The sequence below is a fragment of the Schistocerca serialis genome, chromosome 7 (assembly GCF_023864345.2).
Source record: "Schistocerca serialis cubense isolate TAMUIC-IGC-003099 chromosome 7, iqSchSeri2.2, whole genome shotgun sequence".
NCBI classification, from domain to species: domain Eukaryota; kingdom Metazoa; phylum Arthropoda; class Insecta; order Orthoptera; family Acrididae; genus Schistocerca; species Schistocerca serialis.
The window spans coordinates 114,058,548-114,130,636 of NC_064644.1; positions in this window are offsets into that span (position 1 = coordinate 114,058,548).

A 72,089-nucleotide genomic window follows, 5' to 3' on the forward strand; every position below is an offset into this window, starting at 1 on the left:
TAGTCGCTTTAGGAGATCCAAACTATGAATTTTCCAACTAAGATTCTCATCTTAATGTACACCCAAAAACTTAGTAAGCTCTACCCTGGCTACTGACTTCTTTTGATGTGTTATGTTTATTGAATGAATTATACTTTTTGCAGCATAAAATTGGATGTACTGTGTTTTTTCAAAGTTCAGAGCAAGCCCATTCACAGAAAACCAACTAATAACTTTTCCAGAGATCTTAATTGTATCATTTTCTACCGGACTTTCTTTTACTGGATTAATGATTATGCCTGTATCACAGCAAACAGTGTCAGCTCAGCATCCTGTTTCACATAAGAAGGGAGGTCATTCACATATATCAAGAACAGGAGGGGACCCATGATCGAACCTTGTGGGACACCTAGTGAAATTTTACCCCAGTTAGATGAATTGGCACACTCCTTTGAATCACTTGAAGCATATAAACATGTGCGGCGCGCTAGATGAGGTAGCCGCGAATCTCCGCTTTGCTGACACCTCACTTGGAAACTTTTCGTAGTTGTCTTATGTGTGAGCATTACACATCTGCTTGTTCCGTCGTCTCAGTGTTTACGAGGATCGCCTGTTTAAGCTTTTACAAAATACCACTGAAACGCTCCTTTTCCCGTTTTTCGCAGCTTCCCATAGCCTTAAGCGCTCAGAATCCAAGCATTCTTGGAGATATGCGGCACGCGCAACAAATACCGCAGTGTTCTGTTCAGCATGCGTAACTGGAAACATTTACGCGGGTCATGTGAAGAGATATGCACATATACAGATCTACATGTACACTACTGGCGATTAAAATTGCCACACCAAGAAGAAATGCAGATGATAAACGGGTATTCATTGGACAAATGTATTATACTAGAACTGACATGTGAATACATTTTCACGCAATTTCGGTGCATAGATCTTGAGTGTAGGAAAAGGGAGAGAAGGAAACATAGTAGGTGAATATGGATTGGGGGACAGAAATGAAAGAGGAAGCCGCCTTGTAGAATTTTGCACAGAGCACAACATAATCATAACTAACACTTGGTTTAAGAATCATGAAAGAAGGTTGTATACATGGAAGAACCCTGGAGATACTAAAAGGTATCAGATAGATTATATGATGGTGAGACAGGGATTTAGGAACCAGGTTTTAAATTGTAAGACATTTCCAGGGGCAGATGTGGACTCTGACCACAATCTATTGGTTATGACCCGTAGATTAAAACTGAAGAAACTGCAAAAAGGTGGGAATTTAAGGAGATGGGACCTGGATAAACTAAAAGAACCAGAGGTTGTACAGAGATTCAGGGAGAGCATAAGGGAGCAATTGACAGGAATGGGGGAAATAAATACAGTAGAAGAAGAATGGGTAGCTTTGAGGGATGAAGTAGTGAAGGCAGCAGAGGATCAAGTAGGTAAAAAGACGAGGGCTAGTAGAAATCTTTGGGTAACAGAAGAAATACTGAATTTAATTGATAGGAAAGGAGAAAATATAAAAATTCAGTAACTGAAACAGGCAAAAAGGAATACAAACGTCTCAAAAATGAGATCGACAGGAAGTGCAAAATGCCTAAGCAGGGATGGCTAGAGGACAAATGTAAGGATGTAGAGGCCTATCTCACTAGGGGTAAGATAGATACCGCCTACAGGAAAATTAAAGAGACCTTTGGAGATAAGAGAACGACTTGTATGAATATCAAGAGCTCAGATGGAAACCCAGTTCTAAGCAAAGAAGGGAAAGCAGAAAGATGGAAGGAGAATATAGAGGGTCTATACAAGGGCGATGTACTTGAGGACAATATTATGGAAATGGAAGAGGATGTAGATGAAGATGAAATGGGAGATACGATACTGCGTGAAGGGTTTGACAGAGCACTGAAAGACCTGAGTCGAAACAAGGCCCCCGGAGTAGACAATATTCCATTGGAACTACTGACGGCCGTGGGAGAGCCAGTCCTGACAAAACTCTACCATCTGGTGAGCAAGATGTATGAAACAGGCGAAATACCCTCAGACTTCAAGAAGAATATAATAATTCCAATCCCAAAGAAAGTAGGTGTTGACAGATGTGAAAATTACGGAACTATCAGCTTAATAAGTCACAGCTGCAAAATACTAACACGAATTCTTTACAGACGAATGGAAAAACTAGTAGAAGTCAACCTCGGGGAAGATCAGTTTGGATTCCGTAGAAACACTGGAACACGTGAGGCAATACTGACCTTACGACTTATCTTAGAAGAAAGATTAAGGAAAGGCAAACCTACGTTTCTAGCATTTGTAGACTTAGAGAAAGCTTTTGACAATGTTGACTGGAATACTCTCTTTCAAATTCTAAATGTGGCAGGGGTAAAATACAGGGAGCGAAAGGCTATTTGCAATTTGTACAGAAACCAGATGGCAGTTATAAGAGTCGAGGGACATGAAAGGGAAGCAGTGGTTGGGAAGGGAGTAAGACAGGGTTGTAGCCTCTCCCCGATATTGTTCAATCTGTATATTGAGCAAGCAGTAAAGGAAACAAAAGAAAAATTCGGAGTAGGTATTAAAATTCATGGAGAAGAAATAAAACCTTTGAGGTTCGCCGATGACATTGTAATTCTGTCAGAGACAGCAAAGGACTTGGAAGAGCAGTTGAATGGAATGGACAGTGTCTTGAAAGGAGGATATAAGATGAACATCAACAAAAGCAAAACAAGGATAATGGAATGTAGACTAATTAAGTCGGGTGATGCTGAGGGAATTAGATTAGGAAATGAGACACTTAAAGTAGTAAAGGAGTTTTGCTATTTGGGGAGCAAAATAACTGATGATGGTCGAAGTAGATAGGATATAAAATGTAGACTGGCAATGGCAAGGAAAGCGTTTCTGAACAAGAGAAATTTGTTAACATCCAGTATTGATTTAAGTGTCAGGAAGTCATTTCTGAAAGTATTCGTATGGAGTGTAGCCATGTATGGAAGTGAAACATGGACGATAAATAGTTTGGACAAGAAGAGAATAGAAGCTTTCGAAATGTGGTGCTACAGAAGAATGCTGAAGATTAGATGGGTAGATCACATAACTAATTAGGAAGTATTGAATTGGATTGTGGAGAAGAGAAGTTTGTGGCACAACTTGACCAGAAGAAGGGATCGGTTGGTAGGACATGTCCTGAGGCATCAAGGGATCACCAATTTAGTATTGGAGGGCAGCGTGGAGGGTAAAAATCGTAGAGGGAGACCAAGAGATGAATACACTAAGCAGATTCAGAAGGATGTAGGTTGCAGTAGGTACTGGGAGATGAAAAAGCTTGCACAGGATAGAGTAGCATGGAGAGCTGCATCAAACCAGTCTCAGGACTGAAGACCACAACAACAACAACAACAACAGATCTTGAGAAATCAGTACCCAGAACAACCACCTCTAGCCGTTATAACGGCCTCGATACGCCTAGGCATTGAGTCAAACAGAGCTTGTATGGCGTGAACAGGTGCAGCTGCCTGTGCAGCTTCAACACGATACCACAGTTCATCAAGAGTAGTGGCTGGCGTATTGTGACGAGCCGGTTGCTCGGCCACCATTGACCAGAAGCTTTCAGTTGGTGATAGATCTGGAGAATGTGCTGGCCAGGGCAGCAGTCGAACATTTTCTGTGTTCAGAAAGGCCTGTTAACGAGCTGCAACATGCGGTCGAGCATTATCCTGCTGAAATGTAGGGTTTCGCAGTGTTGAATGAAGGGTAGAGCCACGGGTCGTAACACATCTGAAATCTAACGTCCACTGTTCAAAGTGGCGTCAATGCGAACAAGAGGTTGAAACGTCCCCTTAGAAAAATTTATGAATTACTGTGCTGATAAACCTCTTACATTATTTGATTTTCAAACAGCTGAGCAGAACTGAACGTACTCAGACATTACTCTCTTTACTTATTCTGATCAACACTAAACTGACACACAATATTTTTAGCGCAACGCAGTCTGACTTTCAATAATCCCTACAAAAGAATGGCTCTGACTAACAATAACCTATAACTTTTATGTATCACTTACATCGCAAAAATCTTCGTTACTCGAACTACTGCAATACAGCGAACGCCAATACTGCCAGCTAAATAAAAGGTTCTGACTACTGAAGGCACTAACTACTGATAGGCATAGTTAGCAAATGAAAGATTTCGATAGAGAACAAACAATGTATTTACCTTAATAGTGTTCAAAACTCATAATATGTATATACATATCAGTTCATGACATCCAGTCTTACAAATTTACTCTCTCTGATGGACACACGTCCAGATCATCCGCTCTCAAAACTCCGCCATCTTCCTCCCCACATCCACCACTGCTGGTGGCTCACCTCCAACTGCACAACGCTACGCGCTGTTCACATCCAACTGCCCAACACTACAATAGCGAATATTACAACAATGCCAACCAGCCACAGACTGCACACAGCACAGCCAGTGATTTTCATACAGAGCGCTACGTGGCGTTACCAAAAAAAAAAAAAAAAAAAAAAACCTAAACAGCCTACTTGCAAGGTGACCGAGACGTGTAACCAATGGCACCCCATACCATCACGCCCGGTGATACGGCAGTATGGCGATGACGAATACACGCTTCCAATGTGCGTTCACCCCGATGTCGCCAAACACGGATGCCACCATCATGATGCTGCAAACAGAACCTGGATTCATTCGAAAAAATGACGTTTTGCACCCAGGTTCGTCGTTGAGTACACCATCCCAGGCGGTCCTGTCTGTGATGCAGAGTCAAGTGTAACCGCAGCCATGGTCTCCGAGCTGATAGTCCATGCTGCTGCAAACGTCGTCGAACTGCTCGTGCAGATGGTTGTTGTCTTGCAAACGTCCCCATCTGTTGATTGAGGGATCGAGACGTGGCTGCACGATCCCTTACAGCCAAGCGGATCAGATGCCTGTCATCTCGACTGCTAGTGATACGGGGCCGTTGGGATCCAGCACGGCGTTCCGTATTACCCTCCTGAACTCACCGATTCCATATTCTGCTAACAGTCTTTCGATCTCGACCAACGCGAGCAGCAGTGTCGCGATACCATAAACCGCAATCGTGATAGGCTACAATCCGACCTTTATCAAAGTCGGAAAGTTGATGGTACGCATTTCTCCTCCTTACACGAGGCATCACAACAACGTTTCACTAGGCAACGCCGGTCAACTGCTGTTTGTGTATGAGAAATCGGTTGGAAACTTTCCTCATGTCAGCAGGTTGTAGGTGTCGCCACCGGCGCCAACCTTGTGTAAATGCTCTGACAAGCTAATCATTTGCATATCACATCATCTTCTTACTGTCGGTTAAATGTCCCGTCTGTAGCACGTCATCTTCGTGGTGTAGCAATTTTAATGGCCAGTAGTGAATGTAGATACTCCACGAGCCACTGTACGGGGAGTGGCGGAGGATACCCTCTACCATTCCTTGTCATTTCCTTTCCTGTTCCACTCGCAAACAGAGTGACGGAAAAACGACACTCTGTATGCCTCCGTATGAGCCCTATTTCCTCGTATCTTATCTTCGTGGTCCTTATACGCAATGTGTGTTGGCAGCAGTAGAATCGTTCAGCAGTCAGCTTCAAACGCCGGTTCTCTAAATTTTCTCAACAGAGTTTCTCGGAAAGAAAACATCGCCTTCTCTCCAGGGATTCCCATTTGTGTTCCTGAAGCATCTCCGTAACACTCAAATGTTGTTCGTACCTACCGGTAATAAATACAGTAGCCAGCCTGTGAATTGCTTCGATGTTTTCCTTCAATCCGACCTCGTACGTATCCCAAACATTAGAACAGTTCTCATCAATAGGTCGTACCAGTGTGCTGGATGCGGTCTCGTTTACAGGTGAACCACACTTTCCTAAAATACAGGCCGGCCGGTGTGGCCGAACGGTTCTAGGCGCTTCAGTCTGGAACTGCGTGACCGCTACGGTCGCATCTTCGAATCCTGCCTCAGGCATGGATATGTGTGATGTCCTTAGGTTAGTTAGGTTATGTAGTTCTAAGTTCTAGGGGAGTGATGACCTCAGATGTTAAGTCCCATAATACTCAGAGCCATTTGAACCTTAAATACTCCCAATCAACCGAAGTCGACCGTTCACCTTCCCTACCACAGTTCTCACATACTCTTTCCATATCGTATCGCTGTGCAACGTTACGCCCAGATATTTATTTAAACGACTTGACTGTGTCAAGTAGGACATAAGTAATACTGTATCCGAAAATTATACGTTTGCTCTTCCTACTCATCTTTATTAATTTAGATTTTTCCACGTTTAAGGGCTAGCGGCCATTCATCACACGTTGTGGAAATTTTGTCTAAGTTGTGCATCTTCCTACAGTCACTCAACTTCGACACCTTACCGTACGTCACAGCATCATCACCAAACAACCGCAGACTACTGCCCATAATTTCCGCCAAATCATTTATCTATATAGAGAACAACAGCCGTCCTATCACACTTCCCTCGGGCACTCCTGACAAATGGCGATAGTACCGTGCACACGATGTATAAAAGGACAGTGCATTGGCGGAGCTGTCGTTTGTAGTCAGGTGATCACAGTGAAAAGGTTTCCGACGTGATTATGGACGCACGATAGGACTGATTAACTGAATGATTGATTTGGGGGAAGGGATCAAACAGCAAGGTAATCGGTCCCATCGGATTGGGGAAGAATGGGGTAGGTAGTCGGTCGTGCCCTTCCTACATCTACATCTACATCCATACTCCGCAAGCCACCTGACGGTGTGTGGCGGAGGGTACCTTGAGTACCTCTATCGGTTCTCCCATCTATTGCAGTCTCGTATTGTTCGTGGAAAGAAGGATTGTCGGTATGCCTCTGTGTGGACTCTAATCTCTCTGATTTTATCGTCATGGTCTCTTCGCGAAATATACGTAGGAGGGAGCAATATACTGCTTGACTCTTCGGTGAAGGTATGTTCTCGAAACTTTGACAAAAGCCCGTACCGAGCTACTGAGCATCTCTCCTGCAGAGTCTTCCACTGGAGTTTATCTATCATCTCCGTAACGCTTTCGCGATTACTAAATGATCCTGTAACGAAGCGCGCTGCTCCCCGTTGGATCTTCTCTATCTCTTCTATCAACCCTATCTGGTACGGATCCCACACTGCTGAGCAGTATTTAAGCAGTGGGCGAACAAGCGTACTGTAACCTACTTCCTTTCTTTTCGGATTGCATTTCCTTAGGATTCTTCCAATGAATCTCAGTCTGGCATCTGCTTTACCGACGATCAATATTATATGATCATTCCATTTTAAATCACTCCTAATGCGTACTCCCAGATAATTTATGGTATTAACTGCTTCCAGTTGCTGACCTGCTATTTTGTAGCTAAATGATAAAGGATCTATCTTTCTGTGTATTCGCAGCACATTACACTTGTCTACATTGAGATTCAATTGCCATTCCCTGCACCATGCGTCAATTCGCTGCAGATCCTCCTGCATTTCTGTACAATTTTCCATTGTTACAACCTCTCGATACACCACAGCATCATCTGCAAAAAGCCTCAGTGAACTTCCGATGTCATTTATGTATATTGTGAATAGGAACGGTCCTATGACACTCCCCTGCGGCACACCGGAAATCACTCTTACTTCGGAAGACTTCTCTCCATTGAGAATGACATGCTGCGTCCTGTTATCTAGGAACTCCTCAATCCAATCACACAATTGGTCTGATAGTTCATATGCTCTTACTTTGTTCATTAAACGACTGTGGGGAACTGTATCGAACGCCTTGCGGAACTCAAGAAACACGGCATCTACCTGTGAACCCATGTCTATGGCCCTCTGAGTCTCGTGGGTTCCTTTCAAAGGAACCATCCCGGCGTTTGCCCGAACCGATTTATGGAAATCACGGAAAATCCAAATCAGAATGGTCGGACGCAGGTTTTGGTTTCACAGTACAAGTAAAGTAAAAATCTGAAAATTTTTAATTTGTGATTACATCGCATTAAAAAAATATATTCTTTGCCGTTTATTATCCGTCTGTCTTTCCGTCTGTTAAGATCCCTTTTTCTTGGGAACAAGTAAAAGTGTCAAGTTGCAATTTATGCCAGGTTCAGATGGTTCAAATGGCTCTGAGCACTATGGGACTTAATATGTGAGGTCATCAGTCCCCTAGAACTTAGAATTTAAGTAATTCTAACCGAACTAACCCAAGGATATCACACACATCCACGCCCGAGGCAGGATTCGAACCTGCTACCGTAGCGTTCGCGAGGTTCCAGACTGAAGCGCCTAGAACCGCTCGGCCACCAGGGCGGGCATTATGTCAGGTACTAAGCTCTACGGTCTCTTGACGGTGTAAAGAAATTTTCTTCTGTGTCAACAAAATGAATAGACAAGGCCATACGGGGTACATGTAGCATATGTCTATACCCATAAACTCGCTGTTCAAAACATATAGGGTACTTCTCGTTGACCTACAATCATATAATTTGTCAGTGAGTAAGGTTTCACAGCAAAAGGAAAGGAAAAATTCCGGAAAGTTTTGATTCGTTCACACAAAAAATATTTTTTGTTTTCATTTGGTGTCGGTCACTTTGTCCGTTTGTAAAGACTCCTTTTCCTCAGGAACGAATAGAGGTTTAAAGTTGAAATTTATGTCACTAGCCAGGGTCTACGGTCCTTGGCGTTGTAAATAATTTAAGATTATCACTCAATGCAACCAGAAGATAAGGACATATGAGCCACATATTTCGATACTACGGAAGAACGGAGTGTGCCTCTGGCGGGATTGGTGAAGGCACATGCCTCGAAATCGAGAGGGCCTGGAATAGAATCTCGACCAGATCACGGATTTTTCAATTTTAGTTTTAACTCAGCTTTCACCACTCGAGGGTTTAAAGAGTCGCCAGAAGCGAGTGGACCGGATCCCACGTTGAACTGCAGATAGTCTTTCTCCGTATGGATAACTGGGGTAGGTTGGAGTCACACGAATGGCCGAAGTGGTGCCCAGTAGAAAGACTCACCAGGCCATTGAAGCATCCGATATAATAATAATAATAATTATTATTATTATTATCTATATATATGATTACGTTTTGTTGGAAACCCCCAAAGCGCGAGTCATACTCGCACATATCCGTTTTTTTAAACAAAGATTTACAATAAAGCCCATGTAATAAAAAATCTTAACTTATTTCTTAAAAAATTTAACCTGATTCTAGCGTGGCCAAGAAGATAGTGAATCCAGTTTTTTGGACACTTATTACATCCATTATTCTTTCAACTACCTCCGTGTAATTTTGTAATCGCCGCAGGAGATGCGGTATAGCTTCTCGCTTCTTGTTCCGGTGGAGCGGCCATCGACCTTGTGAATTAAAAAAAAAAAAACACTTTGTAGTTTTCAACACCAATAAAATTATAATGAAAACGTTAAATTAACTCTACAATACCATAACTCATGTAGGTTGCGAAGTTGTGGGTGATACTGCACAACTTCCCTGTCACAAGGCGAGACATACATACATATACAGGTAGGTTCAGCTGCCCCTATCTAGGGGTTTTATGCAACCCACAGAACCTTCAAACATCGTGCACAAGAATTCCATATTCTCTCGCTCGCTACGCACGAACTACTAGTCCTACAGCAAAAATGAATAGGACCCTTGTGTAGGAAATTTAATATAGTCAAAGTTTGCACTGGGATACGCTGTTGCCAGAGTCCGTTATTCTCGGATCATTAAAAAAAACGTATGAAAGCGACCTTCAAACTCGTTTTTCTTGAAAAAGTTTAAAACAGTAGCTAACAGTACCCCAGTACAAAATTTGACTACATTAAATTTCGTACAAAAATGTCCTGCTCGTTTTTTCTATAGGAGTAACAGTTTGTGCTTAGTGAGCAAGAGAATACGAAAATTTCTCGTGCCGTTTTTGAAGACGGTTTTGGTTGCATAAAATCCATAGGTGGCTGAATCACTGTGTTTGTGGGAAGAGCAGTGTGTGGAGATAGGTCGACATGTAGCTAAAGGAAATGGTAGGCTATGATTCGTTGGATGGATGCTTGACAACTGCAGATTGCATATGACATCTAGTGCACAGAATACATTTTACAGCCGGTAGTTGTTTGGTGTTCAAGTGTACAGGGTCGATACCACGCCGGGCTGACATGGGACATCGATCTTAACAGTAGAAGAGAGGTGTGAAGGGTGACAGCCTGGTTTAACTGGCGGCAGAGTATAACACAAATTCTGAAAATTCTTAAGTGGCAAAGGCTCGGAAAGACGAAAAGCTTCAGGCATTGTCTTTCAGAGTAGAAATTACCTATCTAATTCAGCTCTGCGGAGTTCACGCAGCAAAAGTGAGGAAAATAACAGTTCGCCCACAAGATGCGGGTGGCCATTATTCACACTCTCTGTTCGCGACGGAAAATGAGTGCCAACAATACATGCTAGGATAAAACATGCCTACAGCTAAGCAATTCACAGTGATTCGCAGCGGATACGTGTTGTTATTGTGGGCTTCAGTCCGAAGACTGGTTTGTTGCAGTTCTACAGGGTTGTCTATTTTGTGCAAGCTTCTTCATCCCTACACGGTTATCACCCACAGACACAGATACACCCTTCCTTCCATTACCAAATTGACAATTCCTTGATGCCTCAGAGTGTATCCTATTAACCGATTCCTTCTTTTAGTCAAATTGTGTCCCTCTCCCCCCAACCCTTCCCGACCCTCTCGGTCTCCCACACACAGACATCCGCGCTTCCTTCCATTATAAAATTGGCAATTTCTTGATGCATCAGGGTGTGTACTATGAGCAGAACCCTTCTTTGAGTCAGGCTGCCCCACAAATTTCTTTTTCCCCAAATCCGGTCAGTACCTTCAACGTACTCATTTAATCCTCAGCATCCTAATACATCACCACATTTCAAAAGATTCTGTCCTTGTCTTTTGTCTGAACTGCTTATCGTCCACGTCTCAATTCCTTAGACGGCTATACTCGGACAAATACGTTCAGAATAGTCTCCCTAGCACTTAAATTTATGTTCGATGTTAACAAATTTCTCTTTCTCATAAACGATTGTCTTGCTGTCGCCAGTCTGCGTTTGATATCCTCTCTACTTTGGCCATTGTCGGTTATTTTGCTGCCCAACTACTTTTAGGGTCTCATTTCCTAATCTAATTCTACCAGCATCACCTGATTTAATTCGACTACATCCCATCATCCTCCTTTTGATTTTGTTGATGTTAATCTTGTTCACTTTTTCAGGATATTAAAAACTATTCAAAAGGCAAGATCTCACAAAATATTTTCTATTCAAGATAACCGGTTTCAACAGTCTTAGCTGTCATCTTCAGGTCTTTAACATTTTTTTTAGAAAACATGTTCTTTTTACGCCGAACCTCATGCACAAGATGTCAGGTGGATAAAACTCAGCACATTATAAACGTTTGTCAACGCTAAAGTATTTAAGAACACACCATTTTGTCCAGAAGGCCATGTCCCTATACACATTGCTCATAGATGCTTGTTACGTGATATGAATACGGTGCGCAATAGCACATCTGTTTACATCTGCTGGACACGTACTAAACAGTGCGAAATGACTCTGAGCACTACGGGAGTCTAAACAGTGCGATTCCACTTTAAACGGCGTATAGGGTACAACTGTTTAGTACGTGTCCAGCATATATAAATGGATGTGCTATTGTGTGCCGTATTTGTATCATGTAACAAGCATCTGTGAGCAATATGTGGATGGACATGGCCTTCTGGTCAAGGTGCTGCGTATTTTTAAGTATTTTAGCGATGACAAAAGTTTATAATGTGCAGAGTTTTATCTACTTGACGGCTTGTGAATGAGATTCAGCCTGAACATGTTTTACTAAAAAAAAATATTGAATACCTGAAGATGACAGCTAAGACTGTTGAAACCGGGTGTCTTGAATAAAAAATATTTTGCTCGATCTTGGATATTGAATGGTTTTTAACAATTAAAACAGATTGCCCTTAAATACTCTCATAATGAGAAAATTCAAATTTTTCAAGATATTATCCAATCCCTTCATCTGTTCCTCCAAGCCCTTTGTCGTCTCTGACAGAATTACGATGTCACTGTAATCCTCAGAAGTTTTTATTTGTTCTCCCAGAGCGCTAATTCCCTTCCCAATTAAATGTAAACAGATGTAAATGTTTAAAAAATATGCGCAGCTTTTTCTCAGGAAACAGACAGCCTGCGAATAGAACCGCAGATGACCTCATAGATAGGATAACACTGACGTACGTAGTGGCTAGTACACGTTTTGTTGCCGTGCAGAAGATTATCTCGTTATATCACTTTCCCACTGACATGATTTGGTCATTACGCTAAGCTGTACGCCCTACTAATAGTTTCAATTCGCTCTCTGAAATCCTGTCCAGATAATATGCTCCCATTTGCTGTCAGAAACTTGCAAATAGTCGTCTTGACGAAAAAAATATGAGAGTTAATGCAGCCTATAGTGGAAACTGACGTAATGGCTCCGAAGCGTGAATGTGTGGCTCTTCGTCATGTGACCACTTAATAGCCTCAAAATGTCACTTTCAGAATTCAGTGGCCAACGAAGGTGTGTGTCGAAATATAAGACAATACGCAGTTTCGCCTTAATTCTTGCCGTGCTGCAGGAGCACTGCTGACAACGTAGTTCTCAGGCAATTGTAATTACTTTCAAGAGTGTTCGCATAGGACGTACAGCTTGAGTCCCAGGCGCCAGAGAATCGATCGACGTCAATCGCGTAAACAATGCACGCAGCTGAAGTCCCTTGTTGGAGTGCTTGTACGAAGGCACCGCGCCGTAACGTGCGACGATCAATTTTGCCCAGGGACAGTTTTCATCCTCTAATGGCCACAAGGGAAAATCTTGATGGGTTGTTCCTACACTGTACTTTGGTTCATCTGTAGGATACCGGGAAAATGCAGGCAGTCCACATATGAAAATATCTACGAAACATTAGTACCAGTCATCCTAGAATATTACTCAGGTTTGAACGACTCATACGGAATAGGACTACATCTACATCTACAGCCACACTCCGTAAGCCACCTGACGGTGTTTGGCGGAGGGTACTTTGAGTAGCTCTGTCGGTTCTGCCTTATATTCCTGTCTCGTATTGTTCGTGGAAAGAAAGTTTGTCGGTATGCCTCTGTGTGGGCTCTAATCTCTCTCGGGAGGACGACGGTTCAATCCCGTCTCCGGCCATCCTGATTTAGGTTTTCCGTGATTTCGCTAAATCGCTTCAGGCAAATGCCGGGATGGTTCCTTTGAAAGGGCACGGCCGATTTCCCTCCCTATCCTTCCCTCACCCGAGCTTGCGCTCCGTCTCTAATGACCTCGTTGTCGACGGGACGTTAAACACTAATATCCTCCTCCTCCTCTAATCTCTCTGATTTTATCCTCATGGTCTCTTCGCGAGATATACGTAGGAGGGAGCAATATACTGCTTGACTCCTCGGTGAAGGTATGCTCTCGAAACTTCAACAATAGCCCGTACCGAGTTACTGAGCGTCTCTCTTGCAGAGTCTTCCACTGGAGTTTATCTATCATCTCCGTAACGCTTTCGCGATTTCTAAATGATCCTGTAACGAAGTGCGCTGCTCTCCGTTGGATCTTCTCTATCTCTTCTATCAACCCTATCTGGTACGGATCCCACACTGGTGAGCAATAGTCAAGGAGTGGGCGAACAAGTGTACTGTAACCTACTTCCTTTGTTTTCGGATTGCATTTCTTTAGGATTCTTCCAATGAATCTCAGTCTGGCATCTGCTTTACCGACGATCAATATTATATGATCATTCCATTTTAAATCACTCCTAATGCGTACTCCCAGATAATTTATGGTATTAACTGCTTCCAGTTGCTGACCTGCTATTTTGTAGCTAAATGATAAAGGATCTATCTTTCTGTGTATTCGCAGCACATTACACTTGTCTACATTGAGATTCAATTGCCATTCCCTGCACCATGCGTCAATTCGCTGCAGATCCTCCTGCATTTCAGTATAATTTTCCATTGTTACAACCTCTCGATATACCACAGCATCATCCGCAAAAAGCCTCAGTGAACTTCCGATGTTATCCACAACGTCATTTATGTATATTGTGAATAGCAACGGTACTACGACACTCCCCTGCGGCACACCTGAAATCACTCTTACTTCGGAAGACTTCTCTCCATTGAAAATGAAATGCTGCGTTCAGTTATCTAGGAACTCTTCAATCCTATCACACAGTTGGTCTGATAGTCCATATGCTCTTACTTTGTTCATTAAACGACTGTGGGGAACTGTATCGAACGCCTTGCGGAAGTCAAGAAACACGGCATCTACCTGGGAACCCGTGTCTATGGCCCTCTGAATCTCGTGGATGAATAGCGCGAGCTGGGTTTCAAACGATCGTCTTTTTCGAAACCCTTGCTGATTCCTACAGAGTAGGAATTATTGAAAGTGTAATAAAAAGGGCAGCACGCATGATCACACGCCTGTTTAACTCACGAGACAGCGTCGTGAAAATGCTGGAAAACCCGTAACTGGCAGATGATCGGCGTCACGTATCCTGGAAAGGCTATTTACAAAGCCTCAGGAGCCAGTATGAAAGGATAAATATAGAAATACAATACGGCCCTCTACATGTTACGGTAGCAGGGGGTAAGGTTCCGCAATTTTCAATTTCTCTAATATTCTGGTTAACGAGCGGTAGATTTTCCCACGATTTCGAAGTGAAGTCGTAGTTTGGGTTGTTATCTACAACCCACGCATATTCCAGCTCTGCCTGATCATTAATTACAGAGAAATTTCGAATTTAGCTAAAACAAAAATTGAGGGGATTTTCCCCGACAAAATGGGGTAAAGCCGCACAATGTGGGTCTTTGCCCCATTTGAGATAAACGTGGGTATAAATAGGTAACTGCTTAATAAAATCACCTTAAATAAACCTTTGTAACATTGTTGTACTGTAGCCAAGTTACCCAACACACTATTGAAATGAAATGTTTCGCTAATTTGAACATAACGCTTAAAAATACTTGTACAAAAATAATGCTTACTTCTCCACGAAAGAAGGGTTAGTAGATAATCTGAAAGAGTTCAGTTACTGTGTCTAAGCTATCTAGGTATGTTGTAAATAGTGTACTTTGTTAAGTTCTCTGATCCTTCCTTGAAGTCCCGAGCTCTTGTTGTTGTTGTTCTTCTTCAGGTGCTTCAAATAATAAGTCCATATCTATATTTCAGCTACTATCGTGATGTGAGAAGTCTGAAGCTGACTCTGAAGAATAATCAGCTGGCTGTGTGATCCGTTTTCTTCCCTTTTTTTTTGGCATTGATGCAATGAATCTAGCTTACGTCGTTTCGTTTCTAAATCAAGCTCTTTTCTTTCTTTGGCATGTCTTCCCTTCTCAGTAGAAAGCTTTTCTTTTCTTTTTTATTCTTCTTCCATTCATTCTTTGCTGGATGTCGACGTTAGAAGTACAGATTCCAATGCTTTGCCAGAGACGTACCACTAATTCTTTGTTTTAGACTGTGGGGGTAATCTCACGCAGCGTGCGTTGAATTTTATGTTTTGCGGGGTGTTACCACTGAAGAATTGTCGTCACACTTTTGGAGTTGCGGGATTTACCCCAAAACACATGCTGGGATCTTGTGCTTTTCGCCATTTTCTGACAAACGAGCCATTGCTGATTTTTGGGAGCAACTGGAACAATTACTTTTATGCGAAAGTGAAACTTAAATGCAAGAGTGTTAACGAGTAATTTATTGCTTCTTTGTTTCAAGCTACAAATTATACAATGTTCAATAAATTGTCAGAAAAGTTACATGTAAGTAATAAAAAACAGACTAACCTTATTTTTCCGTCTCCGGAGCAACTTGCCGGGACGAACTTCCATGGAACAGTAAGTTACAATAAGACAAACCTGCCACCCGTCGGTCAACTCCTGAACGATGGCAGTCAACTCAAAAACTCGGTGCGAGTATTTACCTCACGCGGGGCTTTACCCCCACCCACGCTACAGCCGTAGAGATTGCGACACCTAGATTATACTTCTTAGAGCGCGGACAGAAACATTGATGGAATCATTCTTCCCGCGCTCCGTGCGCGAATGGAACGAGAATAATCGCCAACATGTAGCGAGATGGGAAGTGCCCTCTGTCATACACCTCACAGTGGTTTGCAGAATGAATGTAGACGTAGATATAATAACATAAAACGGAACGTACACAAACTGGCACACATTTTAATATCCCTTCCGCATTGTGTTTACTATAAATTCCTAGCACTTAGTGGAAAAACAGTAATGTCGATAGCCGGCCGAGCGGTTCTAGGCGCTACAGTCTGGAACCGCGTGACCGCTACGGTCGCAGGTTCGAATCCTGCCTCGGGCATGGATGTGTGTGATGTCCTTAGGTTAGTTAGGTTTAAGTAGTTCTAAGTTCTAGGGGACTGATGACCTCAGCAGGTAAGTCCCATAGTATTCAGAGCCATTTGAACCAATTAATGTAATAGCATGTAACAAGGAAATTAACTTCGAAACAACTTTGCAGTGGCCCATCCGACCTTACCTACCTCAAACCCCATGATTCTGATCGCAAGCAGTAGGAGAGTATGGCGCAGACCGTATAGCTATCAAAAGGAATACCCAGTTAAAGAATTCGCTATTAGAGTTTGGCTGAAAATAGCGCAGTGCATGTTTTAGTGTTTTCTATCGCTTGCGCCTTGTCCCACAATTACGCAGGGTCAGCCATCGTTAATCGGATTTGGCATGTTAATGTTTAAGGGGTAACCGGATGCCCTTCCTGCCACCACCCTGTACCCCCCCGGGACGGAATTTGTGTACCCCAACTGTCTGCGTCGAGTGTAAGTCATGGAACAGTGCGAAAGTGTTCAGATGTCTGCGAGCCGTGTAACTGAGGCGGAACATGGGGACTAACCCGGTATTCACCTAGCGGATTGTGGAAACCCGCCTAAAAACCACATCCAGGCTGGCCTGCAGATCGGCCCTCGTCGTTAATCCGCCAGGCGGATTCGATCCGGGGCCGTCGCACCTACCCGAGTCCAGGAAGCAGCGCGTTAGCGCTCTCGGCTACCCTGGCGGGTCAGTGCATGCTTTAGTGTAATTTGCAAAATATAAGAAGAAAGAGTAAAGACACTATACGAAGAACTGAAAATCGTAGATTATGTCTGTCTCACTCCCGGGAGTGGACAAAACTAAGGGAACACTAAAAAGAAAACACATTACCATGCCCAATCGGTGTAGTACGGCTTCCAACCGTGTCGGAATGGATAAATACAGGTCTTGCATGGTTCCCAAGGTGATCTCATATCACTCTTCCTGCAAAATGGCGGCAAGTTCAGGTAACAAAGATGAAGGTGGATAGTGGACACGCAGCCTTGTCCCCGAAGTAGACAACAACGGCACAGTTATTATGAGATCTGGGGACTGTAATGGCCAGGATATATGCGACAATTTATCCTCGTGCACACAGAACCAGTCCTGGACGATACAAGCTACGCCGAACAGGGCCGCTGTCGTCTTGACACAGCGCCACCATTGGGGAAACAAATATTGTGCCACGGGATGGACCTAACCAACCGAAACAGTCACATAGTCCTTGGCAGTGCTGTTTTTCTGGGGGGAACGCTGGGGGATGCGTACCCCTAAACTTTTTCGTCGGCAAAGTAATTTTTTTACGGTGCTGAGAACTTCGAAGAGTGCCAAAGATTTATTTCATGGACGTAAATTTTTTATTTCATTTTTTTGTGTTGGTAATTGCAATACAAATGATACCAGTGCAGTTTTTGGTGGGAAAAGCGATGTCATTGATTGTTTCAGGCATTTCGAAGCAGCGAAACAATTCTCAACTGAATCGCTGGCAGCCAGTTCGACAAGCATGTAGTGGCCTCGCCCGCTAATAGTGGGTGATGGTAGTGCTAAACGGATATGCGTACACTCAAACACCGAGCCACCGATAGATGTCTCTATGGTCCCGCTACCAATATCCTTTGCGATTCATTGTGGAAAAACTTTAAAGCTTTGGTTGCTCACTTCACAGCTGTAAAAGATGATCAAAGCAGGGAATCAACTGAAGGTATGTACGGTGGTTTATTGAAGTACATTACCAAAGTTGACTTCATTCTCGACTTGGCTCTAATGTGTGATGCCCTTAAAGAATTATCAGATTTTAGTCTTGAGCTACAGTCAAGATACATCACACTGTGTTCTGCCCAACAGAAGATCAGAAATCAGCTGTTGGTGTTTGAAGAAAGAAAAGTGAGCTGAGGTCCTCATTACTGTGAAGCTCTCAAAGCAGTCCAAGAGCTGAACTTCAGAGAATTCCACTGGGAAAGGGGGCAACTATCAGACATCTTGAGCCCAGCATATTTTACGATTGTCTGAAACAGCGGATGGAGAATCGTCCTCTGCAGACAGAGGATATTGCTATCTCCGGATGTGCGAAAGTTTTGAACTCATCAAATTGGCCTGAGAATCCTGGAATAACACATGGCGAAACAAATATCAAAACTTTATGTTGTTGTTTTGCTCTTCCAGAGAGACAAGCATGTAGAATATTTCGGGAGTACTTGATGGAGAAGAAAATTCCAGCGTCCCTCCTTCCTCTGCAGAATGCACTGAAATGTGTTACTACATTAACGAATGAATGTGAACATGGGTTTTCCCAAATGAATCTGATCATCTCGCCAACAAGAGCTTCATTTCATCTTTCCACAGTCAGCAATCTGATGTTCATAAAGTTGGTTGGTTCTCCACTGATGTTGTTCCAGCCCATGGACTATGTATGCTCTTGGTTCATGAAAGGCAGACATCTTGCTACTGATAGCAAGCGTAAAGTAAGAAGGCGTGAAGAGTACAGCAGCCATGAACTAAAGTCAGTTTGGAAACTGTTGTAATGCTATTAATGTAAGTCACACTGTAGTTTTATAGTTAAATAATTTTTCAGCTGTATTAAAAATTGGGTCAGTTGAAGCAGGGGATACCACCCATCATCTATGCCGTTTCTGGAGCCAAACAAGGTTGCAAAAGATTTTTGTAGTGTAGTTTCTTTTGTTGTTGATGATGGGTGTGGATGGTTTTTGTTGTATTGTGTCTTTAAGTGGTGTTTTATAGGTTAAAACATGTGTTCAGCAATATTTCCTTGTATTGTTTTGTTTGTCGGAGGGTTGATTGGACTCACCTGTCTCACTTGACGTGTATTATAGGTCAATTGAAGTGTACGATACCATTTTCTTTTATTGTCCAGTGGTTGATGGGAATCGCATGCTTGATTTGAGGTGATGTAAATTGAAGTGTTCGATAACACATTCTCTTGTATGTTTGGATGTTTCTCGGCATCACCTGCGTCATTTGAGCTAAGTCAACTGAAGAGTCCGATACCAGTTTTTTTGTAGTTCGACATGTTGATGATGTCATGGCTAAAAGCAGACGGTGATATCTCATGCTTCAGTTATAAGTAATTTTCGCTGCATTATATCCAATGTCGGAGTACCCTCAAACTTTTTTTAGAAAAAAACTTGGTAATAATGTGATCTTGCAGAGTAATCAGAGGCCCATGGCGTACTACGATATGAATGCCCAAATCATCGCCGAACCCCCGCCATGTTTCACTCTTGGGACGTAAGTCAGGCAGAAGTTGGTAACAGAGTGACTCATACAACTAAGTTTTCTTCCGTTGCCCCGCAGTCTAGGTTTTATAGCATAGGCACCACGGTTTTCTGTTGTGGGCGTTAACGTCACTGATGAGAAGTGGAACTCCCAACTTATGCAGCTCCCTTCGTGTTGTTTTGGTGCTGACAGGGTTCGCGAGTGCGACATTCAGTTCAGCAGTGACCGTTGCAGCTGTCGTCCTGTTAATTTTCGTCACAATCCTCTTGAATGACCGTCTGTCATGATCACACAACACACAGTTTCGTCTGCATTGTGACTTAAAGGACGATGTCTTTCCGCTTCCCCTGAACACGGTAGAAATCTTCGATATGGTGTCTCTTAAAAACCCAAACACTTTAGCTACCCTTTACGGAAGCACGAGCACCATCAGTTTGACCATCTACGAATTCACTTAGTTCCGACGTAAAACTTTCACAAGCCAACGAGACATCGTTCTGACGACGTCTGATGCTTGCAACTCATTGAGAACATCGCACAGGTGCCATTCGTTGTCAAATACACCAGCCCAAGCTGCAGGTTTAGCTGGCATCTGCATTTACGTCAAGCGTGCATTTGTCGTGGTGTTCCATATTTTTGTCCAACGCCGGTAGTTGTAAGTTATGCTAGAAATAAATCCTGTAAATGTATTTACAAGTTCATTTCACCCCGTAAACTATAAACTGAATAATAATTTAAATTTCTACTTGTTACTTGTTACTTTCTTTATCTGATTACGATAAAAGCTCAACTTCAAAAGACAGAATGTTCTCTATCTTTGCATTGGACCGCTGAAGCTGGTGGAGGCTCTGGAATGACGTGCGGCGTGTGCAGTTGGAGTGATATGGGACCCCTGATATGTCTAGGTATTACTCTGACAGGTGACACGTACGTCAGCATCCTGTCCGCTCACCTGCATCCATTCATATCCATTGTGCATTCCAAGATAATGCGACACCTCACACCCCCAGAATTGCTACATTGTGCATTCCAGGATAATGCGACACCTCACACGTCCAGAATTGCTACAGAGGGGCTGCAGGAACACTCTTCTGAGTTTAAACACTTCCGCTGGCCAACGAACTCGCGAGACATTAATATTAATGACCATATCGGCGATGCCTTGCAACATGCTGTTCAGGAGAGATCTCCACCCCCTCGTACTCTTACGGATTTATGGATAGCCCTGCAGGTTTCATGGCGTCAGTTCCCTCCAGCACTACTTCAGACATTAATCGAGCCGAAGCCACATCGTGTCGTGCCACTTCTACGTGCTCGCTGGGTCCCTGCATGATATTAGGCAGGTGTACCAGTTTCTTTGGCTCTTCAGTCTAATATAAAATATAGCTCCTTCTGGCCTGCATGCATGTACTGATTCGTTTGCCTTTGTATCCTCCCGAGAGACAAGAAACTTTTGTAACTGGTCCTTGATGCCGTGGATACTGGCGCCAGAACAGAGTTGACGCCCGAGATGATCCCCCAGATGTTCTATCAGTGACAGATTTGTTCACCTTAGTGGTCACGGGAGTAGCTCAATATCACGCAGTTAGTTCACAGACAAGTATGCTATGTATGTACGACCATTTCCCTGTTGAAAATAGCATGACAATACAGTCACACCAGAGGTAACACAAGAGAACGCAGGATGTCGCTGACCTACCGTTGTTTTGTTAGATTTCCCTCAGTCACTACCAACCGTCGCCTGAAGTCCTAACCGACGGTTCCCCACACCATGACTCTAGGAGTAATTCTGCTGTGCCTCCCCAAAAGATTGGTAATATTCGACCTCTTCCCAGGTCGTCGTCATACCCCTCAAGGATGGTCATTCAGGTAATCTGGAGCCGCGATTCATTGCTGACCACAACGTGATACCATTCACCAGCAGCCCATGCTTCCCGGTGAAGGCACCATTCCACACGCAGAAGTTTATACTGCGGTGTTATCAGCAAACTACGCATGGGACGGTAGCTACCTACTCGGACTGCTCACCGTCTCTGACCAAAGGTGCGTGTTGGTGGACAATACAGCGACCCTCCCCGATGTTGGTTAGCCATCGTTGGTGGGATCCTTGACGACGACTATGTCGGTCCTCACGTTCCCATGCAGTCTATCATCGGGCCATTGTAGCGTCCCAGAAATCTGTACTGTTTGACGAGTCGGCCAAATGGAGACTCACAATGGAGCCCCATTCAAGCTTTGTCAGGTGCTAGTAATGCTGTCTGACATGAATACGGGACATCTCCATGTCCGTCACAGTTATCGGTCAACACCTGACACCGTTCACGTCCCTCATATACCTCACCAACAGTAGTACTAAGAACACAGAATACAAAGGACACTGATGCGCTCTGGTGACTGTTCTAGCAGTTACACGGAATTGAAACTCTAATCATTTACCTACCCATCGATAGTTTGTACGTGCACGAATACATTGAATTTAGACTATGTCTTATGGGTGCATCGCTTTTTGTGTCAGGCAGTGTAGAGGAGCGACTACAGACAAAACAAATAGTTTTTATCTGTGCATCTTCTAATTTCGCGGCGTGTTGACTGAAGCAGCAGAAAGACAAGTAATATTTCTGTTGTATATGCTTCTGTCGTATGCCTTATTTACTTACACTACAGTAGCGTCACTGCGTTGCTTGATTTATGAACTGAATCTGACGGTAGATGCTCGATCCTTGGTGGGATATCGATCCTTCGATAAAGTGCATTTTGACGAAGTCTTTTTCCAGATGATCAGAGAAAGCCCTGGATTCTATTCTTCGTCAAGCATGAAATTTCCATCTCTTTTAATTAAATACGCTCTAAGACAAAAGGGATCACCCGAGTGGGGTGGAAATCGGTAGATGTGATGTACATGTACAGACAAACAAATTATTACAGTTTCAGAAAAAAGGGAAAGAGCTTCACGGAAAGAGCAAGTCAGTAATCCATCTCTAGCCCTTATGCAAACAGTTATTCACCTTGGCACTGATTGACAGCGTTGTTGAATGCCCTCCTGAGGAATATCGTTCCACGTTCTGTCCAATTGGCGCGTGAGATCGTAAAAATGCCGATATGGTTGGAGGACCCTGCCCATAGTGCCTCAAATGTTCTGAATTGGGAAGAGATTCGACGCCATTCCTGGCCAAGGCAGGGTTTGGTAATCACGAAGACGAGCAGTAGAAAGTCTCGCCGTGTGCGGACGGGGGTATCATCTCGCTCCAATGTAAACTCAGGGTGGCTTGCTGTGGAGGGCAACAAAACGGGGCGTACAATATCGTCGACGTACCGCTGTGTTGTAAGCGGGCCGCGGCTGGCAACCAAAGGAGTCCTGCTATGAAGAGAATTGGCGCCCCAGACCATCAGTTTTGATTGTCAGGCCGAATGGCGGGCGATAGTCGGGTTGGTATCCCTCCAGGCGCGTCTTCGGCCTGGAATCTCATGAATGGAATAGAATTACCTCCACTGCGAACTGAGACCCGATGACCAGCGAATACGTGTCTGGAGATGAGCCAGACACCGGTGGGATACCAACCTATCGCCCGCCGTAAGGCCCGACTACCAGGACTGATGCTGTAGGGTTCCATTTCTTTTCATGGCAGGATCCGTTTGGTTCCCATCCGCGGCACCTGTGGAGCACAGTAGTACGTCAACGATAATTTAAGCCTCGTCTTGTTCCACTTCATGGCGAGTCATCCCGCTCTTATATTTTGGCAAGATAATGCCCGGCCGCACACAGTGAGATTTCGTACTGAAACTTCCTGCCAGATTAAATTTGTGTGCCGGACCGAGACTAGGACTCGGGACCTTCGCCTTTCACGGACTAGTGCCCTACCCTAACGACCCCTCCCCACTGCTTTAATTCCGCTAATAGCTCGTGTCCAACCTTCCAAATTTCACAGAAGCTCTCCTGCGGCGGAATTAAAGCTGTGGGGACTGTTCGTCAGTCGTGCTTAGGTAGCTCAGTAGCTCAGTGGGTAGAGCAGTCGCTCGCTAAAGGCAAAGGTCCCGAGTTCGAGTCTCGGTCTGGCACACAGTTTCAATTTGCCAGGAAGTTTCACATCAGCAGAGTGAAAATTTCATTTCTGGGAGTTCGTACTGCTTGTCTTTGTACTTGCTAAATCAGATTTATTGACACATAGTCAACACGGATTCAGAATATATCATTCTTGTGAAACACAACTAGCTCTTTATGCTCATGAAGTACTAAGTGCTATCGACAGCGTATGTCAAATTGATTCCATATTTTTAGATTTCCTGAAGGCTTTCGACATCGTTCCTCACAAGTGTCTTCTAACCAAACTGCGTGCCTACGGAGTATCGCCTCAGTTGTGCGACTAGATTCGTGATTTCCTGTCAGAAAAGTCACAGTTCTTAGTAATAGACGGTAAGTCATCGAGTAAAACAGAAGTAATATCCGGCGTTCCCCAGGGAAGTGTTGTAGGCCCTCTATTGTTCCTCATCTATTTTAACGACATAGGAGACAATCTGAGTAGCCGTCTTAGATTGTTTGCAGATGATGCCGTCATTTACCGTCTTGTGAAGTCATCAGGTGATCAAAACGATTTGCAAAATGATTTAGATAAGATATCTGTATGGTGCGAAATGTGGCAATTGACCCTGAATAAGGAAAAGTGTGATGTTATTCACATGAGTACTAAAAGAAATCAGCTAAATTTCGATTACGCGATAAGTCACACAAATCTGAAGCTTGTAAATTCAAGCAAATACTTAGGGATTACAATTACAAATAACCTAAACTGGAACGATCACATAGATAATGTTGTGGGTAGATCCAACCAAAGACTGCGATCCATTGTCTACTTAGGGATTACAATAACAAATAACCTAAATTGGAACGATCACATAGATAATATTGTGCGTAGAGCAAAACCAAAGACTGCGATTCATTGGCAGAACACTTAGAAGGTGCAACAGGTGTACTAAAGAGACTACTTACACCACACTTGTCCACCCTATTCTGGAGTATTGCTGTGCGGTGTGGGATCCGCATCAAGTGGGACTGACATCAAAAAAGTACAAAGAAGGGCAGCTCGTTCTGTATTATCGCGAAATAGGGGAGATAGTGTCACAGACATGATACGTGGACTGGCTATCATTAAAACAAAGGCGTTTCTCGTTGCGACGGGATCTTCTCATGAAATTTCAATCACCAGTTTTCTCCTCCGATTGCGAAAACATTCAGTTGGCACCGACCTACATAGCGAGAAATGATCATGACGATAAAATGAGAGAAATCAGGGCTCGCACAGAAAAATTTAAGTGCTCGTTTTTCCCGCGTGCCGTTCGAGAGTGGAACGGTAGAGAGACAGCTTGAAGGTGGTTCATTGAACCCTCTGCCAGGCACTTTATTGTGAATAGCAGAGTAATAACGTAGATGTAGATCCTACCTTGGCCAGCAAGGTCGCCGGATCTCTCCCCAGTGATATCGTTTGGAGCATTGTGGGCAGAATCCTCCAATCATCTCGGGAGTTTGAGAATCTACCGAGCCAATTCGACAGAATTTGGCACGATATCCCTCAGGAAGACATCCAAAAACTCCATCAATCAATGTTAAGCTGCTGGATGAGAGCTTTATTGATTTGGTCAGTTTGTTAAGCTTTTTCTATTGAATAAATAGTCCTATGTTTCTGAAACTGTCAGCATTTGTTTCCCTGTACATATACATCACATTTATGGATTTCCGTCTCATTCGGATGATAACTTCGTGGTAAGTCTTTTTTTTTTGTCATAGAGGGTAATTCGTTAACCGAGTTTGCACTGCTGTGTTCACCAGCAAGTCCGAGAATGACGAAGTCAACGCTAGAATTTCGAGATCGTCATTCAGTATAGAGTAGTCAGTGACGATGTAGTGTTGGTCGCTGTTTCAACAGACTGCATGTCGGGAGTACTCATAGAAGCGGGTGAACTCGATCTCATTATTGAAATGATATTCACCCGGTTCCATGGGGCCGAGAAACAGTCGGATTGAAGGAGACGAATTCTAGGACGCATTGTTGCTACGACTGCCACATCTCACCCGGCGCTTTCGGCCAGCGTTGAGCAAAGCTGGGAGGCGCCAGGCCGCTGCGGCCTCACCGGCTGGGCGGCATCACGTCACTTGACAGCGCCGTGAGTCATCTCTGCCCCCGTGGCCTGTGATTCCCTTCACTGTGCGGCGGCCGCTTTAAGGCCGGTTCCCACTAGGGCTGCCGCGCGTCAAAACGGCGCGTCAGCGGCGTGGTTGCCATGGAAATGGCGTCAGCGGCAAGGCGCGGCGGGCTCTGCGTCGCGGTTTGATCATGTCGAACCGCTTCCGCTGCCGCGTGCCGCGCTCCAGGTGCGCGCCGCCAATCACAGAACGCGCTGAGCGTGACGTCAGGTACGGACTCCCGGGCCACACGAACTTTCGCCGAACCGCTGGCGCGGACGCGGCGGCAGCTATGAAATACTTATCATCCGATTCCAAGGAAACTATTCGGTAGAAAAATTTGATTCTTGGGCATGTTACAGCCTGATATCTTCTCTCGATAAAAGACCGAATTTCTTTTCGTTATTCGTCGTGGTTACTTGCTGTATCGCATTTACGTAAACCTCTACACGAAATTTTAATGAGTGTGCAGAGGTAAAAACGCATTGCGTGGACTTTGCGTACAGTTCATTTTAGGTAATACATTATTGCGTATGAAATTTAGTCAACATATCGAAATTGTTTTTAAAGCTGAGAGCAGATGGATAGCTATCACCGTTCTCGAGATATTGTCTGATATGTCGGCGGACGGGCTATGCCGTGACCGCGCGCGGGTTGCTCGGCGACGCGACCGGTACTTCGTCCTGCTCGTCGTAAACCATGTGGTTGTATCAACCGCAAATTTCGTAAACGGTTCAAGAAATCGAAATGTTTTTTTTTTTTTTTTTGCAAACGATAACTTGTGAAAAGTCATGTATTTCGTCGCATGATAAATATCCTAAATCTGTTTATCTACCAAGATATGAAAGTAACTACAGTTTTTCAGAAGGGATAGATGAATTTTTTTAAACGGCATTAATAGCATGTCGAATGAGAAGTTAAACCGAAACTAATTTGCTGGTATGTCATAAGATGTAATTTACTAAATATGTAGAGCTATTGATTATTTCCTTTCTTTTTTCTTTATCCAGTGTACTTTACTGATTCAAGACGCGTTTCGCCTTTTACTTTAAGGCATCTTCGGTGGAATCTAGAATGATTCAGTTTTGTTTTGATATGTGATACTTGGAGATTATAAAACAGTTCACATCTTTTTTTAAGTGAATGACTGATTACTTTCAGTGAATCGAATTTTTGGCGGACATATACGTTTCCCCTCACCTGGTCACATGCTGGAGGTTGAACTAAAACTTAGATTATGGAACATAAGCACATTTTCATGTTCGCTCTTTTTTCTTTGTCACTAGCAGTAGACGTTTTACTGAAAACTCTGATTTGACGTCGTAACTACAGTGTGTTCACCTCATGTCCCTTCCTGTCTGGTTTGTTTATGTACATGTTGCCAAACTGCAGAATTATATGCTGAAAACTAATGTTTGTTTATTTTCGTTCTCCTTATATCTGTATGTGTGTGTGGCTAGCCGGTGATAGTTATAGAAAGTTGAAAGTGAATCCAGTAGTTGTCAGACAGTGGTTGAAAGATTTGGTGTTCAGCTGATTTCAGTTTTGGTTTAAATGTTTTGTGGAGGAGTGCATGGAAGAGTAAATTCACTGCTTACATTAACAGATAAAATAGTAGAATAGTATTTCAACAGATGATTATTATCAGAATAGTATCAACCAACCCCTTTGTCCTCACTCTTTGACGCCCCATAATACGTCTAGTCAACTAACCCCTATTGTTGTCAAAGTTGTGCCATAATTTCCTCTTCCTCCTCTATGTAATTCCGTACCTCTTCTTTAGTCACACGATCCTCGTATCCAATGTTCAGCATTCTTATGAATCACCACGTTTTGAAAGCGTCTATTGTCTTTTTGACAGAACTGTTCATCATCCACGTTTCACTTACGTACAAGGCTGCACTCCACACAAAAACCTGTGTAAAATAGTATCCAACCATTAGAATTTATATTCGGCATGAACAAATTTTCTTTTTCAGAACGCTTTTCTTGCTATTGACAGTCTTCAGTCAGGTTTGCGTCTGCATCAGGAAATGCCTTACAATTTAAAATCTGGTTTCGAAAACTGTTCGAAATATATATTATTCTTTCGTGATTCTTAAGCAAGGTGCTGGCGATGATTACATTATGCTCTGTGGGAAATCCTATCAGGTGGCTTCCACTTTCATCCCTTCCCCCTAGCCTTTGTGTTCTTACTGTTTCGTGTACCTTGTACCGTATCACATTTTAAATTTTTGTCTCGCTTAACTATCTGAATAATTTCTTTTGTCGTACATTGTTTCAATGTGTTAGGAGATAGTGAACAATCGTGAACGGTAGTCATGAAATCTGTTCATGGTGAAATGAGAAAACATGAATAATGAAATATGTGAAAGAGTACATTGTACAGAAAATGAAAAATTGGTATGTCTTCACCCAACTTCGTCTTTCCTTCATGTAGGTGTAAGATATAGTTAATCAAACGCACCGCGCGTTTCGGTGGGTCCCACCCCGTACCTCAGTGGCTGTCCGTCATTGGCTACCGCTAACGTCTGCCGCTTCCAGATGGGAACGCCAATTCCGCGAGCCGCCGCGTCAACGCGGAAAACGCTTGCCGCTGCCGTTGCCGCACGCCGCGCTGCCGCGCTCTAGTGGGAACCGGCCTTTAATGCCTTCCCAGGCCGCGGCAAGTACACATCTCCCACCGTCTCCACAATTTTACTGTGTTCACGCTAAATCTTCCTGCTACTTCTGTTCTCTCCTGGCGTCGGCATAATTTGTAATCGTCGGCATACAATAAGCAATATATCTCTAAAAAAAGAGTCGTTCTCAACACAGGTCGTGCGACTACCTCCGCTTGCTCTAATACCACTCCTGACAAAAATACGATTCCTCTTCTTTTTCTTTCTTTTATGTGCTTAACGTATACGTCACGTATACATGAACTCTGCAGATTCTCCTACAACTCGTATTTTTCCGAACCTTATTATTCAGTGTACAATTTACATGCTGCTGCTACTGTCAGTATAAGCAAGACAGGCGTTCAATAAGTAATGCAACACATTTTTTTCTCAGCCAGTTTCGGTTAAAAATGCGGAATTTGTAGTGGGACATCGTGGAACAATTCCGCTTCACTTCCTATGTTTTCCTGAAGTTCAGATAGGTGGCTGCGCTGTAGGAAGCCTGCAAAATGACGTCTGTAACCGAGGTGCCTTAGAAGCAGAAGGATGCACTTGAGATATGAGTATGCAGAATGTTTTCGAAGACCTGACGGTGAACAAAATCACGGTGAGTAGTTGAGCAAGAAGTCTGTGATCATCGCAACAATGTCGTGTAAACCTGTCCGATCTCACGTGTGCCGACCGAGCGCACACAGATGCGACTCCTGCAGTGTTGGAACGTGCGGACACTCTCATTCAAAATGATCGAGACATCACAATCGAACATCTGATTGATGCAGCAAGACATTGGCTCAGACGACCACCAGTAAAATGCTACCATACCGGCATGGAATCTCTTCCAGTAAGGTGGCGTAAACACGCAGCATTGAACGGCTATTACGCTGGAAAATAGGATTTTGCTTATAAAAGAGTAGGGAATAATATGGTGTGTTGGAACCCTGAATAAAACCAGCATGCATTCAGAAAAAAAATATGTTGCATTATTTATTGAAAGCGCCTCGTACTTTTTGTAGAAATGTTAAAAAAATACTCCGAATTTACGATTCGTGTAAACCACGTGCACTTGACATTTTGACCGAAAGGGTTGACGTATCTTCTTTGAAAGCCCTCATTTTCTTCTTTGCAAAGAACACCATTTCTTTTCCGAAAATGTTTAAGAAGTCTAGAATCTTCTCTTTCCGAGAAACTAGTGTCAGCCGGCCCCTGTGGCCGTTGTGGTTCTAGGCGCTTCAGTTCGGAACCGCGCTGCTGCTACGGTCGCAGGTTCGAATCCTGCCGCGGGCGTGGATGTGTGTGATGTCCTTAGATTAGTTAGGTTTAAGTAGTTCTAAGACTAGGGGACTCATGACCTCAGATGTTAAGTCCCATAGTGCTTAGAGCCAGCCAAACTAGTGTTATTAAACAGTAGCTATTTTTTTCTGTTTTCAAAAATGTGTAATTTTGCTAGACTACATTGCTAGTTTAAGAAAAATTCTTGAGAAACTTCGCAAATGCCAGGCCCAAAAGAGTACACTAAACATTCCTTTACATAAAATGGAACATACCATGAACGCCATTTTAATGGTACACAACCAATAGTTAAACAAAATAACTAATTTGGCAAATATGTATTCTCTACCATTTCTGATTCTTTCGTTCACATTAAATGTATAATAACCTCACGTTTTGAAATTTTGTTAAACTCATGCGACGTCTGCCTTTAAATAGGTGGTGTCTTTGTTTATCAATCGACCAGTAAGCCCCTGATTCTGTATAGAATTGAACTTCCGTGTATAAAACAGATTCAATTTATTTTATTACTTTACCAGTGAGTTAATGTGTTAAATATTTGAGGTTAAGCATATAAGCGAGTGAGGGGATTCCCGCCACTGGTCCGACGTTTTTGAGCCGTGCACAGGCCGGCCGGTGTGGCCGAGCGGTTCTAGGAGCTACAGTCTGAAACCGCGCGACCGCTACGGTCGCAGGTTCGAATCCTGCCTCGGGCATGGATGTGTGTGATGTCCTTAGGTTAGTTAGGTTTAAGTAGCTCTAAGTTCTAGGGGACTTATGACCTCAGCAGTTGAGTCCCATAGTGCTCAGAGCCATTTGAACCATTTTTGAGCCGTGCACATGCCAGTTTTCTGTCGCGCACATCTAGTATCGATAGCTGCAGCCGTGCTTTGATTGTGTCCGGCCGCTCCCTAGAACAAGATCACGCCGTGCCGTGGGGTGGTGAACTGGTGCACGGTCTCGCTCTTATTGACGGCTGTGTGTTGGCTGGCCGGTAGGCAACTGAACTGTTTGACTAGAGGCCCTCATTTACATTATCGTTTAAATGCGACACATCTTCCGGAAGACGAAAACCGAATTTCGAAAACCGTCTTTCGCTGTCGCGTTTGCATGTGAAGACCTGAAGCGTATTTGGTATCCCATTTAAATATGGCGCCTGGAAAACAGCCGTTACATTTCGTAATTTAGTCAGCACAGTAAAAAATGTTCAAATGTGTGTGAAATCTTATGGGACTTAACTGCTAAGGTCATTAGTCCCTAAGCTTACACACTACTTAACCTAAATTATCCTAAGGACAAACACACACACACACCCATGCCCGAGGGAGGACTCGAACCTCCGCCGGGACTAGCCGCACAGTCTATGATCGCTGCGCCCAAGACCGCTCGGCTAATCCCGCGCGGCTCAGCACAGTAGCTATTTATCTTCAATTAGACGAGGTGTAAACAGCTTCAGTCTAATATTTCTACTTATCCTTCACTGTACAAAAAGGGGCTCCGTTCATATTAGCCGCCGGCTGGGGTGGCCGAGCTGTTCTACGCGCTAAAGTCTGGAACCGCGCGGCCGCAGCGGTCGCAGGTTCAAATCCTGCCTCGGGCATGGATGTGTGTGATGTCCTTAGGTTAGTTACGTTTAAGTATTCTAAGCTCTAGGGGACTGGTGACCTCAGAAGTTAAGTCCCATAGTGCTCAGAGCCATTTGAACCGTATTAGCCGAAAATTTATAAAAAGGAGACGAAACCCGACACCTCAAGCACGTTTCTATATCGGCTGCGTTTACTTTAGAGCGGAAACCGATTGCTGAATTGGATAACCGGCAAGCAGAAGCCGATTTCCAGAATCGATTTTCAAGTGTTTACATCACCACCCAGAAGCAGCTTTGGGAAATCGGTTTACGAAATTCGGTTTTTAGAACCCCATTTAAACATGGTGTTTGGCTGCAGAGTGTTATCCCTGGCGGTGCACAGCTCAGTACGGAGGAAGTAGCAATCTACCTTGCTGTCAGTTTGTGACCTGCATTCGACCTGCTTAGCACATTACGTCGTTGAGGTGCTATCTACAACCCGGAATTATCTTATTTTCTCAAAGTGGTGGAAATTTTAGTGGTGAGCGTCAGCTTTGACGTTACGTGAAGCCTTCTGCCTGTTTCTCAAAATTTATTGCTCGTCAGCATTTTGGTTGCGCGCGCCGTGTGGTATCTGGCCGTAGTATGTAGCCTCCTAAATTGTGAAATATTTTTCTGCTGTATTCGTTGGAAACACGCATTGTGAGTCGTTGTGTGGCTGGGCAAGGAATTTAAGTGTCGGGTTAAGGGCATTGAGTATCAGTTATTATGATTTATGCAATGACCGATGTTTTTCATGGTTATTTGTGTAATCTGTCTGCGGTGACAACTTGTATTTTATTTCTATGTTTAAATCTCCTATAAAGTGAGCCATGCACACTGTCGTCTATAGTGGGTATTTTGTCTGGTGTGTAGCGAGTAACCTCCTTCCTCGTACAAAGGAAACTCCCTATGGCACGCTCCTCAAACTTAGTGGTAAGATGGCCCATTGTATAGCCCGTCAAAAATTGAACACAGATCAGCCATGAAAACAGGAAGAAGGTGTACTGAACGGTGAAAAAAAAAGCAAAATCGTGAGCGGCCCAAGCAGAAGATATACAATATCTAGCGAATATGAATAGCAACGGCGTGGTGGTTATGTGGTCACAGTGTTGGACTGCGCAGGGGAAGATCGATCTTCAAATCTGCATCTTGACCCATATTTTTTTCCACAAAATTATGAACTGTCAGTCCGGTCATTGATGTATCTGTTCTCTGTACTCAAATCTGTGTCTGTGTCGTGGTGTAATGTCCGTTTGTAACAGTGAGATGCAAGAAAGTTACCTCCAGACGTACATAACTCCTATTTGCTCTACACAAGTACCACATGTTATGACTCTTGCGCTCCGTTTTGGATGTTTTTAATCTTGAATTCCTTTCTTGTAACATAGTCCACAGACGTTTATTTTTTGTTTTCGCTTATCTGAGATGTCTAAGCGGCATCTTGCCTGCTCTCGTTATTCGTAACAAAAACTGACGAAGGTAGTATACTCTTACCACATGACTCATATTTTGTAACCAATGTATAGTATGATAATCGCCAAACCTATAGAAAAATAACAGCCACATCACTGACGGGACGGAAAGTTCATGATTTTGTGAAAAAAAAATAGGGCACGAAGGAGATTCGAACACCGATCTCCTGCTTTGCAGTCCAACACCGTAACTATGACATCGTGGGTCTTGCAATTCGCTCAATGTTGCACATCTTGAGCTTGGACCGTTCATTGTTTCTATTTTTCTTCTTCTTTCACTGTTCAGTAGACGTTTTCCTGTTCTCATGCTCGATCTGTGTTCAGTTTTTGACGAGCAATCCACTGGGCCATTTTACCAGTAAATCTGAGTAGTGTGCGATGGTGAGTCTCCCTTGTTAATGTGTCGTACTGTTGTTTGACTATCGTCAGTAGTACCTTAGTGAGCCGGCCGGTGTGGCCGAGCGGTTCCAGGCGCTTCAGTCTGGAACCGCGCGACCGCTACGGCCGCAGGTTCGAATCCTGCCTCGGGCATGGATGTTTGTGACGTCCTTAGGTTAGTTAGGTTTAAGTAGTTCTAAGTTCTAGGGGACTGATGACCTCAGATGTTAAGTCCCATAGTGCTCAGAGCCATTTTTGTACCTTAGTGGGCAGCTGGAGTTTCCTGTTTCAGGAGCACCTCCAAGCTGTTAGTTGCGGTATTTGCTCAAAGGACATGTTTACGTTTTATTTATATTCACCTATTCCGTTTGATAGTTCTACAGAGATGCAGTTGCGTTCTGTGTGTGGTACGCCTACCGCTGGCGCTTATTTATCAAAATGTTCACTAGCAATGCTTTATTTGATTTTCACCCTTTGTTATAAGCTCTGTGCGTTATGTGATAGCTAGCTTGTATGAGTGACAACTGTATTAATGAAGTTTACTATGTAGCAGGCAATTCTTAGAATCATTAGTGGATTGTATACGTATCATACAGTGTCGTATGCTGTCTGTGTCCAGTTAGTTGAATCAACTGGGGGTTGATTTGGTGGAAGAGACCAAACAGTGAGGTCATCGATCTTATCGGATTACGGAAGAATGGGGAAGGAAATCGGCCGTGTCCTTTCAAAGGAACCATCCTGGTATTTGCCTGAAGCGATTGACGGATATCACTGAAAACCTAAATTAGGATGGCCGGACGCGGGATTGAACCGTCGTCCTCCCGAATGCGAGTCCAGTGAGCTAACCACTGCCCCACCTCACTTGGTTTGAATCAGCTGGTATATTTCTTCATTGATTTTTTTCGATGGCCAGCTGAGTAAAATGATTTCTTATTATAAGTTGGTGAATCCTTATTTTACTTCATCCATTTTGATTTAGTTGGTACTTGTGCTGTTAACTGGCCATGTTTTCCTTTTGTTGTGGGTATAGGCTTTTAGGCGTTCCCATGTGTAATATTGTAAACTTGATCAACGTTACAATTGAGGATTTAAAGTTTTACTTGTTGCCGGCCGGAGTGGCCGAGCGATTCTAGGCGCTACAGTCTGGAACCACACGACCGCTACGGTCGCAGGTTCGAATCCTGCCTCGGGCATGGATGTGTGTGATGTCTTTAGGTTAGTTAGGTTTAAGTAGTTCTAAGTTCTAGGGGACTGATGACCTCAGAAGTTAAGTCCCATAGTGCTCAGAGCCATTTGAACCATTTTACTTGTTGATTGACTAGAAGCTCTTGTGGGCGAGTACCATCTAATTCTGTTCTTGAATTATTACGAACTGTTAGGTCCTCACCATATCTAATTATGCTACTAGTGTTTCACGAATTTTATTAATCATAGGTGTTTCTTTTTAATTCTACACCATTGCATTTTTGCACCCATATTGGCCTCTATTGACGTCTTGGTTACTTGTTATAACTTCAACCGATTTTTCTAATAGTGATTGTACCGTACATTATGTAAATGCGCAATCTGAGGACCTATGGGTACTATGCACATACGAGTAATCTATACCGTAAGCTTTCCATTTTAATCTTGCCTTGCATGTTATTTCTGTTGCCTGGTACCGTCAGAACAGTTAGATCTGAAATATTGTTACCAGTTTCGTCATTTGGAAAAAAAGTTATGTTTGGCGCTTCACCTCACTTCTTTAAATTATGCGTTTCAAGGTTAATACGTTTGTCATTGCCATTGTCTGGCTTGACACTCAAGTGGGCTGACAGTAAGCTAACAGATTTTCTTGTTTGTACTTGCCTTTAAGTAACAATTATTTGCTCTACTGACCTGTACTTGAAAGTCTTACGCGTTTCCTGAACTGCATTCGTATTTCTTACTAGTTATCGTATTGCATTGTAAAGAACTTTACCTTCTACGGCACTAACTTTCCATTTCTCGAAGCCGCTCCCAGGCCTTATACTGCTGTCACAGAAACATCATTGCTAAAGCATTGATTTATTGTTCAACTAAAACACTCGTGATGACGAAGTTTCTAGTTTGTGTGATGAATGACAGCTTGCACTAAATGTAGAAAAATGTATGTTAATGCGGAGGAATAGGAAAAATAGTCATGTAACATTCGAACACAGCATTACTAGTGTGCAGGTTGATATAGTCACTTGGATCTGATACCTGGGCGTAACGGTGCAAAGCGATATGAAATGCAATGAGCAAGTCACGTTGGTAGTAGGGATGGTGAATGCTCAACTTCGTTTTATTGCCAGAATTTCGGGAAAGTGCAGTTCATCCTAAAGGAGACGGCGTATAGAACGCTAGTGCGACCCGTTCTTGAGTATTGTTATGGTGTTTGGGATCCGCTTCATGTCGGATTAAAGGAGGCCATCGAAGCAATTCAGAGGCGGATTGCTGAATTTATTACCAGTTTGTTCGATTAGCACGCAAGTATTAACGAGAGATGCTTGCTTAACTCAAATACGACTCCCTGCAGAGAAGACGATGCTCTCTAGACAAGGCACTTTTGCACAAATTTAGAGAACCGGCAATTGAGGCTGACTGCAAAACCATTCTACTGCCACCAGCGTTCATTTCCCCTAAGGACCATGAAGATGCGAAAATTAGGGCTGGTACAGAGGATTTTGGATTGTCATTTTTCCCTCGCTCCATTTGCGAGTGGAACGGGGGAGTAAATGACTAGTAATGGTACAAGGTACCTTCCGACATGCCCTGTAAGGAGGTCTGCGGAGTATGGGTGTAGATGATACTCGGAAAAGTCAAACCCTCCTCTCCCAGGACGTAAGCTACGTACGGCCTATGAGGAGGTGTACATTATTGGCCATTAAATTTGCTACACCATGAAGATGACGTGCTACAGACGCGAAATTTGACCGACAGGAACAAGATGCTGTGATATGCAAATGATTAGCTTTTCAGAGCATTCACACAAGGTTGGCGCCGGTTGCGACACCTACAACGTGCTGACATGAGGAAATTCTCCAACCGATTTTTCATACACAAACAGCAGTTGACCGGCGTTGCCTGATGAAACGTTGTTGTGATGCCTCGCGTAAGGAGGAGAAATGCGTACCATCACGTTTCCGACTTTGATAAAGCTCGGATTGTAGCCTATCACGATTGCGGTTTATCGTATCGCGACATTGCTGCTCGCATTGGTCGAGATCCAATGACTGTTAGCAGAATATGGAATCGGTGGGTTCAGGAGGGTAATACGTAACGCCGTGCTGGATCCCAACGGCCTCGTATCACTAGCAGTCGAGATGGCTGTAACGGATCGTGCAGCCACGTCTCGATCCCTGAGTCAACAGATGAGGACGTTTGCAAGACAACAACCATCTGCACGAACAGTTCCACGACGTTTGCAGCAGCATGGACTATCAGCTCGGAGACCATGGCTGCGGTTACCCTTGATGCTGCATCACACACAGGAGCGCCTGCGGTGGTGTACCCAACGACGAACTTGGGTGCAGGAATGGCAAAACGGCATTTTTTCGGATGAATCCAGGTTCTGTTAACAGCATCGTGATGGTCGCATGTTTGGCGACATCGCGGTGAACGCACAATGGAAGCGTGTATTCGTCATCGTCATACTGGCGTGTCACTCGGCATGATGGTACGGGGTGCCATTGGTTACACGTCTCGGTCACCTCTTGTTCGCATTGACGGCACTTTGATCAGTGGACGTTACATTTCAGATGTCTTACGACCCGTGGCTCTACCCTTCATTCGATCCCTGCGAAACCCTACATTTCAGCATGATAATGCACGATCGCATGTTGCAGGTCCTGTACGGGCCTTTCTAGATACAGAAAGTGTTCGACTGCTGCCTAAGATTTCTCACCAACTGAAAATGTCTGGTCCATGGTGGCCGAGCAACTGGCTCATCGCAATACGCCAGTCACTACTCTTGATGAACTGTGGTATCGTGTTGAAGCTGCATGGGCAGCTGTACCTTTACACGCCATCCAAGCTCTGTTTGACTCAATGCCCAGGCGTATCAAGGCCGTTATTACTGCCAGAGGTGGTTATTCTGGCTACTGATTCCTCAGGATCTATGCACCCAAACTGCGTGAAAATGTAATCACATGTCAGTTCTAGTATAATATATTTTTCCAATGAATACTCGTTTATCATCTGCATTTCTTCTTGGTGTAGCAATTTTAATGGGCAGTAGTGTATTTGGCAGCAGGTGGCCTGATAGCTTGAAGTGTCACTGGTGACGACGACAGTGGTTCTGCAAGGGCGCCGACCAGAGCAGCATGTGGCGGTCGTATGGCAGCGTTTGGGTCTGCCGGGCAGCCCAGGACTTTGTGGGCTGAGGTGTGCAGGATGACGTTGTGGCCCAAAGGTAGATGAGACGTAGTGGCTGCCCACAGGATATAACAAAAGGCGTCCTGATATGAAAAGAAATGGCATCCCAGATCATCATTCGTGTTCGTCGGGGCATATGGCGGGCGACAGTCACGCCGGTATCCCAGTGCTGTCCAGGACGTCTCCACACTCGTCTTCGGTGGTCATCGAGGCTCAGTTCGAAGCAGGGCTGATGACTGAATGAGATTCGAGGCCGAAGTTTTCTAGTTTCTACTGCCTGTCTTCGTGGTTGCGAAACTCTACCTTCTCCAGTACGGTCGCCAGATCTCTTCCCACTTGAGAACGCTTGGAGCATTATGGGAGGGCCGCCCAACCAGCTCGGTATCTAACTCGCCATTTGGACAGAATTTGGCACGATATCCCTCAGGAGGACATACGACGACTCTACCAGCCGATCTCAAGCCGAATAACTGCTTGCATAAGAGCCAGATGTGGACTAACGCGGTGTTGACTTGCCCAATTTGTGAAGCTCTTTCTCTTTAGTAAATCAGCCATTTTTTTCTGAAATTTTAATCATTTCTTTTTCTATACATTTACATCACATATACCGATTTCCGTTTTATTCGGATAATTCCTTCGTAGTGCGTTGTTTTCTTCCCATAGGGAATATTTTACAATTCTTTAATGTACCCTAGTAATATTGGACTGCACACTGAAAGAAGACAACGTACGAGGCATCAGCATCGTCAGTAATTTCACTGCAGTGTGTTAGCATTTCACAGAATTTCTCTTTAATGAATGTAAAGAAAGTGCTGCCGAAAAATTAAATCTGTTCTGAATACATCTGTCACTGGCTGTTATTGGAAGGGTTAAAACGTCCTTTTTTTTACAATCAACTGTACACAGCAGTGCTTGAGGTTTCTTGTAGCCATTTAAAATAAAATAAATGGTTGGAGATATGAATAACGTATGTGTAATAAACCTGTGTTACTAATCCTGTCCCTCCATAAATTTTTAAATTCCTTGTATCAGGGCACGTTCGAATCAGTGAGACAGTCTTCATTATCCATGTACTACTATATAGGAGTATCGAACGAATGAGGAGTGAGTTTCTACTGTACCACAGCGAGATGACTGTAATGAGCATCAATTTATTTTATTTCCACTACTCACTGATCTGTCGCCTATTGTAATCATCTGATCGTAGGTTGCTGAGAGAATAGCATGTCTCCATTTACTGTATGTGTCTGCATAAAAAGTAAAATATCGTTACTTGCTATCGATCCTAATGACGCAGTTTTAATGGACGGCAGTGTATGTTGTACTCTTAATAGAAAAATGTAATTGCACAGATAATCAGTCTTCGTACACTGTCATAATCAGGTTACACCTTTTCGTCTGAAGTCACTCATTTTTTAACGTTTTTATGAGGTTGCTTTCATGTGTGCCTGTTGGGTAAAAATTCTGCAGTTCATTTGAAACTGACTTCCCGATGAGCTAGATACTTTAAATTTTAAACATGCTCAGAACTGCATGGCAGTGCAGTAGTGTGGAGGTAAGAATCACCTATCTGCAATAGGGGTGAGGGATGAGCATGGAAACGGTGTGACAAAGACGTATAATGCACATCACTGCCTGTCCAATTGGACTTTCTGCACGATGGTTGAGCTTAACATACTGCGTCACAGCCCCTACAGGCGCAATGTGCGTACATTACCTGCTGCAGAAAGACTCTGCGACAAATCTCTCGATTTACTGGTGCACCTCTGAAACGGATAAAGCAGTTCTTATCGAGCTGAGCACACGTACAACATGCATCCTGAAAAGACATTACTCTGACAGTTCGACCCTCATAGCACCCCAACAGCTGAGCGTGCGGGTGAAAAGGGGAGACATAAATGTGGGACACGTGGAGCAATTTCAACCAAGTTCGGTATATGAATTACTCATTTTAAGAAGTTTTATTATCTCGCCCTTTTGTTTATGTGTCTGTTCGGGACACACCTTGCAGCTGACTTTAAACAAACTTCCCCATGAGCTAGACGCTTGAAACTTTCAACGTAGTTCAGAGCTGGATAACAACGCTATATTAACTTAGTTTCTTGTGTAGTGTGTGGCAGAGAGTACTTTACTTACCGCTATCATTTCCCGATGAGCAAGAGACGTGAAACTTTCAACGTAGCTCGGAACTGGATGACAGTGCAGTTTTAACTCGCTTTCTTGTCTAGTATGTTGAGGGTACTTTGTGCACCACTGCCATTTTCTCCTACCCCTGCTCCAGTCGCCAACGGCTCGTGGGACGAACGGTTGTTAGCAAGCCACTTTTTCAGCTAAAGTCTCTCCTCTAAATTTTACCTTCACGGTCTTCTCACGAGATATACGTAGAAGGAAGTAATATGTTCCTTTACTCAAATGAAGAGAAACTGAAGTAAATCTGAAACTCACCACGAGTGTCTGTTGTGAACCCATCAAGATGTCTGAGACCAATTGCAAAAACTTCCACACACACAAGACTATAAAGCACAAAATAATTATTTAAATAAATATCAATTTTTAATACAACACTCCTTTTACATCAGACTAAAAAGGATAAAATAATTTCGCATGGCTTCTTACAGATTCCTAACCCTATATAGATAGCCATGAAAATTTGTGATTCTGAATTTTCAGTAGCTATAAAAATATTTGTAAGAATAATAATGAAAAACGTAGGGCACGTGCAATAAAAATTAATATATGACTACTTCACCTTCTATTCACTATCTATTATGACGCCCTACGTTTTTCGTTATAAAGCTTACAAGTATTTTCATAGCTATTAAAAATTCACTCACAAACTTTCAGGATATCTGTGTGGTGTTAGGAATCTGTATGGGACTAGGATAAATTATTTTATTCTTTTTAATCTGGTATAAAAGCCTGTTTTATAAATACCTGATTTTTTTAAAACAAATATTTGCTTGATCACAAGTGCAATCGGTCTGGTAGATTTGTCTCTCTGTAAACTGCTAAGTGGGCATTGATTCAGGCAAGTGATAAGTGATGCACGTAAGGCATCTCTGAGGACACCCAGAGTGCCATTTCCCCTGGCAGGACTGGTACCACCATTCAGAACATTGTCTCCATTGGCTGGAAGCATCGACTGCTGGCTTCAAAACGAAGAGAAAGCTGTTACATAAATCCGACGCCTTATCGCGACTCAGTTTTGAGCATTTTTTTGGAGAGTGTGCGCGTTTTATGTACTTGGTCTGGGAGTGTTCTCTACTACTGGATTGTGTCTGGAAAGCTTACCATTTACTGGAGAAATGTTTGGATATGAAGCAGTGTGATATTTATATGTTTCAAATTTACATCTTGTTTTTGGGGAGTGTGAGACAAGAAAAATGACGGAAAGCCAGTAACGTATTCATAAAATGATCACCTGAATGATGCTATTATTGGATGAAAGAATAGTAAACAGAAGCGGGAAAGGAGAAAGGAGGGACAACTGGGAGAGAAAAGATAGGGAGGAAAGACAGAAGAGTGAAAGAAAATATAGGAACCAGGTCAGTAAGAGGGAAAAAGAGCCAAAGGACTGACAAGAAAAGGATAAGGAGAACGAGAGAGAGTAGATAGAAGGAAATAAAGAGGACAGTATCAGGGGAAACACCTAACAGGTAAAAATGGAAAATTAGGAGAAAGAGAAACCAGAAAGAAAATGATAAGGTGCAAGAGAGGATATAACAGAGCAGAAAAGGGTAAGACGATAGTAGTTAGAACCAAATTTAAAGTTGAAGGAAATAGATTAATGAAAATATAGTGATGGCGTGCGTAGAAGAAACGGGAAAAATAGACTGGTAGAGCGAATAGTCCTACTTTTATAGGGTCAAGTGAAATTGTGAATGTAGGAAATTAAATGAAATGATTATATGGTGTTATTTGGCCAGGGCTCCCCCTCTGGCGCTGTTCAAGCCCCTGGGCCAAGTCTTTCTATTTGACGCCACTTCGGCGACTTCTTTCGATGAAACTGATATGAAGTGATTGGGACAACACAAACTTCAGTCGCCGAGCAAATAACATCTCCGACCCGGCCAGGATTCGAACCCGGGAGCCCGAGATTTAGGTTCAGTAACGCTAACCATTGCAGCCAGATGACAGATTTTCTGATAATGGGGCAAATACAGAAGAAAATATTGTACAAATAGTCTCGTCTACAAAAGCTATTTTCGTTCCTGTTTTGGGAAAACAGCTGCCGCTCGTTTGTGAAAATGAGTCGGGATTTTATGTATCGTCCACGAAATCCTGTCGGGAAGTTACCGGAAAGGAGGTTTCACAGTCTACGTGTTTTGACGGCGAATTCGTCCATATCAAGCTAATTGGATGACGTTAAAGGGGGAGAGCGAAGAGATACAATATGAAACTAAAGATGAGTGAAACATAGTGCATGAGATATAAAAATAATATGAGAATTAACACGGTAGATATGAAGAGAAGAAAATGAATCGAGAAAAAAGAGAAGAATGGACTACTGTTGCCATGTAATCAGCTGGTTCCTCACTAGCGATGACGTCTCTGCGCAAGAATAACATCTAATCATTTTATTGCACTATTGTATTCACTTATAGCTATGCTGAACGACAGTTCGCCACAAAATAGATTTCCTGAATGAGTCAGCGATCAATGTGAGTTTTTTTAATAACGCCATTGGCTTAATATTTCTTTATTTATTACAACATTTTGGCTATTGCCATCACCACATTTGTAATTAAGATTAAAGAAACATAAGAATGTGCGATGGTATACGTTGCAGCCGTGAAAAAGGTAAAAAATTTAAAAGTTAAAAATAAGGAAATTTAAAAAATTAAAATAGTTACTTCATGCAGCAACATTTAGAACTTCTAAAACAACCTTCAGCAACAGTTTCAACAAAAGTTGTGCTTAAGCGAGGTGTCAAATGACAGCTGGGATCAGAAGCAAACAGAAATACAACTATTGGCCACTAGGTGAGCTACTCATTTTTAGGGACACACATGTGAAATAACAGTATTTAAATACAAATATTCTAAGTTAAATTATAAAAATTTAAAAGAGATAGTGGAAAAATAAAACGGCAGTAATACCTCGATGTACAGTACAACTAAAAGCGAGAGCTTATTGGAAAAAAAATCCTCTGCATTTATTATGTGAAAACTCTTAAAGCTATTTAAAACAAACGTTTTGACTTTTTATATCTTTACAGTTAATTTCTGTATATTTGCAACCATTTACAACTAGAAGGCTCGTAATTCTAGAGAGTAACACGCATTGTGGAACGTACACTGTGCTGTAACCGAGTTTCGAATTCGAAGAGTTCGTCCACACGTGGAGCATCCTCTACTTCACGATGACAACCTCAGACCACACACGAGCTCTGCGACATCTACAACAGTCCGACGCCTTGGGTTCACTGTCATTAATAGTCCTCCATACAGTCCCGACTAGGCACAATCCAACTTCCATCTGATTCTAAAAACTAAAGAACACCCTCAAAGACTTCACTCAGATAGTGATGAAACGGTGCAAGCAGAGTTGACGTTGAAGCTCCGTCAACAAAGTCACACGTTCTACAGTGACGGTATGAACAAACTGGTCTCTCGATGACAGGAATGTTTTCGTCTCCGGGGTGCGTAGAGAAATACATTACTGGCCATTAAAATTGGTACACCAAGAAGAAATGCAGACGATAAAAGGGTAATCATTGGGCAAATATATTATACTAGAACTCCCATGTGATTACATTTTCTCGTGATGACTGGGTGTTGTGCGATGTCCTTAGGTTAGTTAGGTTTAAGTAGTTCTAAGTTCTAGGGGACTGATGACCGTAGATGTTAAGTCCCATAGTGCTCAGAGCCATTTGAACCATTACATTTTCACGCAATTTGGGTGCATAGATCCTGGGAAATCAGTACCCAGAACAACCACCTCTGGCCGTAATAACGGCCTTGATACGCCTGGGCATTGAGTCAAACAGAGCTTGGATGGCGTGTACAGGTACAGCTGCCCGTGCAGCTTCAACACGATACCACAGTTCATCAAGAGTAGTGACTGGCGTATCGTGACGAGCCAGCTGCTCGGCCACCATTGGCCAGACGTTTTCAGTTGGTGAGAGATCTGGAGAATGTGCTGGCCAGGGCAGCAGTCGAACATTTTCTGTATCCGGAAAGACCCGTACAGGACCTGCAACATGCGGACGTACATTATCCTGCTGAAATGTTGGATTTCGCAGGGATCGAATGAAATGTCGTAAAACATCTGAAATATAACGTCCACTGTTCAAAGTGCCGTCAATGCGAACAAGAGGTGACCGAGACGTGTAACCAATGGCACCCCACACCATCACGCCGGGTGATACGCCAGTATGACGATGATTTTGCCATTCGTGCACCAGGTTCGTCGTTGAGCACACCATTACAGGCGCTCCTGTCTGTGATGCAGCGTCAAGGGTAACCGCACCCATGGTCTCCCAGCTGATAGTCCATGCTGCTGCAAACGTCGTCGAACTGTTCGTGCAGATGGTTGTTGTCCTGCAAACGTCCCCATCTGTTGACTCAGGGATCGAGACGTGGCTGCACGGTCCGTTACAGCCATGTGGATAAGGTCCTGACATCTCGACTGCTAGTGATACGAGGCCTTTGGGATCCAGAAGAGCGTTCAGTATTACCCTTCTGAACCCACCAATTCCATATTATGCTAACAGTCATTGGATCTCGACCAACGCAAGCAGCAATGTCGCGATACGATAAACCGCAATCGCGATAGGCTACAACCCGACCTTTATCAGAGTCGGAAACGTGATGGTACGCATTTCTCCTCCTTACACGAGGCGTCACAACAACGTTTCACCAGGCAACGCCGGTCAAGTGCTGTTTGCGTATGCGAAATCGGTTGTAAACTTTCCTGATGTCAGCACGTTGTAGGTGTCGCAAACTTGTGTGTATCCTCTGGAAAGCTAATCATTTGCATATCACAGCATCTTCTTCCTGTCGGTCATATTTCGCGTCTGTAGCAGGTCATCCTCGTGGTGTAGCAATTTTAATGACCAGTAGTGTAAATATGCAGACATGAATAATAAAGATGTACAGCGTTAATAACTTTTTGTTTATAAAACGATTCAAGAGTTTTCACTTCGAGGTGTTGCTTTTCAGTAAGCCCTCTTGTAACAATATGAGGGGTACTTCAAAAAGTGAGTTACACATTTTGTGGTAGGCCAGGTAACGTTTATTGAATCTGTACTACACTTCATTGTGATAGAGATACAAGACACTGGTTTTCAACATATTCGCTAAATCTCTGTAAGGAACAGTCGGAGCGTTCCACCAGTCGTTCTGTTCTTCGACGACGAAGTCTGATCATTGATATGGAGCCACTGGAGAACCGCTGTGTGAACGTGCTCATCGTCAGAAAATCTGACATTGCAGCCAATTAGTTCCAAAGGGAACTTCACAGCAAAAATAAACAAAGCCAAAGCCTTGCAGACAAACAAAAATTACACGAAGCGAAATGTAGTGTGAGAAGGGCTATGCGAGAGGCGTTCAATGAATTCGAAAGTAAAGTTCTATGTACTCACTTGGCAGAAAATCCTAAGAAATTTTGGTCTTATGTCAAAGCGGTAGGTGGATCAAAACAAAATGTCCAGACACTCTATTACCAAAATGTTACTGAAACGGAAGATGACAGACTAAAGGCCGAAATACTAAATTTCTTTTTCCAAAGCTGTTTCACAGAGGAAGACTGCACTGTAGTTCCTTCTCTAGATTGTCGCACAGATGACAAAATGGTAGATATCGAAATAGACGACAGATGGATAGGGAAACAATTAAAATCGCTCAAAAGAGGAAAGGCCGCTGGACCTGATGGGATACCAGTTCGATTTTACACAAGAGTACGTGAAGGAACTTACCCCCTTCTTGCAGCGGTGTACCGTAGGTCTCTAGAAGAGCGTAGCGTTCCAAAGGATTGGAAAAGGGCACAGGTCACCCCCGTCGTCGAACAGATGTGCAGAACTATAGACCTATATCTCTAACGTCTATCAGTTGTAGAATTTTGGAACACGTATTATGTTCGAGTATAATGACTTTTCTGGAGACTAGAAATCTACTCTGTAGGAATCAGCATGGGTTTCGAAAAAGACCGTCGTGTGAAACCCAACTCGCGCTATTCGTCCACGAGACTCAGAGGGCCATAGACACGGATTCCCAGGTAGATGCCGTGTTTCTTGACTTCCGCAAGGCGTTCGATACAGTTCCTCACAGTCATTTAATGAACAAAGTAAGAGCATATGGACTATCAGACCAATTGTGTGATTGGATTGAAGAGTTCCTAGATAACAGAACGCAGCATGTCATTCTCAATGGAGAGAAGTCTTCCGAAGTAAGAGTGATTTCAGGTGTGCCGCAGGGGAGTGTCATAGGACCGTTGCTATTCACAATATACATAAATGACCTTGTGGATGACATCGCAAGTTCACTGAGGCTTTTTGCAGATGATGCTGTGGTGTATCGAGAGATTGTAACAATGGAAGATTGTACTGAAATGCAGGAGGATCTGCAGCGAATTGACGCATGGTGCAGGGAATGGCAATTGAATCTCAATGTAGACAAGTATAATGTGCTGCGAATACGTAGAAAGGTAGATCCCTTATCATTTAGCTACAAAATAGCAGGTCAGCAACTGGGAGCAGTTAATTCCATAAATTATCTGGGAGTACGCATTAGGAGTGATTTAAAATGGAATGATCATATAAAGTTGATTGTCGGTAAAGCAGATGCCAGACTGAGATTCATTGGAAGAATCCTAAGGAAATGCAATCCGAAAACAAAGGAAGTAGGTTACAGTACGCTTGTTCGCCCACTGCTTGAATCCTGCTCAGCAGTGTGGGATCCGTACCAGATAGGGTTGATAGAAGAGATAGAGAAGATCCAACGGAGAGCAGCGCACTTCGTTACAGGATCATTTAGAAATCGCGAAAGCGTTACGGAGATGATAGATAAACTCCAGCGGAAGACTCTGCAGGAGAGACGCTCAGTAGCTCGGTACGGGCTTTTGTTAAAGTTTCGGGAACATACCTTCACCGAGGAGTCAAGCAGTATATTGTTCCCACCTACGTATATCTCGAGAAGAAAAAGAAACCATGAGGATAAAATCAGAGAGATTAGAGCCCACACAGAAGCATACCGACAATCCTTCTTTCCACGAACAATACGAGACTGGAATAGAAGGGAGACCCGATAGAGGTACTCAGGGTACCCTCCGCCACACACCGTCAAGTGGCTTGCAGAGTATGGAAGTAGATGTAGATGTAGACTGTATGGAGACAGTCGTCTGTGGGCGATGTCCATGGCGTTCCTTTCTAATCAGCTTCACACCATGTCTCTGCGGCTTTGGTCAAGTTATGTAAAATTATTGAAAAAACAATCTAGGTCGCGATCTAGACTGTATTTTTCACTAATTTTATATAGATTACAAGATCACTGTTTCCAAAAAAAGTTACCAAAAATCTTGGTGAAGTTGTTTGGCACCGTTCACTACGGCTGGATGCGACATTGCATTTGGTCCATACAACACCAGAATTTCACACGAATCTGTCTGCCATTTAGACGTTTCGTATAGAGAACCGTGCTGTCCACATACTTCAACTTTTGAGTACCCTTCCAGTCGCCGCGCCATTTCGGCCTCACTCCATGATGCACTTGTTACCCTCAGTGCAGTAGCATTGTCTACAACAAAATGAAAACTGCTGCTGTCCTCTGATAATGCACCCCCCTTTTTGCGGAACGGTCTTAGCGTAGGGCGACATGTGAACCATTTCCATCTGTTCGCGTACGGTATCTATCTTAATCGCGACATACTCCTTCATTTCTACACGTACGCGGTGAGTAGATTCCTCACATTGAGCTTTCACCAATTCTATTTGTGCAGTTAATTTTCGTTCCGTCTCTTCGGCCTGATCTTTATGTTCCTTTGTCTTCGCCTCTATCCGCTGCTCTAATTCGGAAAAACTGTCGTGTAACTGCTGCTTAATCTCAGCTTTCAGATTTTCCTGCCCCTCATTAACTGAGGCGAACTTCGCGTTAATGTCAATTTTTAGATTTTCTTGCCCCTCAGTAACTGAGGCTAATTTCGTATTCATATTATTCATGGTCTCAGTTAACATCTGCATCTGCCTCATGATAATGACCAATGGGTCTAATCCATGTTGCGTACTTGCTGTTACATCTCCAGCCGTGTCTACAGGGCGTTCTATCGCGCTATCTGTAGCGATCGGTTCTACAACACTTCTTACTGCATCACTATTATCCGTGCTAACAGCTGAAGGCTGTTGCGTGTTGCTCTGCTCTGCTTGACTCATCTTAAACATAGCCCTAGTTAAAACCATATAAATGTTCTACCGCCAATATGTATATATCTCCCTTCACACAAGAATACTTCTGTGGCTACTTTCTTATAGTATATACAGGTAAATGCAAGTAGGGCAGGTCAATCAAACTACGTCCGGCATGAACACAATTAGTAAATGTTCAAATCTACGTCTACTTCCTCAATACTAGCAGGCTTTAATAAAAAATTATAGATCTGGCCATTTTTCTGCGCCCAGCGTGCTGCTTTTATTTGTAGATGCACTTAATTTGGCTGCGAGTATTTCTTCTCTTTTCCAAGTTAAGTTGTCTCGTCGTAGTTCACATGAAACAGAGAACAAAATTATTTTAACAACGTCCAAAAACGTGTCCTGTCACGGATTGGCCATTATAATGAATTCTACTCTGTAAATGATGAAAGTCTATATGAATGCAGCTTGCCGCTAACTTGGTGTAATGTTTTGTCTGTACAGAAGTGTATCTGTCGCCTTTATCGCTCTTCCACCCTCCCACATAAATCGGTACAATAAAGTCAGGGCTTCGTGTTTTCTTATTAGGCTGATCCGTGAAAAGACAGACAAACAATTATGCTAATGGAGGATTCTGAGTAATTTCTCGAATTTCATTCGCTCTCTCTCTCCCTCTCTCTCTCTGTCCTTTATCTGTGTACAGTTTAACTATATTATTTACGTGAAATCAGCCTAGTAGAATCTCGGGTGGAGCCCTTCGTCTTAATGTTCAGCGGCTGGCTTGCAGGAAAAGATCTTTACATTTGTTATTATTATTAAGCGCTGCATTCAGTTGGGAAAATCGATCGTTTGAACAATTCGTTCAGTTTACGACAGATCTAAAATTTCAGATGTGGACGAAGCCTTTTCGGACGATTTATAAAAACTCAGAGATTGCAGGCTCTCTTCGTCACAGCTGAAACTTCCCAATTAATTACAGGGCCCAGACAATCATCAGTGATTCAGACAGAGAACTCATTCATCATTCACTCTAGAATAAAATGGTCACAAACCTTATTTCTGAGGAAAATTGTATATTGAATCCATTTTCGTACATGTTCCGTTTTCTGTTGGTTCCAAGTCTCATGTAATTTTCTTTTACAGGTTTTTCTTTCTCTTTATCTATCACGCTAGCGGCACAAACTTTCCTAGCTCGCTTTAGCGCGAAGAAGAGTAAAAAAATCTCCTTTAGCAATCCGACAATCTTCCAACCGATACTTCCGAAGCTGTTCCTCTCTCTCTCTATAATAACCATGGAGCATACATTTCTGTACCTCTGTTGTTCCAAAGAATAAACGTACTAGAAAAATACCTTGGCGTCGACGAGCTGTCGGCGCATATATTACTAGAAAATCTGATCAGATACTTTTCAAACGTAAATAAATGTGGATGATTTGATTGACCATCATTAATTATTGCGTGGTAGAGGGTAATTTTCCGTGGGGAGATTACAATGCCCCTCGCAGCGAGCGAAGTTTGTGAGCTCAATTTTTATTTACCGAACACACTTCGCGAGCTATCTATTATCGTGGATAACCCGGAAGTGATGATTGCCAGTCCTCCGACTGGAAAAGAATATTATGTTTGCGACAGACGAAGAAAAGAAATGTTGAAGACAGAAGAAATGAAGAGACAGGTACCGCGGCTGTATTGCTTTTACGTGCATCTAGGTGTTATGTTTGCTGTGCACAACCAAGGAAGATTATCTTTCATGAAACTGTTATCAGGGTCTACCTATTCGGGAACTTTCTTAAGCAGGGAAACCTTGGAAAACCTCTTAAGCCTAGACCCCCAGCCTACGGTACATAGAAGATAGGAAAGCCTATAGAAGAACAAAAATAATTTTGAAATTCATCTCTAAAGGAAAAACAGGGATCAATTTGTATCACGATTTGGAGAAGAGTGGTTTGTGCCTCTAGCAAAACAAAACGTTTTACAATGAATAACGTGAATTCTCGTTTTACAGTCTTGTTCCTAGTACAATATCTTGCGGTGGTAAACTCCCCCGGGTCTTGCATGTCCCCGACGTCCACATTTGTAGTCGGTCTTCTACGCGGCCCCCTTTGGAGTTGATCTTCTACGCGTCCCACAATGGGAAGAGTAGAAGGGACAGGGATACTCGAATTCACATGCAACATTCATTCCAAAAGAATTAGCAATGACCAAAAGGGAAACTCTTCCTGTAAGAGAACTGATTAGGTTGCACCGTCCAAGATTCTCCTTTTTGAAAGCAAAATCCTTATGGCTTCATGGATCCTTTTTGTTACGACGTACTTCAAGGCATTCAACCATTAACTAATGATGTTGCCAAAAGCATCATCCGATTTACTCCCTTTTGAATACTCCTTTTGACTTTGCCTCCCCACTTGTGCTTATAAGTCCAAAAGTTCTAACACATTTTCTATCACTGATTTGTTCTTCGTAATTTAAAGGATTCATGTAACTTACTATAGATTTTGGATTCAAATCATCGAATAATGGAAAGTGTAGTTCATTTTATACCAAGACATCATCCATATTTCCTTGATAAGTCATATAATTTAGCTATACTCAAAACTTTTTATTCTAAATACATATATTTTTACGCTTGAGTGCTGAAATGTAAAATTTATTAGCATTGAGGAATGCGGATTCACTTCTTTCATTTACTCTCTGATTCATACGGCGTTCATCCATGCTCATATATGGAAATGGATTTTTCACACAAAATTCCCAAACGAACACGAACCATTAAATTACTACTGAATCTATGAATATTACTTTCTTTAATCATTCATTAATAAATTAAAAACTCTTAACTTCTAATTATAACACCTATTCCTTTTAGAGTTCAACATGAATCAGTTTATCCTCGCGTTTGGTGCGAGTCTCTTACAAAGCATATCTGTATCGTCTATATCGATTTTAATTCTCGCGCCGACGTCAACTGTTTTGCGCGGGAAATTATCTTTGCGGCGTTAACCGTCACTCACAATTCACTGCCACAACACATCCCTTCACTCGTTTACACATCTCAGCGTTCTCATGAGATTATATATGAATATTCACTCGGAACCTCTTTTGATTATTCAACGTCATTTACGGGAAACATTTCATTCTTCTTGACGGTCAGTTAGATCTTTAATCATTCTTAATGACATTAGCAATGCTAAAGTTCTATGTTCACCCAAAGCACAGGTGAAGCCTATCTCCACTATCTTCTTTACAACACTTGATATTAATAGTTAGTCACTATTTCTATACTCTATGTCACTGATTAACTATTTCAATTTAAAGGTTTCTATCACTACACACACAGTTTATTGTTATGTTTTTTACGAGCGTTCATTTTGCTTTTGGCACGACCAACAATGGGGAGCAGTATGGGCTTGTAGAGGGTTCGATCAAACCCCATTTCAACATGCGATCTATTTCTTTTTGAACTTGAGCCTTTAACCTCCAGGGAACAGGATAGAAAGTTCTACAATACGTTTCGTGTGGCTTAACGTAGAGATGGCATATGTATCCCTTAATAACTCCTGGCCTTTCGTCAAACACGTTTTCATACACTAATAATAATTCTTTGAGCTGCTTCTTCTGCTCTTCAATAATGCAGTCGGATTCCTTTAACTTCTCATACACTAATTGACCGAAGTCTCCTTTGACTTGGAACTCATTATTTGCGTGCTGTTTAGAATTTTGTGCAGTCCTGATTACTTGCACACTGATCCCACTATTATATTTTCTGGTAAGGCTTTCCTTTTTCAACAAGTCCAACTCAATTTCTTGTTTATTTACATTTAACCAAATTTTTCCTGTTTTAAAATCTATTCTGCATCCGTATTGACGTAGGCTGTCGACTCCTATAATGCAGTCTACCACCAAATTTTTTACAACAAGGAATGTGCTTAATATTGCTACATTTCCGACTTCTACACTAAGTAGTGACTGCACTTTTACATTAGCCGATCTAGCCCCAACGGCGCCTATTATTCTGCAATTTTGAACTGGAAAAATTGGTACTCGTCTTATATTTCTGATCTTGTTGAATAGAGCCTCCGAAATAACATTTGTGGTTGCAACTGTGTCTAAAACCGCCACTATAGGTACAGTCTCCAAAATGACTTGCACTTCGGCTACTGCCACCTGTTCCTTATCCTCATCTTGGAGTTCTAAGTCCTCGGTCAATTCATCTGCCAAGTAATCGTCCATCATTATACGTTCGCATTGGTACACATATCCTGTTGCCCCTCAACCAATTGTTGACCGCTCCTCCGGGGCACGAGTGGGTCCTTACAAGTTTGTTGGATTTTGATTCGCCTGGTGGTTGACATCGTCCGTCACTTCGGTAATTACCGGTTGATTCGTAGATGTCCGTCCCCACTGATGTTGGTTATTTGAGTTTATTCCCCCCGGTTGATTCCACTTTCTATTATCGTTATTGTTCCAGGCTTGCGGTCTGAAATTCCTTTCGTTCCCCCATACGGGATTGTATCTTTTCCCATTCCTGTTGTTCCTTGGATAGCCCCTCGCAAGACTATTGCCGGCATTATTGTTGAAATTTTGAGGGGTTTCTCCACTGTTTATCGATCTCTGTGCGTTCCCTTGCCTACCATTTGGCGGAGGTTCTATCTCCCTATATTGGAATCTGTTGTTACGGGCTTTCTGGTTGCTCTCTTCTATAATGTCTATCTGATCTAACGTCGTGAGGAACGACTCCAGGTCTTTATCGTTCCCGTAAATTAATTGATTCCGGATGTTAGTTGGTAATCTTGCCTTAAGTATGTTTATTATGTCTGGCAAAGGCATAGGTCTGTCCCAATATCTAGTTTTATTTATATATTTTTCAAAATACTTCCTAAGGCTTCCTTTTGAAAAAGAGAAAGGCTCTGGGTAGAGCACCTCCTGCCTTAGGCGTTCCTGTACCCCTTCTGACCAGAATTTTGCTAAAAACGCTTTCTCAAAATCGTCATATGTCGAGCATACAGAAGTCATGTCCGAGGCCCAGATCGCCCCCGAACCTTGTATATACCCCGTAACGAAACTGATCTTCTGCCACTCCGACCAATTTCTGGGTAGCACTCCTCTAAAACTTCGAATAAAAACAATCGGATGAACCGCCCTTTTGTCAGTGTTAAAAATCTGAAATTGCCGATGCTTTATCATTTTTTCTTCAGCATGGCAAAGACTTTCGTAATCTCCGTCAGATAAAACTTCACGCGAACAACTAGCTCGTGGCAATTTAATATTCGAGTTACTCACACAAGTCGGTATTGTGTGCGAATGTGCAGTAACTGGCTCTATCGTCGCTGCCGACTTCTGCTGCTGGCCTGTATTCATTTGTTCTGAGCCTTGTTGTGAAACGCGTATCGACTCTGCTATCGTTTGTTTCCAATGCTCGAAATCAGCCCCTAACTGCTGTCGCACTTCCTCAAGTCCTTTCGCAAACAAATTCTCTTCCTGTTTGCCACATAGACTCTGGAATGCTGCTTTAACATTTTGCTCAACGTTTTCACACATTAGCCTTTTGTTTTCTAATGTGATTTCGGATAATTTACCCGTTAATACATTAATCTGGTGATCTATAACGTCTTGACGTTCTGTCAGATGTTCCACACTTTCCTTTAGGTTCGTCTGCGTACGTGCCAATTCAGGAAGTTGCGCAATTGCACATGACATGGCATCTTGCTTTTGTACTAACTGCGGAACCATTTCCATCTGTTCGCGTACGGTATCTATCTTAATCGCGACATACTCCTTCATTTCTACACGTACGCGGTGAGTAGATTCCTCACATTGAGCTTTCACCAATTCTATTTGTGCAGTTAATTTTCGTTCCGTCTCTTCGGCCTGATCTTTATGTTCCTTTGTCTTCGCCTCTATCCGCTGCTCTAATTCGGAAAAACTGTCGTGTAACTGCTGCTTAATCTCAGCTTTCAGATTTTCCTGCCCCTCATTAACTGAGGCGAACTTCGCGTTAATGTCAATTTTTAGATTTTCTTGCCCCTCAGTAACTGAGGCTAATTTCGTATTCATATTATTCATGGTCTCAGTTAACATCTGCATCTGCCTCATGATAATGACCAATGGATCTAATCCATGTTGCGTACTTGCTGTTACATCTCCAGCCGTGTCTACAGGGCGTTCTATCGCGCTATCTGTAGCGATCGGTTCTACAACACTTCTTACTGCATCACTATTATCCGTGCTAACAGCTGAAGGCTGTTGCGTGTTGCTCTGCTCTGCTTGACTCATCTTAAACATAGCCCTAGTTAAAACCATATAAATGTTCTACCGCCAATATGTATATATCTCCCTTCACACAAGAATACTTCTGTGGCTACTTTCTTATAGTATATACAGGTAAATGCAAGTAGGGCAGGTCAATCAAACTACGTCCGGCATGAACACAATTAGTAAATGTTCAAATCTACGTCTACTTCCTCAATACTAGCAGGCTTTAATAAAAAATTATAGATCTGGCCATTTTTCTGCGCCCAGCGTGCTGCTTTTATTTGTAGATGCACTTAATTTGGCTGCGAGTATTTCTTCTCTTTTCCAAGTTAAGTTGTCTCGTCGTAGTTCACATGAAACAGAGAACAAAATTATTTTAACAACGTCCAAAAACGTGTCCTGTCACGGATTGGCCATTATAATGAATTCTACTCTGTAAATGATGAAAGTCTATATGAATGCAGCTTGCCGCTAACTTGGTGTAATGTTTTGTCTGTACAGAAGTGTATCTGTCGCCTTTATCGCTCTTCCACCCTCCCACATAAATCGGTACAATAAAGTCAGGGCTTCGTGTTTTCTTATTAGGCTGATCCGTGAAAAGACAGACAAACAATTATGCTAATGGAGGATTCTGAGTAATTTCTCGAATTTCATTCGCGCTCTCTCTCTCTCTCTCTCTCTCTCTCTCTCTCTCTGTCCTTTATCTGTGTACAGTTTAACTATATTATTTACGTGAAATCAGCCTAGTAGAATCTCGGGTGGAGCCCTTCGTCTTAATGTTCAGCGGCTGGCTTGCAGGAAAAGATCTTTACATTTGTTATTATTATTAAGCGCTGCATTCAGTTGGGAAAATCGATCGTTTGAACAATTCGTTCAGTTTACGACAGATCTAAAATTTCAGATGTGGACGAAGCCTTTTCGGACGATTTATAAAAACACAGAGATTGCAGGCTCTCTTCGTCACAGCTGAAACTTCCCAATTAATTACAGGGCCCAGACAATCATCAGTGATTCAGACAGAGAACTCATTCATCATTCACTCTAGAATAAAATGGTCACAAACCTTATTTCTGAGGAAAATTGTATATTGAATCCATTTTCGTACATGTTCCGTTTTCTGTTGGTTCCAAGTCTCATGTAATTTTCTTTTACAGGTTTTTCTTTCTCTTTATCTATCACGCTAGCGGCACAAACTTTCCTAGCTCGCTTTAGCGCGAAGAAGAGTAAAAAAATCTCCTTTAGCAATCCGACAATCTTCCAACCGATACTTCCGAAGCTGTTCCTCTCTCTCTCTATAATAACCATGGAGCATACATTTCTGTACCTCTGTTGTTCCAAAGAATAAACGTACTAGAAAAATACCTTGGCGTCGACGAGCTGTCGGCGCATATATTACTAGAAAATCTGATCAGATACTTTTCAAACGTAAATAAATGTGGATGATTTGATTGACCATCATTAATTATTGCGTGGTAGAGGGTAATTTTCCGTGGGTAGATTACAATCTGTCCCACTTCAGCAGTTTTCAAAAGTGGACAACTCAAAACATTAATGGTATTGACAGTGTATTATTCGTTACAAAGAAGACAGTTTTTCACCTTTTATTTTTGGAATACACGGAAAATAATTTTTAACCAAAGAAGGATTAAATAAATTTTGATTTAACATGCTGCTGTGATTGTATACATTGATTTTGTTGTAAAATCTGTGCCCTGTGAGCTGAAATTTAGGTATCAAATATGGTACTGAAATTTATAGGCATGCAGACAGGGTATGAAGGACATTGTCGTCCAAATAATGGAGTCTGACATGGTGGAGTTTTCTTCATTTTGCAATAAGGTCGCCGCGTAGGATTAGCTGAGCGGTCTAGGGCGCTGCAGTCATGGACTGGGCGGCTGGTCCCGGCGGAGGTTCGAGTCATCCCTCGGGCATGGGTGTGTGTGTTTGTCCTTAGGATAATTTAGGTTAAGTAGTTGTAATTAGGCTGTTTAGGTTTTTATGTTGGTAACGCCACGTAGCGCTCTGTATGAAAATCACTGCATGTGCTGTGTGCAGGCTGTGGCTGGTTGGCATTGTTGTAATATTCGCTATTGTAGTGTTGGGCAGTTGGCTGTTAACAGCGCATAGCGTTGCGCAGTTGGAGGTGAGCCGCTAGCAGTGGTGGATGTGGGGAGAGAAATGGCGGAGTTTTGAGAGCGGATGATCTGGACTTGCGTCCATCAGAGACAGTAAATTTGTAAGACTGGATGTCATGAAATGCTATATATATTATGACTTTTGAACACTATTAAGGTAAATACATTGATTGTTCTCTATCAAAATCTTTCATTTGCTAACTATGCCTATCAGTAGTTAGTGCCTTCAGTAGTTTGAATCTTTTATTTAGCTGGCAGTATTGGCGCTCGCTGTATTGCAGTAGTTTGAGTAATGAAGATTTTTGTGAGGTAAGTGATTTGTGAAAGGTATAGGTTATTGTTAGTCAGTGCCATTCTTTTGTAGGGATTATTAAAAGCCAGATTGCGTTGCGCTAAAAATATTGTGTATCAGTTTGGGGTTGATCAGAATAAGTAAAGAGCGAAATGTCTGAGTACGTTCAGTTCTGATCAGATGTTTGAAAAGCAAATAATGTAAGAGGGGGGACGTTTCATAGTGTGTAAGCTTAGGGACTGACGACCTTAGCAGTTAAGTCCCATAAGATATCACACACATTTTAACATTTTTGCAACAAGGTCAATATGATCTCGTAGGGTGCTTGACGAAAGGAAGTCTATCCTCGCTGGCATAAGCTGTCGCCAGCAAAGAGATTGCGAGAAGATCGATATTAGACTCTGGAGCAAGCGAGCCTATCAGGAGAGAGTCCAAAGACAAACTCACAAACAACGCGCTGACAACGTCCTCTCGACCGCCAGTATTTAAGTAGCCGCCGCGTACCAGAGGGCTCAGTCAGTCAGTCGCAGAGAGTCGAGTCATCTGTCGCAGGCAGCACATAGCGACCAGAGTAGTGTGCATAGCGGGACTTGTACTTCACCAGCAGTGAGGCTAAATGTTCAAATGTGCGTGAATTCCTAAGGGACCAAACTGCTGCGGTCATCAGTCCCTAGAATTACACACTACTTAAACTAACTTATGCTAAGAACAACACTCACACCCATTCCCAAGGGAGGACTCGAACCTCTGGCGGGAGGGCCACGCAGTCCGTGACATGGCGCCACAAAAGGCGCGCCCACTCCGCGCGGACCAGTAAGGCTAACGTGGACTATTATGGAAGAGCTTGTACTACAACACCTGGACTATCTTTCGTTAAGTAGCTTCCTGTTTAGAACCCTGTCAACGTACACTACTGGCCATTAAAATTGCTACACCAAGAAGAAATGCAGATGATAAACGGGTATTCATTGGACAAATATATTATACTGGAGCTGACATGTGATTACACTTTCACGCAATTTGAGTGCATAGATACTGAGAAATCAGTACCCAGAACGACCACCTCTGGCCGTAATAACGGCCTTGATACGCCTGGGCATTGAGTCAAACAGAGCTTGGATGGCGTGTACAGGTACAGCTGCCCTTGCAGCTTCAACACGATACCACCGTTCATCAAGAGTAATGACTGGCGTATTTTGACGAGCCAGTGCTCGGCCACCATTGACCAGACGTTTTCAATTGGTGAGAGATCTGGAGAATGTGCTGGCCAGGGCAGCAGTCGAACATTTTCTGTATCCAGAAAGGCCCGTACAGGACCTGCAACATGCGGACGTGCATTATCCTGCTGAAATGTAAGGTTTCGCAGGGATCGAATGTAGGGTAGAGCCACGGGTCGTAACACATCTGAAATATAACGTCCACTGTTCAAAGTGCCGTCAATGCGAACAAGAGGTGATCGAGACGTGTAACCAATGGCACCCCACACCATCACGCCAGGTGACACGCCATTATGGTGATGACGTATACACACTTCCAATGTGCGTTCACCGCGATATCGCCAAACATGGATGCGACCATCATGATTCTGTAAACAGAACCTGGATTCATCCGAAAAAATGACATTTGGCCAATCGTGCACTCAGGTTCGTCGTTGAGTACACCATCGCAGGCGTTCCTGTCTGTGATGCAGCGTGAAGCGTAACCGCAGCCATGGTCTCCGAGCTGATAATCTATGCTGCTGCAAACGTCACGAACTGTTCCTGCAGATCGTTGTTGTCTTACAAACATCCCCGTCTGTTGACTCAGGGATCGAGACGTGGCTACACGATCCATTTCAGCCATGCGGATAAGATGCCCGTCATCTCGACTGCTAGTGATACGAGGCCGTTGGGATCCAGTACGGCGTTCCGTATTACCCTCCTGAACCCACCGATTCCATATTCTGCTAACAGTCATTGGATCTCGACCAACGCGAGCAGCAATGTCGCGATACGATAAACCGCAATCGCGATAGGCTACAATCCTTCCTTTATCAAAGTCGGAAACGTGATGGTACGCATTTCTCCCCCTTACACGAGGCATCACAACAACGTTTCACCAGGCAACGCCGGTCGACTGCTGTTTGTGTATGAGAAATCGGTTGGAAACTTTCCTCATGTCAGCACGTTGTAGGTGTCGCCACCGGCGCCAACCTTGTGTGAATGCTCTGAAAAGCTAATAATTTGCATATCACAGCATCTTTTCCCTGTCGGTTAAATTTCGCTTCTGTAGCACGTCATCTTCGTGGTGTAGCAACTTTAATGGCCAGTAGTATATGTGTGCTGTTTGTGTTGCAAAAAGACGATACCGGCCACCAAACAACATCCTGTTCTCACTTCCCATGGAACAAGCCTAGAGTCACAAAGAGACGACACCGAACTATCCCTCTACAGTAATTTCTGAGCGTTGATATCAAATACACTTGTAGGATAGGTAGTTTCTCTTAAGAAGAATTCAGCTGCCTGCACGTACGCGCATGTGGCCTCGCTGGTCACAGTCGGTTGGAGGAGAGTGTGTTTACTTGTGAGACGCACAACTGCTGCGCTCTTGTGGATTTATCGCATGTCTTGTACCGCCAGCGTCTTGTACCGCCAAGGCCGCGAGGCAGCTCCAGCCCACTGACTCTGCACCGCGGCTGCCACCTTTGATTAAGAAAGTGCCAACTATCATTCACATGTACTATCTAGGTGCTGCAGTTCTTTGTCAAGGACAGAAAAGCAGCATCATGTGAGCATGAATCTTTCAGTCTGCAGCGAAGCGTCCTCTCATTCGGAAGTTCCTGGCAGATTAAATCTGGGTGCCGGACCGGGATTCGAATGCGGAACGTAGCCTTTCGCTGACAATGTTCTTATCGAGTGAGAGAGCTACTAGCAGATGCAAAGCTATGAAGGCTGGACGCGAGTCGAGGCAGGTAGCTCAGCCGAAACCTCGTCGCGAGCGGACGTGTTGAAACTGAGCAGTGCACTGCAGAAAGCAAGGCAGTTCTGCTGTACTGATCGTTGAATATTTGGTTACTGCATAATTGTTCCACTCGTTTACTGTTGTGTACTACAGATCGATATTCTTGCTGTTAATTCTGTTAATGTTGATGTGTATTATTTGAAGATGTAATCGATCTCAAGAAGAGACACTTTGAAGTTTAATCTTGATCGTGGACGTTTGAAGCCTAGTGCATTTCAGTTTCATAGTTCAGTTGTTGACGATGTTATAATGTCTTTAGAAGGTACAACTGGTGTACACCAAATGTGTAAAAATTCTCCTTCCAGCCTGCCTGTCTGTGTCCACCGAAACCATTAAACCAGCTCAACTTGCCGCAACGGAGACGCTAGGGTACCTGTGTACTGAAGCACAGTGGTTAAAGCAGGCCAAGTTTTGTTTCCGCTAGCCTGGCAATCTTCACGGGACCCGTTCAACAGGATGCACGTGACCACAGGTTGCGCTGTCAATCCAACACGAGTACAGAATAGCCAGGTACAGGGTAACAATTATTGAACTGTATGAAAAAAAAGTAAATTATTTACAAACTAAGGCGTGCACACACTGTATTTAACATGTAAACGTCACTACACATATTCGGATTTAGGTTATGACATGTTCGATATACCATTGACGATAATGTGGCGCAGATGAATAGACAAATTCTGCACCACCCGCTGAAGTGTCGGAACATCGATGCGGTTGATGACCCCCTGAATGGCTGTTTTCAGTTCAGCAATGGTTTTGGGGATATTTCTGTATACCTTGTCTGTAATATAACCCCACTAAAAGGAGTCGCATGTGTTCAGATCCGCCGGCCGGGGAGGTCGGGCGGTTCTAGGCTCTACAGTCTGGAACCGCCCGAACGCTACGGTCGCAGGTTCGAATCCTGCCTCGGGCATGGATGTGTATGCTGTCCTTAGGTTAGTTAGGTTTCAGTAGTTCTACGTTCTAGGGGATTAGTGCTCAGAGCCATTTGAACCATTTTTTTGTTCAGATCCGGAGAGAGTATGGCAGTCAATCGAAGCCCATGCCAATGACCTCTGGGTACCCCAGAGCCAGAATGCGGTCCAAAAAGTGCATCAAACATTCTCCTGCTTCTATGGGGTCGAGCTCCATCTTGCATGAACCACATCTTGTCGAAATCAGGGTCACTTTGGATAACTGGGATGAAATAATCTTCCAAAACCTTCACGTAGCGTTCAGTAGCCACCGTGCCATCAAGGAATATCGCACCGATTATTCCGTGATTGGACGTTGCACACCACACAGCCACCCGTGGAGGGTCAAGAGAATTCTCGATCGCAATATGCGGACTCTCAGTCCCCCAAATGAGCCAATTTTGCTTGTTGACGAACCTATCCAGATAAAAAAGTGGGCTTTGTCGCTAAACCAAACCATGCTTGCGCATACTAGTTCCCATCATGCCCCGCGGCCAACTGTGCACTTTTAACGTCCTAACGTAAACCGTTCAGAAGTTATGACGATTTTATTTCATATAGTTCAGTAACTGTCCCCTGTATGTCTTTACTTTGGTAGTTTCACTGCAGCTCATCTATCTCAACGATGATAGCAGCAAATGAGCACAACAGACTTAAAGGAGACTGAGGAGCAATTAAGAATTGGGGAATATATACCACTCACGAAACAGAGTCCAAGTCCAGCAAGGGAAAAGTTTTCGTGTGTTTGAGGCGGCTTCAAATAAATCGGTAGGTGTCTCGCAATGCATGAACTGAAAGAAGTTACTAAACACTCATTCGGGAATCTCGAGTATGTTACGATATATTTGTAAATTTCACCAGCAGTTTCCTCATTCCATAAATGTTTTGAAAGAGGACGAGGACTTAGTGACTGACAAGTGTGTGGAAATGTTTGCTAAGGGGGCGAGGCTATTTTGCAGTATATAGGCTTTCTAAATTTAGGAAAAAAATATGACTCAGCGGATATTAAAAAACCACGTTCTAGTGATATGGAACGTAGTGCGAAGAAAGCTTAATATGAAAGGAAAGCTTCTTCTTTCAGACATGTACGCTTTACATTAACATACTATGAAAAGCAAACTTCGTGTTTGCTAAAACGATGTGGGGAATTTAGAATGAATTATTTTGGCCACTTAGAGAAATTCAGCAAACCCGCAGTTCGTATCCTGGAGAAATAAATTAACATTGATATAATTGGTTTCATATTCGGCTGAAATACACTAAGGTTACAGAAACTAGACTTCCAAAACCTTAGTTTAGTTGGCGTTGCAGTATAATAAACATCTTCAGGTTCTCCAGTGCGAAGGATGCCGACTCTGAGTGATGGTTGTGCTTAAAACAGAAAACATGTATTAGATGTGACCTGATAATTGTCCGAATTGAGGATAGCCAGCACTAGGCGGAACAGGATGACCTTGCAGAGACAACCATTCATCTAGATAAATAAATAAGTACGAAACGCGCCGAAATGGAAAAAAAAGGAACAGCAAAATCCACACCTTTCTGGGTTACAGTGACGCAAAACAAATATATATTATACTGAAGCTTGTCTTGCAAGACACAGTAAAAATGTTCCGAACCCTACTCATAAATCTACAATGAAAACGTTCGAAATAAATTGCTACGTGTCCTAGCACGACGCGAAGACGGACAGGTAAATAAGATTCCTTTAGCCTCCATGGGTTGACTATAGCTTAGCTCGCATGGGAGTATAGCAACCTGCCCGTACTGCTGATGGCGTGCGGCAGCTTGTAACTCCTGGAGTTCGTTTTCCGCGATTTCTCCTGCAACTTAACTTCACTCTGCTTACCATTTTCCCGATGGGTGTGAACCCTTCACCACCTTGGCTTCGTACGGCGGCCCGTGTTCACCTTGGACTTCATTCGCTTCCCAAGGAAACTATTCCAGTTTGGATCTATCGCGGTGAGTTTCTCGATCTGCTCTTGGAACTTAACGATAGTACCTTTGTGTACACTGGTAGCTCTCAGACTTACGGTGGTGTTGGGTGTGCCTTCGTCACTGGAACCGACGATTTTCGATATCGGCTTCCGGAACACTGCTCAGTATTTACAGCAAAGCTGTTCGCCCAGTATCAGGCCACGAAGTACATCCGGCGACACAGGCTTTTCAATTGTCCATCTATCTACCTATCTACATCCATACTCCGCAAGCCACCTGACGGTGTGTGGCGGAGGGTACCTTGAGTACCTCTATCGGTTCTCCCTTCTATTCCAGTCTCATATTGTTCGTGGAAAGAAGGATTGTCGATATGCCTCTGTGTGGGCTCTAATCTCTCTGATTTTATCCTCATGGTCTCTTCGCGAGATATAATTAGGAGGGAGCAATAAATATACTGCTTGACTCCTCGGTGAAGGTGTGTTCTCGAAACTTCAACAAAAGCCTGTACCGAGCTACTGAGCGTCTCTCCTGCAGAGTCTTCCACTGGAGTTTATCTATCATCTCCGTAATGCTTTCGCGATTACTAAATGACCCTGTAACGAAGCGCGCTGCTCTCCGTTGGATCGTTTCTATCTCTTCTGTCAACCCTATCTGGTACGGATTTCACACTGCTGAGCAGTATTCAAGCAGTGGGCGAACAAGCGTACTGTAACCTACTTCCTTTGTTTTCGGATTGCATTTCCTTAGGACTCTTCCAATGAATCTCAGTCTGGCATCTGCTTTACCGACGATCAACTTTATATGATCATTCCATTTTAAATCACTCCTAATGCCTGCTCCCAGATAATTTATGGAATTAACTGCTTCCAGTGGCTGACCTGGTATATTGTAGCTAAATGATAAGGGATCTTTCTTTCTATGTATTCGCAGCACATTACACTTGTCTACACTGAGATTCAATTGCCATTCCCTGCACCATCCGTCAATTCGCTGCAGATCCTACAGCATTTCAGTACAATTTTCCATTGTTACAACCTCTCGATATACTCCAGCATCATCCGCAAAAAGCCTCAGTGAACTTCCGAAGTCATCCACAAGGTCATTTATGTAAATTGTGAATAGCAACGGTCCTACGACACTCCCCTGCGGCACACCTGAAAACAGTCTTACTTCGGAAGACTTCTCTCGATTGAGAATGACATGCTGCGTTCTGTTATCTAGGAACTCTTCAATCCAATCACACAATTGGTCTGATAGTCCAATCTGCTCCGGTTCTCTCAGTCCTCTTCAGAGCCCCTGTGTGCTGTACACAGTCAATCTCTTAGAGCAACGGATCCAAGAGAACTTCCACTTGCTCACTGTTGAGGGACCCGCTGTGATGATTATGTGGGTCTCTGATCACGTCGATCTGAGGTGAGACGAGGCTGCTGACGCTGCTGCCAAGGCTGCGGTCCTCCTATCTCGGCCCGCTAGTTCTTCCGTTCCTTCCGATGATCTCCGCGTTGCCGCCTGTCAGCAGGTGGTGTCACATTGGCAACACCACTGGTCTTCCTTCCATGGGAACAAGCTCTGGGGAATTCAACCTCTCCCGGCAGCTTGTTCGACCTCCTCTAAGCCCTCTCGCCGGAGGTGGTCATTTTAGTTAGGTTTCGTATGAGCAATGTTTTTCTAGCAATCGCCATTTTTTAAGTGGTGATCACTCACCATTTTGTGCGCATTGTCATAAACCTTCGACGGTTCGCCATTTCGCGACCAAAGGCCCCTTTTTTAACCACTTCCATTAAAATATATATTTTCCGTCTGAGTTATCGGCCGTTTTAGCGAACAACTCGCGGGCTGTAGATCGCGTTTTACTTTTTATCCGTCGTAGCAATATGGCGAGGGACTTTTAATCATTAGTTCGGAACCGCGTTGTCTCTACGGCGTATTTTTTGGGTCTTTCTCCAAGAGAAAGTTCTTGTTCCAACGATTGGGCTTAATCTAAAGCCATTTTTAACTAATTTTTCTATTAGTGTTCTAAGATTTTGACATGGACGTGTATGACCTTAGTTGTTCTTTCCCCCTAAAACAAAACAAAAGAGAAACAAAACAAAATAGAAAAAAAGCTTCCCTGCCTGGCTAACAGGCAGGTAAAAAAATGAATGTGTACACACCTGGTGTACACCTTTCGCTGTCTTCTACTATTGATCATGTGAAACTTCAAGATTCGCAAATTTGCAACCCTGTAATTGATGAGAGAGGAGGCACTATGAAATTTACACCTTCAAACGGAAGTTTGGCTGCGCACCGTATATATGCTGGCTTAGGGCTGCGCACCGTAAGAGCATTCGATTTCCCGTTTAAAATCCCAAGCCATCATGTAAGTCAAAAGAGATGGAGTAACGGATTTCCATTCTCAGTGGAGTTAGGAAAGTTAAGAGTGATTTAATGAAACACATTCTGTCATTCATAAATGCATCTAGCAACCATGCGTTAGTTATCTATGGTGAGGACATATGCAACACGCAATTCCACTGAGCATGTGTTCACGGAGGCGCGAGGTCCAGCTACCGAACACGCACGATGTCGAACCCACGGCCAGCCGCTGTGGCCGAGCGGTGCTAGGCGCTTCAGTACGGAACCGTGGTGCTGCTACGGTTGCAGGTTCGAATCCTGCCTCAGGCATGGCTGTGTATGATGTTCTTACGTTGGTTAGGTTGAAGTAGTTCTAAGTCTAGGGGATTGATGACCTCAGATGTTAAGTCCCATAGTGCTCAGAGCCATTTGAACCCACGGCCGGCGCTGTACACATGCCATGGTGTATTCGCATGTTCTGCATGCCTATGCCTGGAGAGAAAGATGGACGAGAGTGCTTGATATTCAAGCGGCATTTCAACGCAAAAGGAGAATGTCGTTTTAAATTTCAAATTCAGAACTATGTTCTGTATGTATCCGTGTAATCCATTATCATGTATTCATGTCATATGTTTTCAGACCCCACTGTCGTCTGCTAGTATGAATGTGTGGTTTGCCTGTAGCTGCCACTTCAGATTTCTTTAGTCTGCCGGGAAGTGTCCTTGAACGTTAAGAGTAGTTTCGCCAACCGTTGTGTAGAGCTTTGAATACGGATACGTTGGGTCAGAAAGGCGTTAGTGGCCACTGGTCATCATCCATTTTGAGGTTGGCACAGGTAGACACCGCTTACGCTCTCTGGGCCATTCCGGATTCTTGTGTGGACCCCGACAACGGGGCAGCTTAATTTTACTCTACCTTGGTTTGGTTGGTTGTTTGGGAGGAAGAGACCAAACAGCGAGGTCTTCGGTCTCATCGGATTAGGGAAGGATGGGAAAGGAATTGGGCCGTGCCCTTTCAAAGGAACCATCCCGGCATATGCCTGGAGCGATTTAGGGAAATCACGGAAAACCTAAATCAGGATGGCCGGACGCGGGATTGAACCGTCGTCCTCCCGAAAGCGAGTCCAGTGTGCTAACCACTGCGCCACCTCACTCGGTTTTACTCTACCCTAAGACGCCGGTGAGCATGGATGTTCTGAGTAGTATCTCAAGCTGCTAAGTGGAAATGTGTAAGAGGTATCTTTGTTTGAGTTTCCAGTAATCACTCTGGTGTGTGGCATTGATAATCACGCCGCAGCAATTATTTCAGTCAGGGAACGGTATTAATTTCACTAGTATTCAGTTTATTCCATGAGATCCTTCGTGCAACTGCAACTTGGCGCGGACGAGCTGCGCCGTCACGTGATGTACAGTCTTAGTTAGTTTCGTGTTATCATGTATGAATGTGTCGTGTGCTCTGTGGAACGCTTGTGTTAAATTTTATTTGATTTATCTTCCACTTTGTATTTCATCCCCATAGGCTTAGTAGCCCGTACTCTGCTGGACCAAGTGCGTTTCTTTGTAAACCATGAGGCTCCTATTCGACGTAAACACCTCTCGTGTTCTAATTGAAGCATCAGTTTCATCGTGGAGTGGACATGCTCACGTATTTGGTAAATCTGGTAAATTTATTTACAAAATTATTTAGTTGTACGGAATTTCAGAAGTGGGCTTTGTTCTCTGAAATTGACCGCTAAACCAGTCGCGCTCTGATCCCGTGAGCTTAGTTGTGGAGTAGGAAAACTTTCTTCTGAATTCTATCTTTCGCTGTTTGAGTGATTAGTGTGAACGTGGTGTGTATGGTCCAGATAAATCGTAACCAGGAATTTAGCAGATTTGCCCCCCATTACATCTCACAGCGCCATTTCGCTCCCTAGTCAGGATCCTTAAAATAAGTCAGTTTGTACCTCCCATTAATAATGTTTCAACGAAATTAGTCATGATTATTGTATGAGTATATCCAGTACATGGACTAGTATATTACTAAATCATCAAATGATCTTTGCGGTCGTGCCCTTTTATCAGTTTAATTAGCTAATACTTAAACAAATTTGGCCCACTGCTCAGAAAATTTGTGTTTGGTACTTGTTCGACGAAAGCGAACGTAGCCTCTACTTGCATAGTCATTCTTGAGATTTAGGAAATCAGAAAAAAATATTTCGCGAAGCTGGTCCTACTAGTAACTATCACTAGAAAAAGACGACACATATCATTCACACGTATCCTCGAAATGGGCAGCGACAGTGTCCAGCAGACTGGAAACTTAGATACGAACGCTGAGTCAGAAGATACCGATTATGATCAACGGAAAATGGGACTTAACTGAAAATAGAAAATTCTGTGCAGTTTCAGACAGTAATGCATCGGAAGATGGTGTTGCAACACCCCGTGAGAACAAGATCAGCTGATAATGAGGCTTGCAAAACCTGAGAGATCACATCAAATATTTAGAAGGACAAAGAACAAACTCACGACATATCAGAAGGAAAAAAAAGACGTCGCTATTAATTCCAATACCACTCGGGACAAGGAAGACAACGGAAGTAAACCCTGCCTGTAACGTCGCGAGTCAATCCGCAATAGTGTTTTAATGCAGTACGGGCTCGTAGCTTTGGAGCCGGTGGCGGTGGCAGCCGCTTGTATCTCGGCGTGATTCGTACCTGTCGCTAGCACGGCCGTGGGAAGTGCTACCTGTGTCAGTTCCAGAGACAGAATATTGAAGCCCCTAAGAATCTAAATAAACGATACTAAATATTATTCAATTTTGATAAAACTTAATATATGGCCTTTTGTTATTAAAAGGAAGCTACGGAACATTTTTTTGGCGAGAAACTTCTTTTAAGGAACCCACTGAAAAGTACCCAATGTAAACTCACATATTGTAGCAGATTATAGACTGTGAAATCGCGTAAAAATTCGAGTAGAACTGGAGTTGATTTCTGACTGTCTTGCGTGTCTACGAAACTGTATAACTGTGAGCTGAGGATCAGTGATATTAGCCAGTGGTGTGAATGCGTGCTTCTCAAGGCAATAAAGAAATTTTGCCGCATTTTGACATTTTTCTAGAAAGATGAAGCAATCGCCCTCCACCTGAAACTTTGTTATAAGACATTACAGGATATGTAACTACCGAGTTTTTGCGGACTCTATAAACATAAGTACGGACGATGGATTTCTTCAACGCTGCTTTTAACATCGTTTGGACAGTAAAAAAAAAAAAAAAAATGGTTCAAATGGCTCTGAGCACTATGGGACTTAACATTTGAGGCCATCAGTCCCCTAGAACTTAGAACTACTTAAACCTAACTAACCTAAGGACAGCACACACATCCATGCCCGAGGCAGGATTCGAACCTGCGACCGTAGCGGTCGCGCGGTTCCAAACTGAAGCGCCTAGAACCGCTCGGCCACCTCGGCCGGCTCTAGACAGTACCTACGTTGCAGAGAAGCGGGTTGATGACTAGACGCTGTGCTGAGGTAGGTGGAACAACTGTCATTGATAGTACGCCGGTTGACAATATGCAGTAAGCAGTTACGCAATTTATAAACCAGCAACGCCGCAATTGGTGCTTTATCGGCCGGGAATTAGTACAGTATAGAGTTCGGAAAAGCAGGAACTGTACATGAAAAAGCAGCAGTGTTTAATTGAACTCGTGAAGTGTTCACACGCGTGTGAAAAAAGGAACTGGAATGTAGGACCAAAGACACGTATGCAATTCAAAGTGCTTCGAAAATACGACAACGAGTGGAAGGAGGGGACGAGTGGAACGAGGTGGCAGATTTCGGCAGCGACAGCGGGCTGCGGGAGGTGACGTCACGCTACGGCAGACCACCAGCCACTGGGGCGGGTGCAACCGGAAGGGAAACGGGGGCCCATAAACTGGCAAAGGTGAAGCTTGGGGGACGGACCCGCTGTATCGCCTCGCGGTGCAGATCACAAGGAAGAAAAGATAAGTGTTGTTCTACTTCACTGTTTGTGTGTGTGTGTGCAAAAAAACTTTGCATCATGGCATAAAGTAATCAGGAACCAATAGATGAAAAACTAAAGGTAGATTTAGGCGATGTAGTCTGTGTAGATGATTCCAGGAGAGGTAACTTCAGTTTTGATATACCACGAGCAAATGACAGTGGTTTGCATAAGTCGATGCCTTCTAATTCTGGTCTAGAAAATGAACTGAGCAAGGTGGAAGCCGATGTAAAGTATCTGCCTGTAGTTATTCCGAAAGTAAAACAGGAAGAACGTCAGTTGTTGGGGAACCGAAGGACAGTGTTGGTGAATATGATGGCAAAAATGAATGGTCTGGGTTCTGAGATTAAAACGTCATTAACTTCTGATATTGACGATAAAATAAGTAAAATGGGTTCAGGCATAAAATCTTCAGTAAGTTATGATATTGACGCTAAAATGAGTAGATTGAGTGTAGAGATGGATTCCAAAATGGACAAAATGGATACTGATATTAATACTAAAATGAATAAACTAGGTTTGGATATAAATGGATTTCATAATGAAGTTCATGGGTTGATGTCTGAGGTTAATCAGCGATTTTCAAATTTGTCAACTGCAATGGACTCCAAAATGAAAAGGAAAATTAGCGAATTTGAGGGATCATCATCATCATTTAACACTGATTATGCCTTTCAGCGTTCAGTCTGGAGCATAGCCCCCTTATAAAATTCCTCCATGATCCCCTATTCAGTGCTAACATTGGTGCCTCTTCTGATGTTAAGCCTATTACTTCAAAATCATTCTTAATCGAATCCAGGCACCTTCTCCTTGGTCTGCCCCGACTCCTCCTACCCTCTACTGCTGAACCCATGAGTCTCTTGGGTAGCCTTGCTTCTCCCATGCGTGTAACATGACCCCCCCCCCCCCCATCTAAGCCTGTTCGCCCTGACTGCTACATCTATAGAGTTCATTCCCAGTTTTTCTTTGATTTCCTCATTGTGGACACCCTCCTGCCATTGTTCCCATCTACTAGTACCTGCAATCATCCAAGCTACTTTCATATCCTTAACCTCAACCTTGTTGATAAGGTAACCTGAATCCACCCAGCTTTCGCTCCCATACAACAAAGTTGGTCGAAAGATTGATCGGTGCACAGATAACTTAAGTCTTGGTACTGACTTCCTTCTTGCAGAAGAGAGTAGATCGTAGCTGAGCGCTCACTGCATTAGCTTTGCTACAACTCGCTTCCAGTTCTTTCACTATGTTGCCACCCTGTGAGAATATGCATCCTAAGTACTTGAAACCGTCCACCTGTTCTAACTTTGTTCCTCCTATTTGGCACTCAATCCGTTTATATTTCTTTCCCACTGACATTACTTTCGTTTTGGAGATGCTAATCTTCATACCATAGTCCTTACATTTCTGATCTAGTTCTGAAATATTACTTTGCAAACTTTCAATCGAATCTGCCATCACAACTAAGTCATCCGCATATGCAAGACTGCTTATTTTGTGTTCACATATCTTAATCTCACCCAGCCAGTCTATTGTTTTCAACATATGATCCATAAATAATATGAACAGTGGAGACAGGTTGCAGCCTTGTCTTACTCCTGAAACTACTCTGAACCATGAACTCAATTTACCGTCAACTCTAACTGCTGCCTGACTATCCATGTAAAGACCTTTAATTGCTTGCAAAAATTTGCCTCCTATTCCATAATCTCGTAGAACAGACAATAACTTCCTCCTAGGAACCCGGTCATATGCCTTTTCTAGATCTATAAAGCATAGATACAATTCCCTGTTCCACTCATAACACTTCTCCATTATTTGCCGTAAGCTAAAGATCTGATCCTGACAACCTCTAAGAGGCCTAAACCCACACTGATTTTCATCCAATTGGTCCTCAACTAATACTCGCACTTTTCTTTCAACAATACCTGAGAAGATTTTACCCACAACGCTGATTAAAGAGATTCCTCTGTAGTTGTTACAATCTTTTCTGTTTCCATGTTTAAAGATTGGTGTGATTACTGCTATTGTCCAGTCTGATGGAACCTGTCCCGACTCCCAGGCCATTTCAATTATCCTGTGTGAATTTGAGGGATTTGTCGAAAAATGACATGACTTTGTTTGGTAATAATATTAAAAGTTACATTAATCAGGACAGGTAAGAACCTAATGTTACTATTGTAACGGTGGAAAATGAGTTAAATTCGCGAATTGAGCAAGTTGCTGAGAATAATCAACAAATTAAAAAGAAAATACATTCAGAAATAAATAAAGTTCAGGAACAGATTCGCAATGTAGAAAAATGTTGTGAGGGTAGTCATGTAGTCCTAGAAAGTTAAGTTAAAGACGGAAATGAAATGTGTGTAAAGTTTGGTATGCAAGTTGCTAGTAAGATTACTGCCATTGAAACTAACCTTAGCCAATTTAATACAGGGGTAAATGACCAGCTAGGTAACCATGAAAATAGACTAACAAAAGTTGAACAGAAAGCTAACAACAATAATGTGTGTGTAGTGTCTAATGGTGTTGTGGAATCTACTGAAATTGTCTATGTGAGGCATCGCCAATTCTCGAAATTTTATGCAAGCAAGAATGTTCATCCAAAAGAATTTTGGAGTGATTTTGAAGACGTTTAACCTAAAGTGAGGAGTGACAAACAAAAGATAGGTTTCATCACTTCTAATTATTGGGGGAGGCTAGAATATGTGGGAATTTAGCCTCTGATAAGTATGACAGTTTAGCAGATTTTAAACAAGCCTTTTTCGGAGAGTATAAGCGAAATCGGAAGCAAATGGAAGTTTTAAACAAGTTTTGGTCGGGAAAGAAGTATGACCCAAAGAAAAACAGCATCAAAAGATTTGTATAAAGGTGAGTTACGACTTTGTCATACTTGAGTTCTAAAGTAGAGACAAAGCAGATTGTTATGGGATTAGAGAATAAGTTGCCGCTCTATTGGCGAAATAAGATCATTTCTGCACCAAGGGATTACATTGACAGGTTTGTCCATTACTTAGAAAGGGTAGAAAATATTCTGAAAGAGGAGGAAAGTAACAGAAGAGAATATAGACCTCCCGCAAGACCCAATGACAATAGGACGGAAGTCATCGTTAATAGAACAGGCGTACAAAGATGTAACGGTTATCGGGGTAGGTACAGAGGAAGAGGGGGTACTGCTGGAAGTAGGTTCAATGACACAGTACAGTATTTTGATTGCAATCAGCTGCGAGTCGATGACGTAATGGATGAGCGTCACCTATCAGGTAATAGAAACGCCAGAAGCA